We start from the raw sequence: 72,089 nt of genomic DNA, 5'->3' as shown, positions 1-72,089 counted from the left end.
GAACTTGTATCCCCTTCAAGGCATTCAATCCTTCCCCCAACTCTTCCATTAAGAGTCTCCGAGCTCCATTCAATGTTTGTGTCTCTGCATCTGTGTGAGTCAGGTGCTGGGTGATGCCTGTCAAGGACAGCCATGGTAGGAGGGCTCTTGTCTGCGAGTATAACAGGGTATCATTAATAGAGTTAGGGTTTTGTCATGGAATTGATCTCAAGTTGGTCCAGTTATTGGTTGGCTATTCCCTCAGTCTCTGCTCCATCCCCCATCCCTGCATTTCTTATAGATGGGGTGAATTCCGGGTCAAAAGTTTTGTGGGTGGGTTGGGGTCCCCTGGGGCTCCTTCCTGGCTACAGGAGATAGTATCTTCAAGTTCTACACCCTCACTGCTGTGAGTCTCAGCCAAACTCACCCCCATTGATTCTTGGGCGCCTCCCCTATCTCAGGTCTCTGGCATGTCCTCAAGATGCCCGCTCCTCCCCTCACTTACCAGAGGAAGCTTTCCACTCATTCCCATGGCCATTTCTTCTGACTCTCTGCACACCTGATCCTGACCTCCCTCCCCACTCCTCCCCCCACCCAGCTCCCTCCCTCCATCTGCTTCCTATGATTATTTTATTCCCTCTTCCAAGTGCGATTCAAGCCTTCTCAAGTATGTTTTGCTTCTTGTTTAACTTCTTTGGGTCTTCCGAGTGTAGCATGGGTATTTCCGTATTTTAGGGTTAATATCAACGTATCAGTGACCACATACCATGCACGTCCTTTTGGATGATATTCTCAAGTTCTATTCATTTGCCTGCAAAATTCATGATGCCTTTGTTTTTAATAGCTGAATAGTATTCCATAGCATAGGTGTGCATTTTTGTTATCCGTTCTTCAGTTGAGGGACATCTAGGTTGTTTTCCGTTTCTGGCTATTGAAATAAAGTTGCTATGAAAATAGTTGAGCCCCTGTGGTACAGCGGGGCATCTTTTGTGTATATGCCCAGGAGTGGTATGTTGCAGTAAATATTAAAAAATGGGTTACCTTTTATCCTGTGTTAGCTCCAGCACTGTTGGGCCACACACACTGCAGGGTATCTTTATCTCAGCAGCTCCATGCTGCCCCAAGTACTCTCAGACCCAGGCAGTCTGCAAGCCGTTCCAACATGGCACCTTGCCTTGCCACACTGGTCCCTAGAGTTAGTTCCAGCACCAGAGGGCTATATGGAACTAAACATAATTTATCTCATAATTTATATCTCTCCCAGCAGCTCTCTGCTAATGGTGAACTCTCTGGTTCCAGCTACCTGGTAAAATCAGGACTCAATAACTGTAATTTATCAATCAAATTTATATGTTAAATTCTCAATCCACAATACATCCACACAATAAACTCACAACCAATTGATAAAGATATAAACTGCCCACATAGATAAGATAAATTGACCTGTAGAAATCCATCCCTTAAGAACGTCATAATGTATCCATCCCAGTCATAACGACCTGTATCTATGTAAAGATGCATGGCGAGGATCATTTATGTCTGCCTGCATGTTGTCTCTTCCTCCTTTCTGCTTCTTCCTCTCCTTCTAAAACCTCTGTTCCCACTTCCCTTCCTTCTTATCCAATGACAGGCTTTATTTTATCTTCTGTCTGCCTTCAACTGTGTACACATTAACCTACAGAGGTATAAATGGGTCTTTGGGTAGAACTGTTCTCATTTTTTTGTGAAACTGCTAGGTTGATGTCCAAAGTAGTTGTACAAATTTCACCTCCAACAGCAATGGAGGGGTGCTCCCTTTGTTCAGCATCATTGCCAGCTTGTGCTGTCACCTGAGGTTTTGATTTTAGCCATTCTGATGGATGTAAGATGGGATCTCAGAGTCGTTTTGATTCGAATTTCCATCAGGACTAAGGACTCTGAACTTTTTTTAAGTGCTTCTTGGCCATTCAGATTTCTCTGTTGAGAATCCTCAGGTTAGCTCTGTACCCCATTTTTAATTGGGTTATTTGGGTTATTGGTGTCTAACTTCTTGAGTTCTTTATAAATTTTAGGTATTAGCCCTCTGTCAGAGGTTGGTGAAGATCCTTTCCCAATCTGTGGGCTGCCGATTTGTCCTATTGATAATGTCCTTTGCCTTAGAGCAGCTTTTCAGTTTCATGAGTTTCAGTCTCATTTATCAGTTGTTGATCTTAGAGCCTGAGCCATTGGTATTCTGTTCAGGAACTTGTCTCCTGTACCAATGAGTTCAAGGCTACTTCCCCACTTCCTGTTCTATTAGATTTAGTGTATCTGGTTTTACAGTGAGGTATTGGATCCACTTGGATTTTTATTCAAGGTGATAGATATGGAAAATCCATCAATGTAATCCACCATATAAACAAACTGAAAGAAAACCACATGATCATCACAATAGAAGCTGAAAAGCCTTTGACAAAATCCAATGCCCCTTCATGCTAAAAGTCTTAGAGAGATCAGGGATATAAGGTACATACCTAAACATAATAAAAGCAACATACAACCAATAGCCGACATCAAACTAAATGGAGAGAAACTTAAAGCAATTCCACTAGAATCAGGGAAAGACAAGGTTACCCACTCTCTTCCTATCTAGTCAATATAGTACTTGAAATGCTAGCAAGAGCAATAAGACAACTAAAGGAGATGAAGGGGACACACATTGGAAATGAAGAAGTCAAGGTATCAATCACTATTTGTGGATTATGTTAGTATACTTAAGTGACCCCAAAAATTATACCAGAGAATTCCTACAGCTGATAAACACCTTCAGCAAAGTGACTAGATATACAATCAACTCAAAAAACAAAACAAAACAAACAAACAAAAAACCAAAACTGTCAGTAGCCCTCCTTAAACAAATGATAAATGGGCTGAGAAAGAAATTAGGGAAACAACACCCTTTAGAATAGCCACAAATAATATAAAATATCTTGGTGTAACTCTAACCAAGCAAATGAAAGACCCATATGACAAGAACTTCAAGTCACTGAAGAAGATAGCTGAAGAAGTTGAAGAAGTATCTGAAGATGGAAAGATCTCCCATGTTCATGGATTAACCTAGTGAAAATGGCCATCTTACCAAAAGCAATTTACAGATTCAATGAAATTCCCATCAAAATTCCAACACGATTCTTTATAGACCTTGAAAGAGCAATTCAACTTCATATGGAAAAACAAACAATCATCAAACAAAAACCAGGATAGTTAAAACAATACTGAACAATAAAAGAGCTTCTGGGGAATCACAATCCTTGACCCCATGCTGTACTGAAGAGCAGTAGTAATAAATACTGAATGCTATCAACAGGCAGGTTGATCTATGGAATTGAATCAAAGACCCTGAAATAAACCCACACACCTCTTGCCACTTGACTTTTGACAAAGAAGCCAAAACCATGCAATGGGAAAAAGAAAGCATCATTAACAAATGGTGCTGGTCTAACTGGATGTCTGCATGTAGAAGAATGCAAATAGATCCATATCTATCACTGTGTTGCAGGATATTTGATTACCCTGTGATTATTTGTGTTATATACTAGAAAAATCTGTTTTGGTTGTGGTATGGATCAGCCTTAACACACACCTTTAGTCCAAGAGCTCTCTGCTTGAATATTGTAAACAGGATTAAAGTAAGTCAACCATAGGTCAAGAGGCAAAGCAAGGAACCAGTTGACAGGAAGTGGACATAGGATTACTAGGAAAAAAAACAGAGAGAATAAGAAAGACTCAGGAGGAAGGATAGAGAGATACACAGGAAGTAGAATAGAAGAACATTCCATTTGAAGGTTCTAGAAGGTATGAGAGAGGGGCTTTTCTTCTGGGACATTGGCTCAAGAGGAAGGTCAGCTGGGTGCTTTCTTGGCTTCTCTGACTAGCAAGCTTTCATCCCAGTACCTGGCTCCTGAGTCTTCATTGGTAAAATTGAACGATTAAGATGTTGATTAAACAAACAAACAAAAAACCCTTGCCTGGCTAAATAGTGCCTAATTACTTGAAAGATAAACTCTGAAGTCCAAGTACTCATTCTATAAAATGTGCTAAGTACCTATTTCATACACTTGTTTGCAGGTGATTCCCAGAAAATCCAAGGGAATTCAAGTAGTTATTACTTCTAATTCTAATAGTAATTGGGATTATTAAACTGAAAAACTGTTAGTAAACATATGACCAACATCAATTGGAAACCCATGAGAAAGAATGTCATGTTTCACAGGAATATCAAAATAAGACGCAAAACTATGCAGGACAGCACTGAAATTGTCTGATGAACAATGAGGTCAAGGTAGAGACACATATGGCAATCTTATATTAATTCATCTCACATAAGCTATAGGTTTCTAATTATAAATTCTTTATTACAATCATAAAAAAGTCAGGTGTGGTGGCACACACTTATAATCCCAGAATTCAGGATGTTGAGGCAAGAGGATTGTAAATTTTTAGCCAGTTTTATCTACAAAGTGAGACTCTGTCCCCAAGCAAGTTAAATAGTCACAACAGAAAACCCAAGATGTCTTATACGTCTTGCATGCAGAAGAGGAAAATACCTCAAAGTAGCCAAATAAAGAAAGATGGAGAGGGAAAAAATGATTTGGCATATAAAATGGCTAATGTTACAAGTCATTCATTTACAAAATTCCTTTAATCGCATTTTCATTTATTTTGCATGTGTGCCCACGGGTGCTACAGCACATGTGAGGAGGTCAGAGGACAACTTGCAGGAATCAGTTCTCTTCTTCCAACACATGGATCTCAAGGGTCAAACTCAGGTCACCAGACTTGGTGTGCCACCTCTTGCACTCTACAAGCCACCCTTAATGAATGATGATAAATCACCACATGTCAAAACCAATAGGACAGAGCCAAAGGAGCATTTAGAGGAACATGTTTAGTGGTCAGGGCAAGGTCCAACTCGTTCAGAAGAGAAGTTTGAGGCTAGCTGAGGTCAGTGCCCAAGGTTTGAGGAAAGAGCAAGAGTGAAGAGGGGATGCTGTTGCAGTTTCTCCAGAAGATCCAGCTGAGGAACCTCACGAAAGTGGACACACTGAGCAACACACTTCCAACAGAGTGGAAAAGTCTTGCACTGGAAGGACATGCCATTTAGGACTAGAATATTTAGTGAGAGCAATGCTTGGCTTCAACATTCAAAGGGAGGGGCAATGAGGCTGAGAGCTTGAAGTGGAAGCCAGTGACCATTTAGTACTCCAACCAGTACACAGGCTAAAGAATACTAGTAATTCTCCACTCTGCAAGCAGTCCAGAGTCTATGTTTGTCACATGGTTTTGTGCCTGCTGTGAGGACTCGATTCTCAGAAAAACAAGCAAACCAACACACCTCCCCTCCAAGCCACTCCCATCCCTCCCCTTCCTCTCGCTTTCTCCTGCCACTTCCTTCTCCCCAATTCCATGAAAACTCTTACTGTTCACCAACAGAACCCCTGGTCGTACAAGCTAACACAACAGCCATTCTACAGCACACAGGAGTCATTGGCTTTCAAGTTTTGTTATTTCAGAAAGACATTTTTATATCCTTTATAAATTGCCTAATCTGTAGAGTTCAGTTACAGCGACAGAAAATGAATCAGGAAACTCACCTTTAACACAGGAAACTAGAACGACAACAAACCAATTCCCCCCAAAAGTTAAAAGTCTATATAGATAATGAAAATTAAATTCTGTTAATAAGCAAAGAATTAATTAAACTTGGTTAAAGATAAACTTAATTTGAGTTTAATAAAACTGTGGCAGGTCGTGCTTCCTCTGCTGAATCAGGAAACTGAATTACGAAGCTTCTGGAAAGATTTATATTCTAGAGGCTATTAAGAACTTTCTTGGTTCGTGAAAGGAGGTCAAAATATCAGCAAAAGCAAGTGATTCCAACTTTCCTGGATGACTTTGAGGAGTTCAAGGTCCCAGTGGAGGAAGTCACCACAGAATGGTAGAAACAGGATACATTGGACATGGGTTGGGGGCTAAGATTAGAGGTGGAGCTTTGCAGCCATGGTGTGGTTCAATCAACAGAGCCTAGTATAAACAAAGCTGGGCATGTTGGGCCACACTTCTAATCCAGCTCTGGAGTTAAAAGCAGTTGGCTCTTGCATTGACTGTTTTTTTAAGTTAATTTTTTTGCACAATAAATTTTGATCATGTTTTCCCCTCCCCCAACTTGATCCTCCCCCACCTTCCATACCCACCCAAATTCATGTTCTTTTCTCAACCTCCTGAAAACAAACATTTTAAAATACAAAAAGAAAAAAAAAGGAAAGTCTAAAACAAATAAGAAAAAAGAGAAAATCCAAAATGAAACAAAACTTGCACAAAAACACCTCAACATGATGTAACTTCTGCCTGGCATTGGAGATTTTACCTGGTGGCATAAAATATTCTGTTGGGGTATTTTCCCCCACTATATGATATTACTTGAATTCATTTCACATATGCATATATTTTAGGAAGTTCTATAGTAGTAAGTTCCTATATAGCTTTTCAAAAGGTTTTAGTGTTAGTTGTCCTTATCCCCTCCCATATCCATATCCCATATCCCCTCCTTTATCCTTCTCTCCAATCCTCCACCCTATTTAATCCTCCTAGTCTCAGATCCCCTTTGTTGCTCTGTAGTATTAAATTCTATTTCTCCTTTGGGAGAGCCTCTCCCACCCTCCTGGTTCCTTACTAGGTACCTAACCTCTGTGGCTATGTGGATTGTATGCTGGCTACTTTTTTATGACCACGTGACACTAGCTAAGTCGTCAGAGAGGAGGGGACTTCAACTGAAAAATTGCTTCTATAAGATCAGTCTGTAGGCAAACATGTAGAGCATTTTCTTAATCAGTGATTGATGAAGGAAGACCCAGCCCGTCATGAGTGGTGCCATCCCTGTGCAGGCGGTCTTGGGTGTTATAAGAAAGCAAGCTGAGCAAGCTGTGAAGAACAAGTCACTAAGAAGCACTCGTCCATGGCCTCTGCATCCGCTCCTCGTCCATGGCCTCTGCATCCGCTCCTGCTTCCAAGTTCCATCAATGTTCGAATTCCTGTCCTGACTTCCTTCGATAATGGACTGTGATGTGGAAGTGTAGAAGGAAAAAGAAGAGGGAAAGGAGGAAAAAGAAGAGGGAAAGGAGGAAAAAGAGGAGGAGGAGGAGGAAGAGGAGTAGGAGGAGGAGGAGGAGGAAGAAGAGGAGGAGGAAGAGGAGGAGGAGGAGGAAAAGGAGGAAGAGGAGGAGGAAAGTCCTGTTTGCCCCAAGTTACTTTTTGATTGTGGTGTTTTATCACAGCAGTAGGAACCCTAACTAAAATAGATCTGGAGGTCACCATCATCCATGGCTACATAGCAAGTTTGAGGTTAACCCCCTAAAGATGTGACTGAATTGCTGAAATCACAAGATGAAACTGATGGTTAAGAAATTGCTTCTTACAGATGAACAAAGAATCTGGGAACAGATGACAACAGAAAAATCAGAATGAGGCAGACTTAATTGATAAGGCATCAAGCTTTGAGAGGATAGGCTCTGATTTTTAAAGCCTACAGTAGATAAAATGTTATCAAATAGTATCAGATGTTATAGACAAATGTCTCCTGAAAGAAAGAGTAAATTAATATGACAAGTCTCACTCATGCTTTACTTTAAGAAATTGCCACAGCTAGCTTAGACGGCAGAGACAGGCAGAATTTTGTGAGTTAGAGACCACCCTGGTTTACATACTAGGTTCCACAACAGCCAAAGCTACATAGTAAGATCCTATATCAAAAAGAAAATAATAACAGTAATAACAGCAATAATAATTGTAGGCTTATTATTTTTCAAAACCTACTTTAATAAGGGTTCTTAAATGCTTCAACCTCCCTTATAGCCCACTGACCAAAGGTGTGGGAGGAAGATGGCTGATAAGGGGGCATGGACCTGTTTAGAAGTAGTTCCTTGGGGGTGATTCCAATCTTTGTTGTCTACAGTTCAGTCTACTAGAAAAACACCAAACACAAATCAGCAGTAATGGCTCAATCTAGAAGATTGTCTGTTCTCAGCAAAACATCCTCCCACAGGTCTGCTTCTGCAAAACAACCTGTTATGAGACAGCTTCCAGAAAAACATCACATGACACAATTGAGTCTCCAATTAAACCAGAAATTCCCACTTTGAATAATAATAATAATAATAATAATAATAATAATAAATTGCCACAGCTCTCCTAACCTTCATTAGTCTTCATCCTGATCAGTCAGTACTCATCAACATTGAGGCAAAGCCAGCCACCAGCATTAAAATTGACTTGCTTAAGATTCAGGTAATATCATTTTTAGTAAAAAAATATTTTAAAATCAAGTCTATGTACCTTTTCAGGCATAATACTATTGCATAATTAATAACTACAGTCTAAGCACAATTATATATATATATGTATATGGAATTTTACAAAATGTATAATCTATTGTGACTTTTTAGCTTCATTCTGCCAGTCTATAACCAACCCTACAATGTCTGAACAGTATGTTCTGTTAAAAGGAAAGAAAGAAAGAAAGGAACAAAGGAAGAAAGAAAGAAAGGCATGTCAATACAGAAATGACTCCTCCATGGAAACAAGCATTGAATGGAAGCAATCATGATCAAGTGTGATCTGAGAATGTCCTGGAATATCTATGTATTTTTGGTGTGTGTGTGTGTGTGTGTGTGTGTGTGTGTGTGTGTGTGTAATAACATGGAGACAAGAGGTTGATATTAAGTATCTTTCTCAGTTGCTCTCTACCTGGCATTTTGAGATAAGATCCCTCAGTGAATCTAGAATTCACAGATTCAACTAAGGTGGTTGACTAGAATGCCCCAGAGATGAACTTATCTGTGCCCCTCCAGCTCTGGGATTACAGATGTACACCACTGTGCTGGGCTCTTACATGAGTAATAGGGGTCCAAACTCGACTACTCATACTTGCATGGCAAATACTTTATTAAATAAACCATCTCTTCATCCACTGGAATATCTATCTGTATCATTAACATATTAAAATAAACACCATTTATAAACAAAAAAGGCAAGGTGTCATGAATACTTAACACACAGTATTTACTCATTAATAAAGAACAGAATCCTGTCATTGAGACAATGTGGAGAGAATTGGAGGTCATCGTGTTAAGTAAAATGAGCTAGGCACAGAAAGACAGGCACTGTGAGACCTCATTCACACATGGAATCTAAGAAGTTAAATTCACAGGAATTAAGACTTTAATGGTGGTTACCAGCACTGGGCATAAAGGACTTGAGGGGTGGGGGTAGGGAAAGGCTGATTAATTAATAAAATTGTAGTCAGCAGGAAGCAAGTAGTTCTGGTAGCTGTGTGCAGGGGGCTCTCTACAGATGACAGTAGTCAGTAGAGCTGCACCACTGTCGAAAGAATTCTGAAAATCACTCTGAAGAAATGATACATGTTTGAGGAGACAGCCGAGTTTAACTTGATATAAACATTATACAAAGTATACATATATCAAAGGGATATGTTCCCTAATTAGCATGTATAATGTTTATGGATTTTACAAATCAGCTAGAAATTAACTCATACATAAGATCAATATTCTTCAAACAAAATAATGTTGGGTTCTAGATGGATGCCACTGCACCACGAAGGCTCTTACCTAGAACCAATTCTTTGTTAAACGGTGACATTAGCAAGCATCCCAAGCAGTGATGACAGCTTTCCTTCTTGATTTAACCAGATATGGTGACAAGCTAGTTAGAATAAAGTGACTTTATCCTTTGTGATTTAGCTTTGTTTAAGGAGTAATTTGGTCCGCCTTTAAAGCATCTCAGGTATGATTAGTGGGTGAGCTCACTTCCTGCTTCAGAGAAATTGAAACACTGTGGAGAGTGCATGGGGCACGTCAAAGTAGACTCTGGATTCCATGAGCTGCTGAGGGTACTGGGGGACCTCTTAGAACAGTTTTGGGTTAAGCACTGCGTTGGGGATTGGTAACAGAGGTAATTTTGGGTCAGAAGACATGAAAGTTAACAGTGGGTCTGTGGGACAGAAGTAGAGTAGCTGGCTGTCTTAACCAGGGCTCATAAAGACTATTTATATCTTCCTTTTACCAAGACACTCTATTGGCAACCTCTGCCCCTTGTTGTTTGTGACTTTGGCTTTGTCATCTATGGCTTTAATTGGTGCATGGTCCTGGCATAGAAGGCATTTGGCCAGCTAAATTCTCATGCAGTTTGTTCCAAAACGTAATGAGTTTTGGCTTTGGGGATTACTTGACTCCAATAATTTCCTTGGCTGAAACAACTGGTTGGGTCTTCACAGAAACTCCCAAACTACGGTGAGTCAGATGTCATGATTTTTGCCAGGTCCAACATAGGCCAATATTTAGTTACAAGATAACGGAATCGATTCACTTAAAGAGGGAACCAGAGTGACTTTACAGCTATTGCATTTAAGTGTCACAGATGCAACCCAGCATCGTTGACCACAAACATGACATAACGTTCTGTAGTAGATGCATACCTCTCAGAATGATGCACCGTGTAAAACCTTGTTGATAATTTATGTCACTTTAGGAAAACACTGGGCTAGAGAGATGAGGCAGACCTATTTTTATTTAAGTGGGGAGACTCAGAGCCATAGGTTTTCTTGGTGTCCTGATAGTGGTTCGCAAGCTTTTACTCACACTACCGATGGCCTATGTCATTTTCTCTCACGTTTTCTTCAGCTGGAAAGATTAATAAAGTAGCAAAGGGTCACTCTGGCTATGTCCTCATATAGATTGTCCTTTGTTTCTTTGTGGAAATGCAAGGTCTCCCTCAAACCAACCTGGACATCCTCTTCCTGACTCTTGAGCCCTGCTCGTCCCCTTCTATAGAGATGCTGAAGTGATCTTAGCTTCCCCATAAGCAGCCATGAGCAGGCAGAAACATATCAGAGGCCAAGTAGAGGAGAGTAGGCTATGGAGAACTTGCTGTGCTTTGTAATCTCAACATCATCTCAACATTGGTGAGGACCTGTTGCGGTAAAAAAGAAAAAGCACTGAGACTGAGTCCCACGTGTACCCGGGAGATTGCTTTCTTTCTAGTTCCCACTCTGGAGGGCCATAGGAACTAGTGCTAATTTATCTCAGCATCTCCACACTGCCCCCATGGTACTTTCTAACCCTGGCAGTCTGTGAGCTGTTCCAGCATGGCACCTTGCCACACTGCTTTGCTTTTACTCACAGTTCCCTTGGTGGGTTGTTACCAGGCCAAGCATACACATCCCCGTTCTGTAGCAGGCTCAGTGTATCCGGCCACCTCATCCCCTCTTGAACTCAATTAAGTCGCCACATGAAAGAACACACCACATAATAACCTCCGATCCAATTGATAAGAGATAATTTGCCCAAAGCCAATAGCACAAAGTCCTATACGCACCCTTAGAAATATTCATTACAACCTGTACCTATGCGCAGAGAAGAATCTTAACATAGCCACCATGTTCTCCCAGCTCCTCTTCTCCTGCTTCTCCCTCACCTTCTAAAACTTCTGTTCCCTTCCTTCTCCCAATCACAGGCCTCGTTTTATCTTGTCTGCCTTCACTTGCATAATGACATCAACTTACAAGGACCCAAGGCTTGGATTCTCTGGTGATAAAGGCTGCAATTAACACCACATTAGCCACAGCTTTCAGCCCTCAAGGGTCTCTGCTGGCTTCCATGCCAAGCACTGGGCAGGTTCTAAAGAGCAGGCTATTGTTTCTCTTCACACAAGCATTCATGCCTCAACTCTTCCACACTGACCCACAGTCACCCTGACAGTCCTTTCTTAAATAATATTTGTTTTTCTTTCTCCTGAACATGAGAGCTTACCAAGGAGTTCATGATGTGAACTCAACCTTGCTTGTCTAGCTCAAACATAGCTTTCCAAAAAAAAAGTATAAATCTCAGGTGGGCTGGGGCAATTCTTGAATCATTGTCCAGCTATGGTTAGGCAGGGATTTTGTTGAGTCCTCAGAACTAACTGGATTGACTCGTGTAGCCCAGGTGGGCCTAGACTCAGTACGAAGTCAGTGATGACTTTGAACTTCTGATCTTCCAGCCTCCTTCCGGAGTGCTGGGTTACAGGAGTGCTTTATGTCAGTGCTGGGGCTAGAACTCAGGGCCTTGGGCATCCTAGACAAATACTCTAGTAACTAAGCTACATCCTTGCTTCCAGCTCATAGGATGTGGTGAGGACCACATATGGAGTGGGCATGAAGTCATTGCAAGCCCAATGGGTTGTAGCAATCAGGCCTAATGCTTGCTAGGAATCTGCAAATCCTCCCTAAGACACCAAATCATTTCCCTAGTGAAAATATTCTGAAAATTGGTTGAATTCCCCTAACTCCCCAGACCTCCAAGTGCCAGCAAATGATTGTATATAGGTGATGGATAAAGAAATGTTTATGCAAATTGAATCCTGATTAGCTACCAAAAAAAGTGGTCTGTTTTGAATGTGTTCATTTTTATTTGAGGGCTTTGTTTGCACATTAGCTGCACACAATGTGATTTACATCATTGGCCTCACCCTGCCTTATTTGCTTTAATGTAATTGTCTGTTCAGATCCACTGATGGTGAAAATTGCATTTGTCCTTATCAACGAAGATTCTAAAAATGAGAGGTTCAAAGGAGGCAAAAGCTTTAAATGCAGGAAAAGTGTGTTTATTATCTTTTTAGGTCCTTTGAAATAGTCTTATCCCCTAGAATAGGATAATCTCTTTGCAGAACATCAAAATGAATGGCTCACTGTGACCCCCCAATCAGGGAAGTTGCTAAAAAAGAAAAAGAGAAAAAAAACAGCAAAAGAAAAAAAGTGGATTGACTCAGAAAATCTCTGTCAGTTTCAGTTTTAGCTAACGGTGTTCTTGGATAACCTTGGAAGATTTGGGGATTTTCCGAGAAATCAACACTGTGCTTTGGCTTGAATAAAAATGGACCTGGAACTCTTCCACTGCCAGAATGCTGATGGCAAGAAACACCTCTTGGTTGAAGGATAGATAGTATACAGGACCGCATGTGGGACGCACAGGAAGACAGACAACAGATTTGGAGATAAGAAAGGAAGTTGTCCCAATGTGGAAAGAACTTGCCCAACTAAAGCTCAACGTTGAAAATCCATGTTTGTAAGGCTCTTGGGTTTATTTTCTATGTAGGACAAAGTTTCAGCCACGTGTTCTCTTCCAACAGATTCGACATAGGTTCATGTATAGTTTTGGACTGTCAGGTAAGTGTAGCTTTGGCTGTATATATAATTGTTGGGGTACAGTGTGGGAAGATGTGTCTCTGTATTTTCAATTGTTAATTCTGTACTGGCAGAGAGCTAAATGCTGGCAGGATCTTGGTATGTTATTTCTATGATCACCCTTCTCATAGTTTGTAAATACTTGTTCTTCCTTACCTGCCCAAGGCAGCCTAATATTGTATCTGACTGACTCTAATAAAGATCTGATGGCCAATAGCTGGGCAGGACGCAAAGAGTGGATCTACGAGCAGAGAGGGGGCACTTTGGGAGAAGAATTGAGAGGCTGGAGTTCAGCCAGTGGACACAGAGGTGGATGGATGGACCAGAGCAGGCCAGAGAGCTACAGCTGGCCATATGGAGGGACGTAATGCCAGGATTAGTCTGCATAGAGTAGTCAGGAGACTGCTCAGCTAAGGCCTAAGCTTTAAAACATTAATAAGCCTCTGTGTTATTATTTGTATCACTGGCAGGTCAAAGATAGTTCTACTATTTATAGTCAAAACAGCTTGACATCCATATTAGCTTTGTAACAAACATCATGGTGCAGGTCCACTTAATCTGTCTGGACAGTGTCTCGTCAAGTCCCCAGAGGTTCTTTGAAGCAGGGTCTGTTGAAATTATCTCTAGAAACATGAATCAGATGACTAATGACTAAGATCTTAATACCACCAACCAACCCACCATCCAATGGACAAACCAAACATCCAATGGACCAACCCACTCTCCAACAGACAACTTCCAAAATCACCCATGCAAGTAGTTTACAGGCTGACTTGACTCCCAGAATAATCGAAAGGCACTTGTCATAATATGCAGGTCCTCTGGTTTCACTTTAAAAAGTCAGAATAACTTAAGGGAAAGAGAAAGAGGGCTGGGGGTGCAGCTCAGATGCTAGGATGCTTGCCTAGTACACATGGAGCTCTGGTTTGGCTCACCAGCAATATAAAAATTGGGCACGATGACGCATACCTGCAATCCTAGCCTTTGGGAGGTAGAATTAGGAAGATTATAAGTCCAAGATCATCTTTGGATATTTAATGAGGTTGAAGCTAGCCTGCAGTACACTGGACCTTGGCATAAAGCAAATATAAAATACAAAAGACTGAAAGTAAACAACAGAAATCCCAGACATCTAGAGAGAAAGTCGAATAGAAAACATAATAGTAGTTTTGGGAAAGTAGGATGGTGGAGGAAGGAAGTAGGATGGTGGAGGGAGGGCAGATCTAAGCCAGGCATGGCAGTCATGCAGGCCTGTGATCCAGAGTGCTTAGGAGGCTAAGGTAAGAGGACCAGGACAGAGTTGACTACACTGCAGCTTCCAGGCATGCAAAGTCGGGTCTGAGCTATATAAGACTGTATGGAAATACCAGTGACTCATTAACATACACAATTAATATGCCAATAATAAAAATAAAAGTATTTAGAAATATTACTTGAGGAAAGTGCTTGTCCTGCGTCTTTACCCATGCCCCACAGATCCAAAGGTACTCGTGGGAACTTACTGAACGAACTAACAATTCATGGGAAAGTTATCTGTGATTCATTGTGGAGCGGACTTTAGGCTAAGCCTCAGAATCCCCTCTGTTTCCTTTCTTCAGTTGGACAATTCCTAACAAGTCATTTTCTTTCTTAGGACTTTGGTTTACACAAAAGAAGTGAAAAATGGCTAAAATGACCCTTTCTTGACATCACAACTTTGGTTAGCATGAATATACAATGGGTGTATCTTTCATTTTGTGTATATGGGTGTTTTGCCTGCATGTATGTCTGTACAACTTGCTTGCCTGGTGCCTGATGAGGCCAGAAGAAGGCATAGTATCCCCTAGAACAGTTGTATGTCGTGCCAGGAATCGAACCTGGATCCTCTGGAATAGCAGTCAATGCTCGTAACCACAGAACTATCTCCCTAGTCTGGGTGCATCTTTCCAAGACCCATCTAAACATAGGGCTGCAGGCTGTGATTTAGATAGCCCAATACTAAGACAAAACACCTTGCTTTTTTGCGAAACAGTGCATCTTTGTAGTTGGGAGTCTATTTTGGTCTAGCTTCTGAGAAAGCACTCCCTTGCCCAGGTTTAACTTTCCGGTTAAAAGTGCATCTGGAAGGCACAGTAGTTTCTTCTCACTTGACAAGGAGGTGGACCAGGCCAGTGAGAACCCATGGCCTAGCTTGATGGCTGCCTCAATTTTCCCATTCATTCTATAGCCATGGATTCATCTGATCTTGACACAGATCAGTAAAGGTGGGCAGGTTGGGGACACTGCAGCTACTTCTGGTTTCCAACTTGGATGTTGGTGTCCTTGAATGGAGTGTAAGTAGCACATAAGGAAGCCTGCCAGTCTTGTTAAGCCCCATCAGCTAACACTGTGCCTGGCATACAGCAGGCGCCAGTAATTATTCATTGAGTGAATAAATAAATGTATGAGTCTGGTCCTCATTGCCTGACCATTCTCTGGAAGTTAAAAGTGGAGAATTACTTTCACAGCCAAAGTCATTTTTAGAACTCATGTGACTCCATTAACTCCATCTTTTTAGGATGCATTGATAGGTCTTGAGAATGGGATTTTCTACTGTGAGAGAGCTTTTAGAGAAATATCAACTAACAATTGCCGTCTATCTGAGAGAAATTTCCATCTCTGATTGGCAGGTGAAAAGAGGAGAAATTCTTGTCTCCAGAAGCCGAAGACATGAGTTCACTCCTACACTCCTTTCTGTGGAGAGGTAGCAGGTCACAAAATCATTGTTTCTGTTGGCAGAAAAAAATGGTCAGAACTTATGTCAAAAGCTAGCATGGTACCATCAGCAAACTCCTTCATTTGAATTATGTCTTTCAGCAAAACCATGCTGGGGGATGGTTTTGGACACTGTGTATTCAGATCCTGAATTTGATACCCAGAATCTGAGTGTGATCCAGAGGATGGTATGATCAACCATATCCAGTCTCTATGTAAAAATTGTTTTCCATCACTCCTGATTGAATAAAAATGAGCTGATCAGCCAATAGCCGGGCAAAAGAGAATGAGGTGGGACTTCCAATCCAAGTCAGGGGGTCCCAGTAGAAAGCAGGGAAAGATGGACCATGGGGGAGGAAGTTGTAGACAGACCTTGAGGAGTTACCATGAGCAAGCCACCAAGGGAGTTTCCACAGGCCACATGGATCAGAGTGAGCCAGGCTGAGACTCGGACTGAGGGTAAAGGACCACATGGCTGGGAAACAGGCAGCCTCAGAGAGTTAGAAAAGCTCAGAGCCTGCCCAGCTTGGGCTTACTGCTTGTTAGTAAACTTAATAGGGTTTTTGTGTAAATTATTTGGGAACAGATAAGGCTCTCATCCTTAAACTACTGCCTACAGGGCCAATTTCGAGGTATATTTTATAACCTCCCTCTTTCAGAAAGTATGTTTTTCATGAGATGTGATGAATAATTTGGGAGGTGACAGAAGAGGTAAAAAATAACTTAAAGGAAGGAACAAGTGTGTAGGAGGGGCGAGGCATGTATGCAATCACAGTCCTCAGAAGGCAGAGGTGGGCAGGTGGATGGTCTCATCTGAACCACAGAGTAAGACCCTGTCACAAAGAACAATAAACAAATAAGTGAGTTAACTCAAATAAATGAAAAAGAGACAAATGAAAGTATAGTTCTGCTGTAGCAGAAAATAAAAACTGAAACAGGTATGCAGGCTTTGTAGTTTTTCATTTTTCAGTTGGTTACCATGATGGTTAGTTTTAATTGCCAACATGATCTAGAATCACCTGAGAAGAGAGCTGCAATAAGAGATCATCTATATTGCCCTTAGTGGCATTGTCTTAATTAAATAATTGATGTAGGAAGACTTAGCCCACTGTGAGCGGCATCATTCCCTATGCTGGAGTCCTGAATGGCATAAATATGGAGAAATAGAGTGAGCCCAAGCAAGCAAGTAGTGTGTATTTCTCTCTGTTCTTGATTGAATTTGATGTGACTAACTGATGTTCCTACCTTGACTTCCCAACAGTGATCAGTGGCAATCTGGAAGCATAAGCTGAAATAAAACCGTCTCCCCAAAGTAGCTTTTTGTCGGTATATTTTATTGTAGCAAAGGAAATGACACTAGGACAGTAATGACATATTTGAAAATCTAAAGTTCAGTAAAACTTGATATTTAGTTCTGCTTAAGCACTGGGACTGTTTCCTTACATGGCCAATAGCTGACTGGAGACCAACAGATGTTGCAGTTTCTTATTCTCAGAAAACATTTCCTGTATCTTTAACGTACACATGCACGCACACATGCACGCACGCCATGCACACTCTAGGATATACCTCCGGGCATATCCAGCCCCTAAGCATCCCAGCTGTAGGACTTCAGCCTGCAATCACCCGGGTCTTTTCCTATGAGGCTGCCTGGGAATTCTCAGCTTCCTCACTGGATAGGTAAGAGATTCAGGGAGGTGCCCATGGAACCAGCCCCCACACATACCCCAAAGGGAAGGATAGGATCTGTGGACAAATATCAACCATAATACAGTCCAAGTAGAGTTCAGAAAGTCCTCAACAGCGCCAAACCCCATGTCCTAGTCAGTGTTCTATTACTATGAGGAGACGATACACCACTGCAACTCTTATAAAGAAGAGCGTTTAGTTGGGGCTGGTTTACAGTTCTTGAGGTTTAGTCTCTTTTCACAGTGGCAGGAACCATGACATGTCAAAAAGTATGGTGCTAGAGAACTAGCTCAGAGTTCTCTATCTCGATCTGCAGGCAAAAGGGAGAGAGTGCCTCTAGGTCTGGATTAGGCCCTTGGAAACTTAAAGCCCACCCCCAGTGGCATATTTTTCTCCAACAAGGTGTCTCCCAATCCTTTCAGATAATGCCTCCTGGTGACCAAGCATAAGTGTTTATGAGGGCCATTCTTACTCAAATCACCACACCCCAGTTGCCCAGAGTAACAACCAATCCATAAGTTCTCTTTGGACTAGGACCCTTCCCTTCCCCTTTACTTTTCTGGTACCATCTTCCAAATATATAATCTGCAGTCAAAGCATTGTCACATGGGGCTGGTAGGATGTACAGTTGGTAAATAGCCCTGTGCGTAGAGATGAGGACCTAAGTTCAGACATCCAGCACTCATGTAAAAAAGCCATGTACAGCAGTGGGCATCTGTAATCCTAGCACAAGGGGAGCAGAGACAGGCAGATCCTTGGAGCTTACAGCCAATCAATCCAGTCAGTTAATGTGTGTTGTTTGAGTGAGTGTCTCAAAGGGGAAACTGTATAGTGAAAAAGGGGGAGAGCAGATGTTAACCCCTGACCTTCACATGTACACACACACACACACACACACACACACACACACACACACACACTTGCATGCCATTGTTTCAGGATTTGCTTCCAGAGAAGTCATAAGACAATTCCTTTAATTATATCCTAAGAGGAGAATAAAAATAGCCTTATAGCTGACTTGACTTGCTTGACATTTCCTAGTCCTGTGTCAGGAAACAAACCACTGTCCTCAGTGAACCAGAGGCCCCAGACACCCCTGAGAGGAGTGTGGCTGGCCATTCTTTTCCTGTAGGTGGTGTGTTCTCATTCCTAGTATCCCTAGATTATCACCTCCAGATGGTGTGTCTAGACCATTCGCCAGTCTCCTGTGTCTCAGTGGGGACTGTGATGAAGGAAGTTGTGTCATGTGTAAGTGACACCTTCGGGGATGAGTCTATCCTTTCTCCCAGCATCCCTCTTCCATGGCCTCCGCCCCCCATCTTTGACATGGGGTTTTGTTGTGTACACCAGGCTGGCCCCAAACTCACGGTGAAGTCCAAGCTGGTCTTGAAATTTGGTCTTCCTGCCTCTGCCTCCCATGTGCTGGAGTTATAGCCCTAAAATTTTCTCTTTTTGTCAAAGGGCCTATCACTCTTTCTGAAGGATCATTTCTTACCTGGCCTCATCCTGAGGAGCCTCAGGAATGGGATTCAAGCTCTACTTCCTGTTGCTAACACTGCCCATAATGCCCTTGTTCTATGGCTGTGGGATAGGTAGCCACTTGGGGTGTGGAAAGTGTGACATGTTTCAAAATTCAGGAACATGTCTTACCAGCTGAGGTGGGGTAAGCGCTAGTCACTTTTCAACATTCACAATTCTTTCCTCATGGTTTTGTCGTGGAAACGTAGTAGAATAGTCAGAAGGTCTAATAACTCTGGGCTCACTGAGAGTGTTCAGTGAATAGTAATTACTAATATTTAAATTATTAAGATTCTAGTTGACTGAGGAAAGGTGACAGGAACGTTTATATAAATCTGATGACTTTGGACCCCCATAGCTGTGTGTCTGAGCTCAGTGGCCTTCTGCCAGATCCCCCACTCATTCTCCAACTGCTTGGCACACCACCTTCGGCTGCAGCATCAGGATGGAAAAGGTCATCTCTTTTATCAAGGACATCTTGGCCAGGGGTATGACCACCTCCCAGATGGCCCTGGCCTAGGTCCAATGAAACAGGTGGCTTCTGCAGGTACAGCCTGGCAGAACACAGATCACACACAGACAGTAAAAAGGCATGGGGGGCCCCACTATCTACTTGCAAGGAACATCATGGGCTGTCCTTCTGGAGTGGCATCTAGTCAGTGATATGCCTGACTTCTTCCCCAAACCCTTAGTCAGTTTCAGATCAGCCTGGGATGCACAGTTAAGCCCTGTCTCAAAAAGCCAACAGAAGGAAGATGAGGAGGGAGGCCAATGGGAGAAAGAGCAGGCTCATCCCAGGGTAAGTGCAAGCAGATGTTCCTTCCTAAAGCTCTGAGGGCATTCTGACTATGCCTGGGCCTCTCCGGGGGGACAGCGGGGTCACCTCTGTTTGTGTAGTCCACCTGCTGTACCTGCCAACCCTTGCTTAAGCAGTGAGTTGAGGGAATTCAGCTTGAGCACAGGTTCAGAGGCCTGGGAGGCTGAATCAAGATCTCTGTATGGGGCATTGCCACCTACTGGAGGCTTAATTGGTATGCTAGACCCAGCCAAAGCCCTGATTCCTAACTTCTGCACAGCATGACTGCAGATCCCCGTGTGAGCGGCTGAAATCAAGTATATCCCAGTATGGATTATTGAAAGAAGACTTGTGAAGATGACAGACAGTGCTTGTCAAGAGTGTATGGCCTGTTGTCCCCAAAGGCTTGGAAGAGCCTTGTGCTAGTCTTGTGCGTTGAACTGAAGAAAGAGAGTGAATCTGTTTCCTGCCTAGACAGTGGAACCCAGAGAATTGTGTAGGATTTATAACTTCTTCCTGACAACTGGCCTTCTAGGATTCAGTCATTCTTGTTCTGTCCAGATGGAGCTGGGGAAGGCTCCTGAAAAGGGTCTCATATCAATCAGGTTTGATGATGGGCACCCCAATTCCATGTGTTGACTGGGGTTAAAGATAAGGCCCTGTCATTCCAAAGGTGAGGCAGTTGCACTATCCACTGTGAGGATTCAATATATGTTTAAACATTTATGTCTCTCATTTGTCTGTAAGCATCAATTCCTCTATCATGCAAATACTCTGTGTTCCATGTTTATTATGCTGATGCAAAACAATAAAGTAGGACAGTGCTAATGTGGAAGGAAGCAGGATCAGGACAGAGGGAAGCAGGATCAGGACAGGTGGAAGCAGGATCAGGACAGAGGGAAGCAGGATCAGGACAGAGGGAAGCAGGATCAGGACAGAGGGAAGCAGCACCATGAGAGAGGGAAGCAGGATCAGGACAGAAGGAAGCAGGATCAGGACAGAGGGAAGCACGACCAGGACAGAGGGAAGCACGATCAGGTCAGAGGGAAGCAGCACCATGAGAGAGGGAAGCAGGATCAGGACAGAAGGAAGCAGGATCAGGACAGAGGGAAGCACGACCAGGACAGAGGGAAGCACGATCAGGTCAGAGGGAAGCAGCACCATGAGAGAGGGAAGCAGGATCAGGACAATGGGAAGTAGCATCAGGACAGTGGGAAGCAGCATCAGGACTTGGGAAGCAGGATCAGGACAGAGGGAAGCAGGATCAGGACAGGTGGAAGCAGGATCAGGACAGAGGGAAGCAGGATCAGGACAGAGGGAAGCAGGATCAGGACAGAGGGAAGCACGATCAGGACAGAGGGAAGCAGGATCAGGACAGAGGGAAGCAGCACCATGAGAGAGGGAAGCAGGATCAGGACAGTGGGAAGCGGCATCAGGACAGAGGGAAGCAGGATCAGGACAGAGGGAAGCAGGAATAGGACAGAGGGAAGCATGCTTCTCTGGGGGGAGGACTAACTCCCTTTGACCCTGCCTCCGTATCCGCATTGTGAGTATATATAAGCATGTGTACAATTCACAACCCAGTGAGCATGCTTTCTGAAGCATAGCTAAGTGCTCTCCGCCAGGAAGTTATGCACGGCCAACCAGGAACTGAGGCATCAAACAATACTTAATTTCATTTCTCTCTAAATATTATTGAATTCCATTCTCAGCAACTCTTCTTTCTGACGCACTCCTTTTGAGGCAGTTCAAGTGGAAAAAAGCGCTTAGCTGCAAGTGTAAAACCCTCACTCGACAACAGTAAAGCCCGTAGTTTAATGCAAAGGCCTAGGCGAGCTTTGTTTTTCACGTACATTATTTAGCACAATCATTATCTTCTATGTTTGTTCTCTCTCTCTCTCTTTCTCTCTCTCTCTCTCTCTCTCTCTCTCTCTCTCTCTCTCATCTTGTTTTAGAGACTCTTTCTACCAGCCTCCTCAGGAAATGTTTTAGCTCTGTAGAGCATTCGTGGTTTGTTTGTTTGTTTGTTACTCATTTCATAATTATTAGCTATAAAAAAATCCCCTTGGGCAAGGGGTTCCACCTTTATTGGTTCCTTCAATGAGCAATTTTCTGTAAATGTTACATAAACGTATTCAGGGAGAAGTGATGCTCTTGTCTCTGAATTCTTGGTAGCCTGCCTTGACGACACCCCATGATGCATCCCGCACCAAACTGATACAGATTCCAGCCATCTGAACACACCTCCCTTGTTCCAACTTCCTTCCTTTCTTTTTTCCTTAGTGGGATTTTCTACATGACCTTGGAGCCAGACTCTGACACGTAGTATCTATCTGACCTGGAATAAGATACTTATCTCTGGCTTATTTTCTGTCTATAAACTAAAACTAAGAATAGGACCTGCCTCATAAGGCTGTGGTAAAGTCCAAATGAGCAAACACAAGAGATACCAAGAGATACCATGAGAGTCCTGACTGAGTACCAAGCACTCCGTGTGTCAGCTTCTCCTCTTCATCTTTCCTGAAGTAAAGTGGTTTCACCATATGCTTCCAAGGGATGACCTAAAACCAGCCTCTTTGTATGCAGTGCTTCTAAAGAGGGTGCTCGCTCATGGAAAGTGCAGTCTGGTACCTACATCATGCCGAGGAAGCAGCCTACCAGTTATGTTACAGAGAAGATGCAGCCCAGTGCTTACATCCTGGAGAAGGTGTAGCCCCGTGTCATAGTGGTGGGAGAGTTGGCAGAGCGGATGAACACGGTAGGGAATGATCATGCTGAATGTTTTACTAGATCCCTTGCTTTCAATTTGGATCTTTAAGGAGGTTTAAAGACACAAAGAAAAGCAACAACAAAACAACACGTTCATTCCTTTATACTTTAATATATATTGGTTGTCGTCTCAGCATTGGAGAGAAAGAACAGGGCAAAAGAGAGCAAAGTTGTCCATGACAAAAGTGATGTTAAAATGGCTAGAGTGACCTAGGATAGCTCTCCATTGGGGTGATAACAGGTAGATGTCTGATGGATGTTAGGCCACAAGCAAAGACACCAAGGCACCTGCTTGAGATAGCAACATTCTTTTCTTTTTACCACTGTTTCCTCAGTGTTTTCTCCAGCCTTGGGACAGATATCCACAAAGGCTGGTTAGTCTTTTTGTCAACTTGACACAAACTAGAATCACCTGGGAAGAGGAAATCTCAACTGAGAAAATGTTTCCTTCAAATGAACCTGTAAGTCTGTGGGAACATTTTTGATAACAATGGATGTTAACAATTGATTAACAATTGATGGTCTGGGAAGGCCCATTCCATTGTGGATGGTGCCACCCAGGCAAGTGGGCCTGGGTTATATAAGAAAGCAGGCGTGAGGAGCTAGCCAGTAAGCCACACTTCTCCACAGTTTCTGCTCAAGTTTCTGCCCCCAGGTTCCTGCCTTAATGTCCCTTCCTGATAGATTGTAAACTGTGAGATAAATACTTTTTCCCCCAAGTTGATTTTAGTCTTGGTGTTTATCACAACAACAGAAAACAAACTAAGACACTCCTAAATTTTCCCATGTGACCTATTGCTTAAGAGAGTCACCTATGGGAACAGCTACACTTCTCATTGATCTTCTTTCTAGTTTAGAACTTCTGCTCTGTGTGTGTGTGTGTGTGTGTGTGTGTGTGTGTGTGTGTATTTTAAAGGTAACTATCAAACCTTATAAACTTCCAATACAGCAGCCGTCTAATTAAATTACCACATGCTGCTGTTTGCAAGGCTAAAGTCTAGGGAGAGCTTTGTTATTATTCTCCTGGAGAATAATTTGTGGGCAAATATTATTAGGTTTGATTTTTTTTTCTAAAATGTTAGAGGTGAAGCTATTTAGATCAGAGCAGAGATCGCTCCATTTCCCCTTTGGTCCTTTCCATTTCAAATGAAACTTCATGCTAGGAATGTAGAAAAACTGGCTTGTCTTCATGACTGCCAAAGCAGGAGTTCCATGCTGTCACTGAGTTGCCATTCCATGCCATGCCTGCTGCCAGAGCTCTTTAGGCAGGGGAAACCCGGTCCAACACAATCCACAGGAAGCTGTAGTTGAACATCATTATATGGTACAAACCCAAGGACAGCCCAGGGTCGTGACTCAGGGAAAATCTCTTTCATTTTAGCAGCTTACTCATTCTAGGTCGCGTATGTAACAGGCACTAGTGTAACTGCAATGGGAAAAGCTACTGGTATCATTCCTTAAATGATGTGCTCTGAGCTGGATATGGTGGTGTATAATCCCTGTACTCAGAAGGCAGCGACAGACACGTCTCTGTGATCCATGAGTTAGAGGCCAGCCTGGCCTAAAGAGCATTTTCCAGGACAGGGCTGTTAGACAGCAAAACTCCTCTCAACAAAAAGGAGGGGGGTGGTTCTGACTTTAGTATGTTCACCCTGATCCTCCATCAGTCTATCTAGCACCCACCCTAACTCTTCAGCAACATTTGTGTCTCCATCCTTTACCGTCCAACCACCCAGCTACCACAGCTTTGCTTCTCTAAGTATGTGTGTCTCACTACATTGTCCAGGATATATATATATATATATATATATATATATATATATATATATATATATATATTAAACTCCAGGACTCAAATAATCCTCCTGTCTCAGCCTTCAGAGTAGCTGAAACTGTAGGCATGTGCCACTGTGCCTGGCAAAGTCTACAGGTTCAACATGCATTTATTTCACAGGCAACTGCTATGATTTAGATGCATCGTAAATCAAAGACCCGTGGGTTGGAAGCTTAATCACTAGCCTGTGGCACTACTGGGAAGTAATGGGATGTTCCAGAAGCAGGGCCTAGCGGAAGGGCTGTAGATCGTTGGAGCATACACCTTCGAAGAGGACACTGAGATCCCGGAAAGTCAGTCAGTCCCACCCTGGCCTCTCTCCCTCCATTTCCTTTTCCAATGGCTATGAGGTGAGCAACTTCTTTTCCTGTGCCCTCCCTTACCAGGTCACCTCAGACCCCAAAGTGATGAGACCAAGCAACCATGGAGCTTGGAAATCATAAGCCTGAATAAACCTTTCTTCTTGATTATCTCGTGTGTTCTGCTCACTGACATATCAATATTAACATGCCAAAGTGGCAAGAGGCTATCAACCAAACAAGCAGGGTTGCCATAGTTGGCTGGCTTGACATTCGCTATCTACCACACCCAGATGCCTCTTGTGCTCAGAAGGCAGAGGAGTCATCAAAGCAACTCCTGGGCGGCAGACATCATGCAGCAATTGGATGGAGAATGAAATCTCCATCTACCTTCTAATGTTTAGCAGTCAATGTGTATCTATAAGCCACTTAATTTGCCTTAACCAGTTACGTTTTAACAGCAGTTTATGCAAATAAATTGTTATATTATAAGAATACAAATGCACAGCTCATAACTGTTCTGTTATCGTTAGTCACAAACAAGAGAACATGACACAAAGTAGGTATTTTGTCTCTCGGAAACAAAAAGAGCTTTGAAAGAACAAAAGATTACACATCAGTTCTTCGGGGAGGAAAATGCCTGCCAAACGGAGGGTACAGAATGGAAGACAAGGCCAGCCAGTCTCACTCCACAGCCCTGCTCACACAATGAAACCACGCATTTGTTATTTGGAAAGAGAATCCTATTTGCATGTTTACTTGAGAGGAAAAGAAGCCGTAGCTGATACATGAGAACACAAGCCAGAAAGAAAACAAAAGCAGGTCTCGTATTATTCCTTGGATCTGATTATTAGTTATAATAATGCTGGAGGGGAAGGCTCAGAGGTAGTTTGTTGCACTGTTGTTCTTCCTTTAAGAATTGAAAAGCTGTTACAATGTAACTGTGCCCATATACACACATGCCATTGTGCATATGTGGAGGCCAAAGGACAACTCTTGGGAGCTGGATCTTGCCTTTACTTTATTGAGGCAGGATTTCTCTTGTCCTTGCTAGTCTGTATACCCCAGGCTAGTTAGTCTGAGAGCTTCCCCACGGTTTGCCTGTCTCCACGTCCATCTCACCACAGAAGTGTTGGAATTGCAATTGTGAGCCAGTGCATTCGCAAGCTTGTGTGTGCATGTGTGTGCCTGTGTGTGTGTGTGTGTGTGTGTGTGTGTGTGCCTGTGTGTGTGTATGTGTGTGTGTTTACACGTATGTGCAGGTACCCTGGAGGCTGGAAAAGAGCATCAAATCGCCAGAAATATAGGTGATTGTGAACCTTTTTTATAAGTTCTAGGAATCAAACTCAGGCTATCAGTCTTGAATAGAAAATGGTTTTACCTGTTGGCCATTTTGTGAGCCTCCCGCTTTAAAATTAGTTTTTCCAGTGCTTTGAACTCAGGCCTCACACCCATGTGAGGCAAGTGCTCTACCACTGGGTCACAGTACAGACTCACACAGTCATTCTAAGAGGTGGGACAAAATGGCTATTCCAAGCTGGAAGAACGCAAAAGAAGTCAAAATAAGTTCAGAGGGGAAAGGTAAGCGCTTAATTGTCACTCTGTGACTCAAACACTTCGAAATGAATCCATTGCTAAAGTCTCTTTTTCTGAAGGGGTTGTAGAAAACCAGGGAATTAATTGTTCTTTCCTATGTGGTCATTTGCTCTTTTGGCTGAATATGGTTGTGTTTAGAGAAGACCTGAACTCTCACATCCTAGCAAGAGGCCTGAAGCCACCAAAAGTGGCTGATGAGAATGAATGGAGCCATGGTGTCTGTCCTCTCCCTAGGGCTGGAGCTTCTTAAGTAAAGTTAGTTATTCCTTGTTCCGGGGGGAACACCATCTTGTTCCTCTTAAGACTCCCTCTCTCAGCAGAGCAGGAGAGCTACAAAACAGGCGAGTCAAGCAACAATGGCTCTGAGACAGAGACTAAGTCCTGGTTCTGCTGTGAGACCTTGGCTAAGACAGTTAACTTCTCTGTGTCACAGTTTCTTCGTCTATACCTAAGGCGGATAATATTCATTCGTCCTTCAGAAGGCTCCTTGAGCATCATCTGAATCTACCAGTTCACAAAACAAGCAAAACAAAGCACCGACTCCCAGTGTAGTCCCAAGCCTGGAATCAATGCCCGACCAGGGCTAACAGTTGTTACTCTTGGCAGCAGCCTGCCTTCCTGCACAGCTTCTCCTAGGAGACAGATTTTTAAAATCATTTTTTTAATTCTCTATTAATTTTCAGAGCCAGCATTATTCATGTTTTCTTATTCGGGTCCCAAATATTGGCTTTCCTTTTCACATTCTTTTCTCAGCCACTGTTTGAGAGCGAGCCGGTTTCCTTTATAGTCTACTGTGATCTTGTTCATCAGTGTCTTCCCAACAAGCAAGCTCATTTCTCATGTAAGACAAGGTCTCACTATGCAGATTAACCAGCATTGAACTTCCCACTCCTTCTGCCTTAGCCTCCCAGGCCTGGGCCACGTACACAACTCCATTTTCTTTTCCCTCAGCAGACCTCCATGTCTCTCAGCTTTCCCTGTCAGTTTGTATTTCGGAGTGTCTTCTAGCTCGGCGCCTGCCGCCTTCTGCCGAACTATTATTCATCCAAGGAGACCGACATCTTTGCATCCGTCTATGGATGTGTGATTCTTGCTCTGCACAGGGTTGCCCACCCCTGAACCAGCACTAAGGTATTGATTTTTTTTCTCCTCGTCATTTAACATTCTCACAGACGCCCTGAAAGAGCAATTTACAAATGATTGTGAAAGTGCTTTGGAGAATCTGAGAATGTGTTTGACTGACAATTCCACACCTTCCACCAGGGCTCCAGTCACACGCACATTCTCTCCTGAGGAGGTTTTGAATTCCCACTGAAAATCCTGTTTGCCAGGCAGCCACAGCGCTGCCTGTGTCTGTGTCGCTGCCTTGTTCCTTTTTTGATCTCTCTCAGTGGGTGGCTGGAAATGGTTTTTGCCAAAGCCTTGCTCCAGGCTAGCCCTGCTCCTGGAGAAGAGACTAAGACACCATCCTGAAGCCAACACCGGGCGTTTCTTTGTAGGTCATCAACACAGTGGGTAGACTCGGTTCTCCTGACTCCACCTGACAGGCCCAGCAATTCATGAGCCTTCTAGGGCAGAAGCCAGGAGGCTCAGAGCAAAGCTGCCGTCAGACTGTGTATTTCAAGGTTATTTATTAGTTCTTTGCTTGCAAACCCAGCCAGCTCTCCAACAGGCAATTTGCCTTATGCAGCCTGCCACTGAGGTGCAATTTGGAGACGCAGAGACGTCTGAGTGATTTTCCATTCTCTGGTGACAGTGTTATCATGGAGAAGAGAGAGGAGGGCAGCTCACTGTGTTAATGACTGTTTCCCATTTTCAGAGGTTCTGGGGGAGCCCCAGCGTGCACAGCACAGACTGTTGCCAGATTCTAGGGAACTTGCCTAGGGTCCTCCTTTAGAGAAAGCAACTCTAATGGTTTTCTTTGCAAATTCTTCTTCCCACCCCTCACCTGTCAGTGTTGCAGAGTAATGCTCAGCCCTGATACTCTATGCACTGGACACTGCCTAGTGTAAGATCTCCCTAGTCAACACCACACAGTGAAGGGGTGAGAACGGCATCCGTTCAGATCATCCCCCCAAGTCTCTGGCTACCACCCTGATCCCTATTTCTTGTCTCATCCAAGTCTCCTGAACTCTTCATTCTATCCTTTTTGGGGCCCTAAGGAACTTCCTAGCCCAGGATACCCCTCCTTTGCTCTTTGCTGTGGAAGTGGTGCTGAGACTCAAACCTAACTCCCTGCCCATTTTAGGAAATGTTTGAGCCCAGAGCCACACCCATAGCCCTTGGAAATTGTTTGTTTTGTTTATTTGTTTTAAAGACAGAGCTCTTGGATCCCAGGAGGGCTGTGTAGCCAATGCATTCAAATTCCTGGTCCTACTCTCTCTACCTCTCAAGTACTAAGACAGAAGACATACATCATCATGCCCAGACAGCCCTTGATTTTATGAAGCAGGGCCTCTTGCTTCATACTCAGTATTCTCTGGTCTTCACCTCAAACGTTCTGAGAGATTCCAGGTGCATGCTATTCACCATGCCTGTCTCCTCTTCCTCTTTATGCTGTGTCCTCAGAGGAACTGGCTTCTAACCCAGACTAGAAGCCCTCAGAATACCCATTTGCTTCCTTCATAGCTTTCTCATGCTCTGGGTTTGTGACAGAGCTTAGTCCCTTGTTCCCCTCAGTGACCTCACGAGCCTGTGAGGCAGGTAGGGTTACCTCTGACAGAAAGAGTTTGCAAGGGCCGTTCTTTGTTCATTCTGACTATAAGTGACTGCCCTAAGGGCTGAGGAGGAGGCACACACATGCGCTTGCTCGCTTGAAGATGATCTTTCTTTTTCCAGGTCACCTCAGAAAGCATGCGGAAGGGAGCTACTCCCTGTGGGTCTGAAGACTTGGGAAGGAGAAACAACACAATCCCTTCCTAGTTTTAGTTTTGCTTCTTGGCATGGTGTGTGTGTGTGTGTGTGTGTGTGTGTGTGAGAGAGAGAGAGAGAGAGAGAGAGAGAGAGAGAGAGAGAGAGAGAGAGAGGGAGAGAGAGAGAGAGAGAGACTTTTAGTGCTCGCCATTTCCATAGGTCCTCAGACTGAAGAGCAAGTTGATTGTTTCAGAGATGAAGTGTGTAAACTGAAGAAAATTTGAAATAGCAAATGGGGTAAAATCTAAAAGTCTGAAAAGCAGTCACCCTCCACCCCTGAGGAGGATGTTACTAAAAACACAGACCTAAACATTTTAATTTTTTTTTTAATTTGCCTTTTGATTGAAAGAATCCCTTGACTCTCAATATCTTCTCCTCTCTGATCCAAACACCAGGCATCTGGAGCCTGGAAGGGTTTGAGCTGATTCTAACGCATTCCTTTAGAAGTCAGTCAGGCACAGGGCAGCAGCCACAAGCTCAAGGGCATGAGTCACATAAGAGCCAGACTGCGTCCTCAGAGCATGGAATTGTGTGAAAGGTTGCATTTGGAATCCTGTCCAAGTTGGAATCTGTTTATGGTGATTGCTCCATGAATACGGACAAGAAGTTTAATGTCTCCAAGCCCTGGTTCCTATATGAGCAGCTGAGGGGAATGCTGCTCATCTCTTAAGGTTCTTTTGAGGGTGAAATAGAATGCAGCTGTCCACTGAGTGGATTAGATCATTGCAGGCCTTCATTCAAAACAGTACGAAAGGCTGCTAGGAGTCTTAGTTGTTTTCTATTGCTGTGCTAAAACATCATGACCAAAACAACTCATTTTTTTAAAGGATTTATTTGGAGCTTATTAATTCAGAGCGATAGAGTCCAAGACAATTACCATGGGGAAATAGCAGCAGTCTGAGTCTGGCCGATGTGGCTCACATCTTGATCCATATCATGAGGCAGAAAAAGAGGGACAGATTGGGAAAGGCCAGAGTATTTTGAAACCTCAAAGCCTGGCCTTCTCCAACAGGCTGTACCTCTTAATTCTTCCCAAACAGTTCTATAAACCGGGGACCAAGCATTTAGTTGATGAGCCTTTGGCGGGAGTAGGGGATGGGATAGGGGTGAGTAGACTCATTCAAGCCACTAGGAAATTTGGAAGAGGTTAAAGTCTTCAGTAGAGACATGGGGCCTGGCCTCTGTCTACCTCTCTGCCCACCCCTGTGTTCCACACAACTGCTGTGTCCCTGTTCTCCCAGCCCTTGTCCTCACGTCTTGCCACCAAAGGCCTATCCACTCCGATTGAAACACTTCCTCCAATCTGTCTTTAGCCTTAAGGCCACATCCTTCTGTTTCAGGTTCACTTCCCCAGGAACCTTTTGTCCCAAGCCTGAACTGTCTCCCTCGTTCTGATTTTTGTAACCAATATGGTTTCTCTTTCTGACCTTAATTGCCACCCTGAGTTCTGTGACATGTTTGCTTGCTTCCAGTGTGTCTTCATTTGAAGTGGGAAATCCATGATGGCCAATATGTTTTCTTCACTGCTGTCTTCTCGACTGGCCCTCAAACAATTGCTGAGTAAGTTACCAGAGTTTTCCTACCCAGTGCTTGGCACACAGTATGGTCTCAATAAATAGCACTTCTTCCTCCAACCTTCTTGGCAAGGAGACTGAAGTATAGAGCTGAAGATAAGACAGTCTGAGGGTGGTGGCTGCTGTTATGGAAGCTGCTTCCTCTTCCCTCCCTCCCTCCTTCTCTTCCCTCCTCCTCCCTCTCTCTCCCCTTCCTCCTCCTCCTTCCTCCCCTTCTTTTAGCTCCTTGAATCTTTATACACCCCAATAACTATATTCCACAGAGCCTAACAAAGTAAATCCTCATTTTATATTTTAATCAATTTGTTCCACATAAAGTATATCCAGGGCGATAAGAGCAAGTGTTAGGAAAAAATAAAACACTAGACAATTCACAGAATTTGCCCACTAGTCCTTGTCTTCTAGCACTGTTTGACTTGAGAAAAGGAGCCAGGGAAAGAGAAAAGGCCACACTGTCTCTGCAGGGGTGAGCATCAGGATTAATTAGAGAAGCTTCCCATAATGAACCTTGCTATTGAAAAATGCATGAATGGAAGCCATTTCTGCCCTCCGCTTTGTGAATGAAGCAAATAGAGGAGTTCGGGGGAGTGAAATCATCCCCCACGGTGCAATGCTCCATCCACCCTTCCTGGGTGACTCATGTGCTTGTGGAGCTCGTGGAGCCCAGACTGTGTGGCCTGTGCAGTGGGAGGAGGAGAAGGCAGTGGGAAAGACACATTGGCAGGTTCTCTGCAAGTGTGTTAGCAGCTCTGATCCACTGGGAACCAGGTGGCTCAGGGAGGCTATGAGGGAGGGGGATGCTTGAGCCTCACTAGAGCTAAGCTGACTAGATTAACTAGAGGCGTGGGCATGTGGAGAGGACGGTGCAGAAGAAGTTCCTAGGTAGAGGGCTGGGCATTTTGCAAAGCTGAATCTCAGGTTTGTGATCTATTTCTACCTCTTCTGTGCCTCAGTTTCTCCAAATGTAATGAACTCGGATTAAATGCTTGTTCCAAAACTCCATCAGGATAAGAATTTGTTTGGCTCATGTGAAGTCATCTTTGTCTCTCACCCCTCCTAGGTCCATCTGGCCCCTAAGTTCACTCATGTTTACTATTTCCTTTCTTCCTCGACACCCTCCCCCAACACACACCCTCCCCACATCGCCAAGGCTAACAACTGGAAGCTTATTTAGTGCCTCCGGGAATATCTGTTGGGGCAGAAGAAATGACAAGTTGCTATATTGGCATTTGCTCCTCACTTTAAGAACAATAAGAAGGTTAGAGATGGACTAATGCAGACACTAAATACCAAGATTGCCCAAGAAATATTGAATCCTATAGAGGCAACATTTTGGTAAAGAGAATTTGTTTCTAACCAACTGGATAGTCACTTTGATTAATCACCATGACTGTGCAATCAATAGCAGGCACAGAAAATCAGGATGCCCAAACCATGCCACTTTGGTGTAAGTTGGCTTTGAGCTGAAGACAATTGCAAAGAATAAATGGAAGACGGGTCCCTGCGTCCTCCTTTCTGCTCCTAATCTGGGTATGAATTTCCCTTGGTAAAGATACCCATGCTGCCTCAGCCCACAGCCTGAAGGGAGATAACTTTGTCACTGGTGAGTCTCCATAGATAACCCTTACTACTGAGATAACCCTTATCTTTCATTAGTTTCCTATGTAGACTCATCTCACTACAATTTGCCAAACCTTAAATCTCAAACACCATTCTTTCGTCTTGTTATTTCTACACAAACTGTTGCTGGTTCATAGCTCTCAGGCTTAACTCTCTTTGGGGGTCTACCTCCTTTTCTGGGGAACTCTTAGGTGTACACAGACATTGAAATACTACATTTTGTGTGTCCCTTTCCATTATCAATCTGTCTTTCGTCAGTTTATTGCCTGGCCTGTTGCTGGCCCTACATGATGGACAGAAAGGCCTTTGACTCACAGCACATGTTAATAACATCAACCCTTTGTATGACAAGAGGGTGGCTCTGAGGCTCCAAGGAGACACAGAGACAGAACCTTACTTGGGTCCCTGGTAGCTCCAGAGTTTGTGCACAGCCCCCCCACCACCACAAGTGTGCATGCACACAGACACAGAAACACACACAGACAGACAGACAGACAGACAGACACACACACACACACACACACACACACACACACACACACACACAAAACGGTTGCCCTCAGGGTTGCTACACTGTCACTCTGTGTCCTTGGTCCAGTAGCTTTTCCTCTGGGCTTTGATTTCTTCTACTTATCTCTCCATTCCCTTCACCAGCTCTTTTCTGATGTGGCCACCAGCTTCAGTTCTTCCCCTGTAGCTGACGTCATCACTAGACAAGGGAAGAGAGCATAGAATAGTTGGCTTTGTTGGAGATACTCTGAATTATTTCAGTGACTAAAACATCTTCAAATCAAGGCAGAAGAAAGGACAGTTGAGTGTCAGCACCTAGGATACTTAGACAAGAGAGTCAATTTGGAGTGTTTGACAACAGGACTGCAAGAGAATACAATAAAATTCAGAGTTACAGAGGAAGAAAAAAATCTACTTTCACCTGGGCCACATTTATATGCCTGAGGAATTTTGACATGGAGAACATTGGTTTGTTAAATATTAACCCAAACCAACTGACAAGCAAAATGTCACATTCATTCTCCAAGTCTGTCTTTGGTGATACAAAATTCACACACACACACACACACACACACACACACACACACACACACACACACACACACACGATTCTCTGAGTAATGCTGACATTTGGTTCTAGGAGAATTTATTTTATAGGCAAGGCTAAGCCTCCAAAAGATTTAGAGAAAGTAGGCTGGTAAGCACTGTGTGTGTGTGGGGGCGGGTGGCAACAAGGAATGCCTGAGTGTTTTGTTTTCTTAGAGAACAGAATCAGAAGTCCTTCTCTCCCCACGACCTTGACCCTTAGAAGAAGTGAGCTATGCCTCAAGAATGTGGTTGTTGCTTTGAGGTTTCAGGGCAGGGCTCTCCTTAAGAAGGAAACATGGGCCGTGCTACCCTAAAGTCCTGTGTGACAAAGGGGCATAGTAGGACCAGTGGGAAGGACACTTGCTCAAGGCAGTGAAATCTGGTTGAACTGTGGCATGAGGGTAGCTGGATGTTTCTCCAGCTGTGAGGCTGGAGCACTGTGAAGAGATTGGAGAGCTTTGGGAGCCTTTCCTGGTCCCCAGTGCAAACACACCAATAACCTCCACCACATTCACAGCAGCACACCTCGTGTTACTCAGTGTCCCCTCAAGACGAGACTTAACTGTAACCCGATCATTGTCTGTTCTCCATGTCTTACAAGAATGCTTAAAAATATCCCCAAACAAAGATCTCTTGCTGACACTTTAAAAGACATAGCAAATAAAGTGGCGGGGCACCAAGAGCACTCCAAACAATGCCTGCACTTCAAGAGCCCCAGTGTACGCACTCATTTCAAGTACATTCGAGAAAATAATTTACTCCCAGTCTGTTTTGAATAATCGTACAAAAATGGTTCATAAGCATAATAAATCTTTAGCAAGACCTGTTCTTGCATAACACTCACGAAAGCCTCAATCTGAAGATTACACTTAATAGAATTGCCTGTCAATCCCCATCATAATCGATGGGGGCAGATGGCTCTTTGTGCTTTTTATATTCAGAGGAACTACATACCTCTCTCGCTTTCAAGTCAGCCTCCTGGCAGCTCACATTATGATCAGGGGCTTTCTTTATGGAGAACTGTTTTCTTTAAATACCAGACTTTTTGTATCATTATAAATAGATGTGTTCGGAGAGCAGTTTTTCATCTATAATTTGCTCATCTGCCATGTTCGCATCTGAAATGAAGCTCATTGGGAGCTTGTGGTACAGATGCTAACAGAGAAGAACATGGACATAGGCTAGAGGAAGCTAGAACCACCAAGAACTCATAGGGACAAGAGTTTACCATGGCCCTGGCCTTTCTCTTGAGATGTAGGGTAGAGTCCTGGCATATACCTCTTCCTAGTTGGGGTCGGGGCTTCCCCCAGTGATTGGCTACCCCTTTACTTCATCTGAATCCATCATGTGTCATGTAAGTGGTGTACAAGAAGAGCTCAGTTACAATCCTCATTCGTGAAGGGCACTGGGCCAAGAGAGGCCTTCATTAAGAAGGAGTAGAGATCTGGTTATGTCCTGAGCATGCCGCCAGCTCTAACTCCTTGCATAGGCAGATCCAGTACACGCTACCTGTGCCTCTTGGGTAACACTGCGGCAAAACCAGATTTTGGAACCAAAGGTTTGAGTTCTACTCCTCGTTTCTGTGCTGTGTGACTTAATCTGTAAACTTGACCTCTCCACGTTTCTGCCTCTTCATCTATAAAGTAGACAGAATAAGGTTATTATAAGGCTCCTCTGACATAAGGTGGTTAACACAAAGAGATGTCCAAAGAATACCAAGAAAACTAATGCATACAACATATAAAATAAATATCACACACTCTTCTCCTTCAGATGAGGAGTAGTCTGCATCACGTGCGTGCCCTTCCTGGTACTCACTTTTACATTCTGCAACCATTCCTCACAGACAACTAAGGGAGTGAAGACTTATTCACAGAGACTGCCTAAGGGAGGAGAAGTTTCAGAGATCTCAGTCCACCATGGGGGGAAAGGCATGGTAGGGCTCAGACCATGATGGTAAGAGTGTAGGGCAGAGGTCATTCATATCACGGCCAACCAGAAGCAAGGAGAGTGTCAAGAGCTACAGGCAGATATAACCTTCAAAGGCCCACCCCTGATGGCCCACTTCTGACAGTTAGGCTCCACAGACTCCCAAAATAGAACAATTGCCTGGGGCACAGCCATTCCAAGTATGAGCCCAAGGGGCACATTTTGGTTTCAAGCTGTAATGCAGTTCCTATGATAAATTCAGGTGGCCTGGATGCATGACCCTCACAATTTACTTTTTCTCTCAGCCTAGACTTCACAGTTAGAAAAAATGACAATCATGGTATGGCTTACTTTGACTGGCTATTAATGCTGGCGCAGCACATATAATACTTCCGAGGATTGCTAAACTGAGCAATTGACTAGATACTACTAAAAAAAAGTCTTGCTTGCCCAAAACTCCGTGTATATGGCTCACTCACAAAATAATTCTCTCTTGTGGGTATTTACCTGTGGACATCAACCATCTGTCAGTGAGGGAAGGTAGCCACGAGAGAAACCCACAAAGGGTTTTCCAAATGAAGCTGTTATTTTTAGACATCGAGTGAATCCAGAAGAGAGTACTGTTTGATTCACAAAACTTTCGTTTGCACACACTGTTTTCTTACCGCATGGAGCCATCCATAAAGTGTTAAGCAGTGGTGCCCGTGTAAACCACACACTGGGCTGTAGAGGTATCTTCATTAGGGACCAGCATGGTACTAGAAATGGGTAAATTGGATCACTTAATATCATTGCTCTTACCTCCAGAACAAAATAAATTGAAGCATTTTCCCCATTAGAGTTAATAAGACTTGAAAGGCTAAATTTTCATTAGAAGGCAGAAGTCTTTTTAAAAATCTCGTCTCTGAGGAAAGCAGAGGTTGGAGAGGTGGGAAGCCATTGCCACCATCTTCAGGGGTAAGTGCTCATTCACATAACGTAGTAGTGATCTTTGGGGGTTGAGACATCATATCCCAGAAGGGCTGCCTTTGAGCTTAGAATCCATACTCCTTTCTTCTGAAAATAAAAACAAACAAAACCAATCCTTGCACCTCCCCTAACACTGTGTGTTCATTCCCTCAGGAGGTCTGGCTTATCTGCCACAGCCTGGTCCTGCTTAGATACAGCTGCTCAATATTTCCTCAAAGGCAGAGGCTGGGCCAGGGACTTGAAACATGACTGTACTGGAGAGGATCCCAGGAAGCAGGCCATGATACTGGGAAGATGGGAGCAGTGAGGAGGAAACGTCTCCTCAGGGATGTGCTACTGGGGTCAGTATCCTGTGACCTGAAGGCCTGGAGTCTGCAGCCTACAGAACTAGCTGTCTGTCTGGGACAGATGGAGCAATGGCAGCTCCTACCCGCACAAGTTGTAGGATCCCCTAGTGACCTGAACAGCACACGGAAAGACAACAGTTTGGTTTAGATCTAGTGGAATTCTAGGACATCAGGGAAAATCCTGGGGAGGAAGCAAATCTTCTTGAGATGAGAGCCAGCCAAACAGTAAGGGATTACAGCTGTTCTGGGCCATGACACTCCCTCCAGCGTCTCTGAAATCAGAAGCAAGCTGGGTAAGAAGGAAACCTGTAATCATGAAGGCAACGATCATTTGTTGAGTACTTGTCTGTTATTCATTCACTAATAAATATTTGCTAAGAGTCCATCATTGGTCAGCTGTTTTCCTAAGCTCTGGAAACATCACGGCATAATATCATTTAAGGTGGGGGTATTCTGTGAAAAAGGTAAAGCAAGACTGGGGAAGACCAAGAATGATACAAACTAGTCCAGATACAGTTGTGAGAAGATGACCTGTGTCAGGTGAGTGAAGGCACTGCTGGAGGAACATTGTGAGGGCAGTGGAGCAGTGTGGATGGGAGAGTAGCATGAGTCCTAGGGTGAGAGAAATGTCTCCACATCTGAGCAAAGAGGTGCGTGTGGCTGGAGCTGAGCAATGGAGGGGGTGGGTGGTGGAAGAGAGACTTCGAGATAGGCAAGGGTGTCTGTAGGGGAGGGTGGATCTTACCCTTTCTGGGCTAGAGCTACTGAGGACAGCCAAATGGTTTCCTTTTCCCCCTTTCATGTATTATTGTACATTATTGTTGTTATTATGGTCTGAGCCTTATGTGTTCAAGGCTGGTCTCAAACTTGCTTTGTAACCAAGGATGATGTTGAGCTTCTGGCCTTCCTGCTTTCCTCTCCCAGGGGCAGAGATCACAAACAAGAACTACCACGCCAGTTTATGCAGTGCTGGGAATGGGAGTCAGGGTTTTGTGCATGTTAGCCAATCATCCTACCAATCAAATTACATTTTCAGTCTTGGAATGGATTCTAGAAGAATACTAACGTCGAGGGACCAGGAACATGGCTCAGTTGGTAAAGGTACTTGGTGTCCAGGCAATCCCATGACCCTACCTGGTGGAAGGAGAGAACTGACTCTTACAAGTTGTCCTGACTGCCACACATGAGCTATGGCATGTGTGTACAACAGATTGCAAGTGCCGTGTACACAGACGAACAAATAAATAAGTGTAACAATAACTTTAAAATCCATGAGCTTGTGAAATAAAATATTTTCATTGGGTGGCGGTGGTGCATGCCTTTAATCCCAGTGCTTGCAGAAGCAAGCAGATCTCTAAATTGGAGGCTAGCCTGATCTACATAATGAGTTCTAGGACATCCAGCACAATACAAAAAAAAAAAAAAAAAAAAAACTCTGTTGCGGGAGGAGGGCTATGAGAAAGTCTCTCATTTTACACAGCCATCACTGAAGGCCTTGGGCCTGCTAAGCTACTGCTGAATTACATACAGTACCAGCCATCATTAGCAGAGAGGTGGTGTCATACACCTCTAATCCCAGCACCTCCGAGGCACAGGCAGGTTTGGGGTCAGCCTGGTCTACAGAGTGAGTTCCAGGACAGCCAGGGCTATACAGAAACCCTGTCTTAAAACAAAAAGAAAGGAAGGAAGGAAGGAAGGAAGGAAGGAAGGAAGGAAGGGAGGGAGGGAGGAAGGAAGGAAGAAAGGAAGGAAGGAAGGAAAGAAGGAGGATAAAGACTGAAACAAAGGGGGCTGAGGATTTAGCTCAGTGGTAGAGCGCTTACCTAGGAAGCACAAGGCCCTGGGTTCGGTCCCCAGCTCCGAAAAAAAGAACCAAAAAAAAAAAAAAAAAAAAAAAAAGACTGAAACAAAGAAAGAAAAAGAAAAATTAAAATTTTGTTTACATGTTGTGGGTTTCACATGAGGAAGGTAGGCATCCCCCTGGTCTCACCATCATCATACAGAGTCAGGATTGAAACTCAGGAACTTGGGCTCCAAGGCTCTAAATGTCAAGTTAATTTTGCCTTTATTATCTGCAGTTATTCATCCAGAACCTTTTCCTGCAGTCCCCAGCCCCAGTCACAGCCGAAGCCCAGCCCCTATGGCACTGTCCTAGGTCAGCAGCATCTACAGCAGCCAGGATGCTCTCCTCTGCTGCGGCTGAGCATTGGCTGACCTGAGACTACACAGCCTGGGGTCAGAGAGGCTCAGGTGCTGATGAAGACAAAGGGCTACTCACCCCCCTGCCTTCATAATGCCTCCTTGACTTCTCTGGATGAAAATGGTTTTGCTATGTCAGTAGGGCCCAGCCCTGTCTGCTGGGGTGCACAAACAGGTTCATGACAGAAAACACTGAAGCTCCAAGGACGTGCCCTTGGTAGAGGGAGAGATGTGGCCGAGGGAGGAAGTAGAAAGGATTGGCATCGTCCAGTCTTCCCATCTATAAAAATAAACTTGAAAGACTCCAGCAATTTGATTTGAGCCAATCTTCTGACCCATCGGTGGCCTCTTCCATCCAGTGTCTGAAAGCGAAGTGTTAATTTTTCTACTGCATTTAGAAGCTTCTCTGACCACAAGGACATCGGGTCAGCTTACCCTTTAAAGGTGGCAATTCCAATTTAGAAGATTTAAGTCTGAGAAAATGTGCTCTCTCCTTAGAGCCCGGGAGCACAGTCATTAAACCTTGCTCACTGGTTCTGCAGGCAATGGTTTGTGTGAGTTAATTCTAAAGGTTTCAAAAGAGATAACCAAGGGGGTAGCCATTCTACTACCCACTGGCGGTGTGGCACCTCCTGCTGGCCATGGAGGTAAGTGTGTACTTTCCCTGAGCTGTTTTGGTTTGGAAATCAGTAGCTGGGAGAACAAAAGGACAGAGGCTGGGATGGCTCCCCATAATCCAGGGTTCAGGAATGTAAAGGGAAGACTCTGAGTCCTACTTGGTAAATTAAAATCCACAGTAGCAATCAATAGTAGCCTTCCCTGGCCCACACTTAGAACCAACATAGCTTCACCCAGTGCTTTCACTCAAAAGGACACAGTGCCCCAAGACAGAAGTTCTGACTAAAGCAAATACCACACAGGAGTGTTAAAATGAGGAGATGGGAAGCATCCTCCTCCCTGGCCTTAGACTTCCAGGCAGAACAGCATGACCCAAATTCTCCTTAGTTACCCCATCAGGACCAGCTTAAGAGAGAGGGGGGGGTCTCTAATATTTGCTGTGGATTTAGATTGCTTTTTCTAGCTCTTTGCAGCAGACTGTGGCAATCTGACAGGATTCCTAACAGGGGGGCGACCCAGAGAACAATGGTAGCAATGGTCAGTGTGTTTTAAGCATTCCAGATAAGGCCTGAATGAGCCTGTCTGCTGTCTCCCACGTAGACTCCTCGAAGTATCTCTTGGAAGCGGGTTTGACTCCCAAGCCTTTTGACAGCTGCAGGTATAAATACGTGGGCAATGAAGTTTGCCCTAGATGGAGCTAGGATTTGATAGCAGGAGTCTGATATCATAGTATGTCTCCATAGCCTAAGGGAATGTCAGCCAAGATCAGATCAGTGTCACAGGGAGCAAAGGCAACAACCACACTAGACAGACAGAGCCGGTAGTAGCCATATCACCCTGGCCAGCTGCTCTGTCTGCCAGCCTGGGAAGGGCAATGTTGGGATTAGCATCAGACTGAACATGAACACGAGGAGGGTCAGGATCTTCTCTGAGTTACAACATTCTTCTAGGCACAGCTTTGACTCTTTCCTGTCTACGAGGATTAGGTTGTTCTGGAAACTCGAGTTTATTCCATCCAGAAACAAGAAGGGGGAGGGTAGAATGAGCAGGTGGCTCTGTGGACTGCTCTTGCCAAGGATGGGGTTTAGCTCCCAGGGTGGCTCAACTGTCTGTGACTCCAGGCCCATTGGAACCAATGCCTCTGGTCTATACAGGACCTGCACTCGTACACACACACCCCTTCCCCCGCACACCACATGTCTAAAAACAAAGTCTTTTTATTTCCTAAGGAAAAGAAACCAACTCTGGTGGGTATAGGGCGGGCAGTGCAAAAGGAAAGCCAGGAAATAAAAGGGGAGAAGAAAACTAATGACCTGGTCAATAGCCAGCTGCCTAGGGTCTAGATATTAGCAGTCAGACAGGCACAAATCCTTCTGTACTTCTTCAAAATTCCAAGTCAAGAGTGAGTTCCAGTCTTTTGTAGAATCTGCCCTTCAGGTTAGAGCTGTCTGGGGAACAGAAGGGTCTAGATAATTTCTTCACATTTGAGAAAAATGATAATTTGATTAAGACATTTCATATGTCTGGAAGCAGCAGTTCATCTGTGTAAATGATTTGAGGTCTGAAGAAAATTGCTGCATCAAAAAGAGAGACTCTGCGCTGTTGAAAAGGACAACGCATGCAAAACTTAATTAGGAGTACAGGCTAATGGAACTGAGAGGGAGGGAAGATGAATTCATTATATTAATAATAATAAAAAAAACAAAACCCTGAGCTTAGGCAAGGGAAAGCAGATGGAAAGAAAACACATAACGCGATGTTTCATTTCTTCTCGATAAAGTGAAGCGAGCAGAAATGTAACGAGATTACCCACCCTCTCCATCTGCCTTTGTCTAAATAAATTCAAAGTTTGCAAAATGTAATGAATTTTCAGCTTGTAATTTGCTGTCTTTAGTGTGTGCGGCAGTCAGAAGACCAAAGACACCCCCTTTAAAGTTCATCTGTACCAGCCCCAGGCCCGGGACCGCCATTAAACACCGGGGGGTTGCAGAGATCAGTGTGAGGGTTCCAAGTCATGCCCCTGTCGGCGTGCGTGGGAAGCCCTTCCAACAGCCTGCCTGGAGCTGGCATGGCCCAGGGTGGTAGACAGGCACAACGGTCTGGATTTGGGAGTCAGTGCGCAAGAGGAAGACGAATCCCTGGAATCCTCCTGTCTCACTCACCCTCCACTTACCTCTGTCTTCATTTCTTCCCTGTCACCAGGTCTCTCTCCCACTTCTCCAAATGCTGCTGCTTGATAGAACGCACTTATTTCTCAATGCTTGCTTTGGGTTTTAGAAGACATGGGGACCTCCCTCCTCCTGTTGTCCCGCGTTTGGTGAGTTCACCCCGCAGTAGTGACAGGACTGCAGCATGAGATCTTCTGGGTTTGCCCAACAGGCACTGTCCCTCCACAGTTACTGTCAGTTCCTCTTTCCTTCCCGTAACCGCTGTAGACCAGGGTCCTGTAGACAGGCACTGAGGACTCAATGGTAAGGAAGTACATTCAGTCCTCCGTGAACCAGGAATACATGTTGAATAGAAGTCACCAAATAAATGATTGTTTCTATTTTAATGATCATTTGTGTGGTGAGTGTGTATATGTAAAACATGTGTGCATGTAACACATGTGTAACTATATGTTCATCTGGTTCTTGCCTTCTGTTTTATTTGAGGCAGGGTGTAGCTGGGCTTTGGTACTTTGTGGGTTCTTTTTCCTATCCTGTATGCCCCTATCAACAGATGATACACACACACACACACACACACACACACACACACACACACACACACACACACCAGATGAGGGGAGAGGGCAGAGGGGAGAGGGCAGAGGGGAGAGGGCAGAGGGGAGAGGGGAGAGGGGAGAGGGGAGAGGGGAGAGGGGAGAGGGGAGAGGGGAGAGGGGAGAGGGGAGAGGGATCTGGCTCAGGTGAAAGAAACTGATTTAGGAAGGGAAGGCAGAAGAGAAAGCCTTCTAGAGAGATGAAAGGTTCTGTGTCTACACAGGACAGTGGCCACACAGGAGCTGAAGTTTGTCAAGTCATTGATCTGTACACTGACAACATTCTTTCTTGAGTATGTCATTTTGTGTGCATGTATGTATGTGCAGTGTGTGCATGCAGTGAATTAAACGGATGGCTGTGGAGTTACCATGGAGATACTGGGAATTGAACTTGGGTCCTCTTAACACACTGAGCCATCTTTCACCCCTCTCTGTGTCTGTGTGTCTGTGTCTGTGTGTCTGTGTGTCTGTGTCCATGTGTGTCTCTGTCTCTGTCTCTGTCTCTCTGTCTCTCTGTCTCTCTGTCTCTCTCTCTCTCTCTCTCTCTCTCTCTCTCTCTCTCTCTCTCTCTCTTCACCTAGTCAGTAAAATGTCAGGTTCTGTGATGCTTTGGTATAGAACTCTTTCCTCCACCCCCCCACCCGCCTTCCTGTCTACCTCCCTTTCTCCTTCCTTCTTTCCCGGTGCTGAAGAGAACTGAGAGTCTCCAATATTTGGTGTGCATTTTTGTTTCCATCCATAAATCTCTGCTCACACTTGCCAAGACGATGGAATTTCAGGCCAGCCCTCAGGTGTGCTTTTGTCTTACCGAGCACATACAAGGTTATACCACAATTTGTTATCAGTTTGCTGGTTAACGGGCAGCAGGTTGTTTACAGCTGTTGGCTGTTGTGAGTGAATGTTGTGCTGGTTAGTTTTTTATCATCCTGATACAGAGTAGAGTCATTGGGGAACTGCCTCTATCAGACTGACGTATGAGGCATGGATTGATGTGGGAAGGTTTGATCCCTCATGGCTGCCACCACAGAGCAGATGGCCTTGGGTTGTGTTAAAAAGGAATAAAGGTAGATGAGCAAGCCAGGGGCTGTGGGGGCAAACCAGTAATCAGCACTATCCCCTGGCCTCGGCTTCAGTTCCTGCCTCCAGTTTCCTGCCTAGAGTTCCTGCCCTGGCTTCCCTTAGTAACGGAGTGTGATTGGGATGTTACTGTTGGTCATGGTGTTTTCCACAGCAATAGAAAGAAAGCAACTGGAATAAAGACGTTAGGTAAATTTGTGTTCATGCGTTTCACTAACATATTGCTTTATTTTTTATAAATATCTCCGAATGGAATGCCCAGCTCATGTAGAAAGTGTGTGTCTAACTCTGTAAGGTAAAAGTGTCTAGCACACTTTTACCACCAGCATCAGGGAGGAGGTCCAGTTCTTCATGTCTTCAGTGGTGCTTTCTAGATTTATTGCCTTTACAATTATCATTCAAAAGGCTGTGAAGTAATAGCTCTATACAGTCCCTTTGTTTGTAGGTGAGATATTGTCTTTCTATATCACTCAGATTGGTCTCAAACTCTCCATCCCCCTGCTTCAGCCTCCTTGTTCAGGGACACAGATGCACAACATGTCTGGCCTTCATTGCCGTTTTGGTTTGTTCTCACCAAGGACTCATGGTGCTGAGTACTTTTTCCACACAGTTATTGACTCTTTTCTATCATCCTTTACAAAGTGTCCATTTGATCCCTTAATGATTTTGAAAGATAATTCATCAAGATCAGCTGAGCTTTATCCCAGGAGTGCAAAAACAGATTTACACTTCTCAATCAATTCCACAATCAATCTGCAATTCTCTGTGCCACCAAAATGAAGAGGGGAAATGACTGGATTATTTCAATAAATGAAATAAAAGTATTTGATAAAATTCAACATTCACTATGTGTGCGTGTGTTTTTAAAAACCCTATTAGACTCAGATAGAAATTTATGTCTCATGAATATTGCACACCTTTCCAACATCGCTTTTCAATTTCCTTGGAAATGTATTTTTTTTTATTTTTATTTTTTTTTATTAACTTGAGTATTTCTTATATACATTTCGAGTGTTATTCCCTTTCCCGGTTTCCGGGCAAACATCCCCCTCCCCCCTCCCCTTCCTTATGGGTGTTCCCCTCCCAACCCTCCCACCATTGCCGCCCTCCCCCCATAGACTAGTTCACTGGGGGTTCAGTCTTAGCAGGACCCAGGGCTTCCCCTTCCACTGGTGCTCTTACTAGGATATTCATTGCTACCTATGGGGTCAGAGTCCAGGGTCAGTCCATGTATAGTCTTTAGGTAGTGGCTTATTCCCTGGAAGCTCTGGTTGCTTGGCATTGTTGTACTTTTGGGGTCTTGAGCCCCTTCAAGCTCTTCCAGTTCTTTCTCTGATTCCTTCAATAGGGGACCTATTCTCAGTTCAGTGGTTTGCTGCTGGCATTCGCCTCTGTATTTGCTGTATTCTGGCTGTGTCTCTCAGGAGCGATCTACATCCGGCTCCTGTCGGTCTGCACTTCTTTGCTTCATCCATCTAGTCCAATTGGGTGGCTGTATATGTATGGGCCAAATGTGGGGCAGGCTCTGAATGGGTGTTCCTTCAGTCTCTGTTTTAATCTTTGCCTCTCCCTTCCCTGCCAAGGGTATTCTTTTTCCTCATTTAAAGAAGGAGTGAAGCATTCACATTTTGATCATCCGTCTTGAGTTTCGTTTGTTCTAGGGATCTAGGGTAATTCAAGCATTTGGGCTAATAGCCACTTATCAATGAGTGCATACCATGTATGTCTTTCTGTGATTGGGTTAGTTCACTCAGGATGATATTTTCCAGTTCCAACCATTTGCCTACGAATTTCATAAACTCGTTGTTTTTGATAGCTGAGTAGTATTCCATTGTGTAGATGTACCACATTTTCTGTATCCATTCCTCTGTTGAAGGGCATCTGGGTTCTTTCCATTTTCTGGCTATTATAAATAAGGCTGCGATGAACATAGTGGAGCACGTGTCTCTTTTATATGTTGAGGCATCTTTTGGGTATATGCCCAAGAGAGGTATAGCTGGATCCTCAGGCAGTTCAATGTCCAATTTTCTGAGGAACCTCCAGACTGATTTCCAGAATGGTTTTACCAGTCTGCAATCCCACCAACAATGGAGGAGTGTTCCTCTTTCTCCACAACCTCGCCAGCATCTGCTGTCACCTGAGTTTTTGATCTTAGCCAATCGCACTGGTGTGAGGTGAAATCTCAGGGTTGTTTTGATTTGCATTTCCCTTATGACTAAAGATGTTGAACATTTCTTTAGGTGTTTCTCAGCCATTCGGTATTCCTCAGCTGTGAATTCTTTGTTTAGCTCTGAACCCCATTTTTTAATAGGGTTATTTGTTTCCCTGCGATCTAACTTCTTGAGTTCTTTGTATATTTTGGATATAAGGCCTCTATCTGTTGTAGGGTTGGTAAAGATCTTTTCCCAATCTGTTGGTTGCCGTTTTGTCCTAACCACAGTGTCCTTTGCCTTACAGAAGCTTTGCAGTTTTATGAGATCCCATTTGTCAATTCTTGATCTTAGAGCATAAGCCATTGGTGTTTTGTTCAGGAAATTTTTTCCAGTGCCCATGTGTTCCAGATGCTTCCCTAGTTTTTCTTCTATTAGTTTGAGTGTGTCTGGTTTGATGTGGAGGTCCTTGATCCACTTCGACTTAAGCTTTGTACAGGGTGATAAGCATGGATCGATCTGCATTCTTCTACATGTTGCCCTCCAGTTGAACCAGCACCATTTGCTGAAAATGCTATCTTTTTTCCATTGGATGGTTTTGGCTCCTTTGTCAAAAATCAAGTGACCATAGGTGTGTGGGTTCATTTCTGGGTCTTCAATTCTATTCCATTGGTCTATCTGTCTGTCTCTGTACCAATACCATGCAGTTTTTATCACTATTGCTCTGTAATACTGCTTGAGTTCAGGGATAGTGATTCCCCCTGAAGTCCTTTTATTGTTGAGGATAGCTTTAGCTATCCTGGGTTTTTTGTTATTCCAGATGAATTTGCAAATTGTTCTGTCTAACTCTTTGAAGAATTGGATTGGTATTTTGATGGGGATTGCATTGAATCTGTAGATCGCTTTTGGTAAAATGGCCATTTTTACTATATTAATCCTGCCAATCCATGAGCATGGGAGATCTTTCCATCTTCTGAGGTCTTCTTCAATTTCTTTCTTCAGTGTCTTGAAGTTCTTATTGTACAGATCTTTTACTTGCTTGGTTAAAGTCACACCGAGGTACTTTATATTATTTGGGTCTATTATGAAGGGTGTCGTTTCCCTAATTTCTTTCTCGGCTTGTTTCTCTTTTGTATAGAGGAAGGCAACTGATTTATTTGAGTTAATTTTATACCCAGCCACTTTCCTGAAGTTGTTTATCAGCTTTAGTAGTTCTCTGGTGGAACTTTTGGGATCACTTAAATATACTATCATATCATCTGCAAATAGTGATATTTTGACCTCTTCTTTTCCGATCTGTATCCCTTTGATCTCCTTTTGTTGTCTGATTGCTCTGGCTAGAACTTCAAGAACTATATTGAATAAGTAGGGAGAGAGTGGGCAGCCTTGTCTAGTCCCTGATTTTAGTGGGATTGCTTCAAGTTTCTCTCCATTTAGTTTAATGTTAGCAACTGGTTTGCTGTATATGGCTTTTACTATGTTTAGGTATGGGCCTTGAATTCCTATTCTTTCCAGGACTTTTATCATGAAGGGGTGTTGAATTTTGTCAAATGCTTTCTCAGCATCTAATGAAATGATCATGTGGTTCTGTTCTTTCAGTTTGTTTATATAATGGATCACGTTGATGGTTTTCCGTATATTAAACCATCCCTGCATGCCTGGGATGAAGCCTACTTGATCATGGTGGATGATTGTTTTGATGTGCTCTTGAATTCGGTTTGCCAGAATTTTATTGAGTATTTTTGCGTCGATATTCAGAAGGGAAATTGGTCTGAAGTTCTCTTTCTTTGTTGTGTCTTTGTGTGGTTTAGGTATAAGAGTAATTGTAGATTCGTAGAAGGAATTCGGTAGGGCTCCATCTGTTTCAATTTTGTGGAATAGTTTGGATAATATTGGTATGAGGTCTTCTATGAAGGTTTGATAGAATTCTGCACTAAACCCATCTGGACCTGGGCTCTTTTTGGTTGGGAGACCTTTAATGACTGCTTCTATTTCCTTAGGAGTTATGGGGTTGTTTAACTGGTTTATCTGTTCCTGATTTAACTTTGATACCTGGTATCTGTCTAGGAAATTGTCCATTTCCTGAAGATTTTCAAATTTTGTTGAATATAGGTTTTTATAGTAAGATCTGATGATTTTTTGAATTTCCTCTGAATCTGTAGTTATGTCTCCCTTTTCATTTCTGATTTTGTTAATTTGGACGCACTCTCTGTGTCCTCTCGTTAGTCTGGCTAAGGGTTTATCTATCTTGTTGATTTTCTCAAAGAACCAACTTTTGGTCCTGTTGATTCTTTCTATGGTCCTTTTTGTTTCTACTTGGTTGATTTCAGCTCTGAGTTTGATTATTTCCTGCCTTCTACTCCTCCTGGGTGTATTTGCTTCTTTTTGTTCTAGAGCTTTTAGGTGTGCTGTCAAGCTGCTGACATATGCTCTTTCCTGTTTCTTTCTGCAGGCACTCAGCGCTATGAGTTTTCCTCTTAGCACAGCTTTCATTGTGTCCCATAAGTTTGAGTATGTTGTATCTTCATTTTCATTAAATTCTAAAAAGTTTTTAATTTCTTTCTTTATTTCTTCCTTGACCAGGTTATCATTGAGTAGAGCATTGTTCAATTTCCACGTATATGTGGGCATTCTTCCCTTATTGTTATTGAAGACCAGTTTTAGGCCGTGGTGGTCCGATAGCACGCATGGGATTATTTCTATCTTTCTGTACCTGTTGAGGCCCGTTTTTTGACCGATTATATGGTCAATTTTGGAGAAAGTACCATGAGGAGCTGAGAAGAAGGTATATCCTTTTGCTTTAGGATAGAATGTTCTATAAATATCCGTTAAGTCCATTTGGCTCATGACTTCTCTTAGTCTGTCGACATCACTGTTTAATTTCTGTTTCCATGATCTGTCCATTGATGAGAGTGGGGTGTTGAAATCTCCCACTATTATTGTGTGAGGTGCAATGTGTGTTTTGAGCTTTAGTAAGGTTTCTTTTACGTATGTAGGTGCCCTTGTATTTGGGGCATAGATATTTAGGATTGAGAGTTCACCTTGGTGGATTTTTCCTTTGATGAATATGAAGTGTCCTTCCTTATCTTTTTTGATGACTTTTAGTTGGAAATTGATTTTATTTGATATTAGAATGGCTACTCCAGCTTGCTTCTTCTGACCATTTGCTTGGAAAGTTGTTTTCCAGCCTTTCACTCTGAGGTAGTGTCTGTCTTTGTCTCTGAGGTGTGTTTCCTGTAGGCAGCAGAATGCAGGGTCCTCGTTGCGTATCCAGTTTGTTAATCTATGTCTTTTTATTGGGGAGTTGAGGCCATTGATATTGAGAGATATTAAGGAATAGTGATTATTGTTTCCCTTTATATTCATATTTGGATGTGAGGTTATGTTTGTGTGCTTTCATTCTCTTTGTTTTGTTGCCAAGACGATTAGTTTCTTGCTTCTTCTAGGGTATAGCTTGCCTCCTTATGTTGGGCTTTACCATTTATTATCCTTTGTAGTGCTGGATTTGTAGAAAGATATTGTGTAAATTTGGTTTTGTCATGGAATATCTTGGTTTCTCCATCAATGTTAATTGAGAGTTTTGCTGGATACAGTAACCTGGGCTGGCATTTGTGTTCTCTTAGGGTCTGTATGACATCAGTCCAGGATCTTCTGGCCTTCATAGTTTCTGGCGAGAAGTCTGGTGTGATTCTGATAGGTCTGCCTTTATATGTTACTTGACCTTTTTCCCTTACTGCTTTTAATATTCTTTCTTTATTTTGTGCGTTTGGTGTTTTGACAATTATGTGACGGGAGGTGTTTCTTTTCTGGTCCAATCTATTTGGAGTTCTGTAGGCTTCTTGTATGCCTATGGGTATCTCTTTTTTTAGGTTAGGGAAGTTTTCTTCTATGATTTTGTTGAAGATATTTACTGGTCCTTTGACCTGGGAGTCTTCACTCTCTTCTATACCTATTATCCTTAGGTTTGATCTTCTCATTGAGTCCTGGATTTCCTGTATGTTTTGGACCAGTAGCTTTTTCCGCTTTACATTATCTTTGACAGTTGAGTCAATGATTTCTATGGAATCTTCTGCTCCTGAGATTCTCTCTTCCATCTCTTGTATTCTGTTGGTGAAGCTTGTATCTACAGCTCCTTGTCTCTTCTTTTGGTTTTCTATATCCAGGGTTGTTTCCATGTGTTCTTTCTTGATTGCTTCTATTTCCATTTTTAATTCCTTCATCTGTTTGATTGTGTTTTCCTGGAATTCTTTCAGGGATTTTTGCCATTCCTCTCTGTAGGCTTCTACTTGTTTATTAATGATTTCCTGTGTTTCCCTAAGTGTGTTCATGTCTTTCTTGAAGTCCTCCAGCATCATGATCAAATATGATTTTGAAACTAGATCTTGCTTTTCTGGTGTGTTTGGATATTCCATGTTTGTTTTGGTGGGAGAATTGGGCTCCGAGGATGGCATGCAGTCTTGGTTTCTGTTGCTTGGGTTCCTGCGCTTGCCTCTCGCCATCAGATTATCTCTAGTGTTACTTTGTTCTGCTATTTCTGACAGTGGCTAGACTGACCTATAAGCCTGTGTGTCAGGAGTGCTGTAGACCTGTTTTCCTCTCTTTCAGTCAGTTATGGGGACAGTGTGTTCTGCTTTCGGGCGTGTAGTTTTTCCTCTCTACAGGTCTTCAGCTGTTCCTGTGGGCCTGTGTCTTGAGTTCACCAGGCAGCTTTCTTGCAGCAGAAAATTTGGTCTTACCTGTGGTCCCGAGGCTCAGGTTCGCTCGTGGGGTGCTGCCCAGTGGCTCTCTGCAGCGGCAGCAACCAGGAAGACCTGTGCCGCCCCTTCCGGGAGCTTCAGTGCACCAGGGTTCCAGATGGTCTTTGGCTTTTTCCTCTGGCGTCCGAGATGTGTGTGCAGGGAGCAGTCTCTTCTGGTTTCCCAGGCTTGTCTGCCTCTCTGAAGGTTTAGCTCTCCCTCCCACGGGATTTGGGTGCAGAGAACTGTTTATCCGGTCTGTTTCCTTCAGGTTCCGGCGGTGTCTCAGGCACAGGGATCCTGCCGCTCCTGGGCCCTCCCCCACGGGAGCCCAGAGGCCTTATACAGTTTCCTCTTGGGCCAGGGATGTGGGCAGGGGTGAGCAGTGTTGGTGGTCTCTTCCGCTCTGCAGCCTCAGGAGTGCCCACCTGACCAGGCGGTTGGGTCTCTCTCTCACCGGGTCTGGGAGCAGAGAGCTGCTGCGGGCCGGGATCCGCGGGTGTGGGGGAAATGTATTTTTATTATACAGGCCTTGTGCATATTTTGTCAAACTCATTCCTAAGTTTTTCATATTTTGATGCTACTATAAATTGCTTTATCAATTTCGCTTTTCAGTTCTGTTCTTTAAGTGAACACAGTTGGAAGATGCAGGCTTGTGACTTGAGGACTTTACTGTTAAGTTGGAGAAGACAGTGTGCTACTGGTCTGAGACACGTGTCAATGAGACAAAATAGACCATAGGAGAGGCTATATGCATGCTCCATTGGTTTTAGACAAAGATGCCAAGGAAATTCAAAGAAAAGAAAACTTGTGCTGAAAATCCTGGGGAAATAGCTCATTATCCTCATTTTACCTCATAACTCTAAGGTAATTCTAGTGAATTATGAACTTAGACTTAAGACTAGAACTATGAAATCTCTACACAAAAATAGAAAAAGGCTTTCGGAACAGAAAGACCTGTTTTTCCATGGGTTTGCTTTTACAAGAAAGAATTATGTAAAAATTTTAAGAACTGGATTCTATCACAATTTGGCAGGCCTGTCCTTCAAAAAAAGCTAAAAACATCATAAATATTTTGAGAAAAATGGATCTATACTATTAAAAAAAACAGGTGGAAGCTGGGTTTGGTGGCCCAGCTCTACCACCAACCAACAACCTGCAACATATTTAGCAAAGGAGTTTTATCTAAATATAAGATTTTACCCACACACATATACACACTCACACATACACACACTCACACATATTCACTCACGCATGCACTAACACACACACACACACACACACACACACGAACTCAATAAGAAAGAAACATAGTAAAAAGTGTAAAAGCGGTCAAACTTTGAACAAACTCTTTGGGAAATGCACTTCCCTTTACTTGGCTGTTCTAGTACTGACAGTCATGGAACCGCAGGATTGAAGATTTGGAATGTGGTCTGACCATGTTGGGAAACAGTCCATTCCTTGTAAAAACCTGAACACTTACAATATGGCCCTGGAAGCTACTCTCAAATAAGCATCCGTGCAAGCCAAATACACATTGCCCTTCAAAGCATCAGCTGTAAATATTTGGAACAGCTCACCTTACTGTATGCTCCAAGGGGACCCTGTCTGCACTCAGGGGGTTAACAAAGAAATCACAGGGCGCTGGGATGTATTTAGCAACAAAGGGAGAGACCATTAACAATCTTAAGGGAATGTCACAGCTCCTATGACAAATGAGAAAAGACACACAACATTGTTCAGTTCATTGCCTTAAATCAGGGGCACCAGGGTACCAGGAATTGCAGAGCATCTAAATTGCAAAGATGTTTCTACTCCACAAAACATCCTTTCAGATGAAGCCGAAGAAAGGGGGAAGGTTGTCTAGAGCTGTGGGTAGGAAGAGGTTAGTTGTAGAAAGGGACAAGGAAATTGCAGTCCCCGTGTTTTCTATTTTGATGGCTCTGGTTGTGTGGCAGGTAATGGTATCTTTTCTGAAGTTATGGGGCATGAACATTTAATAGATGTGTGCTCTGGCTTTTGAAACAGGGTCTTTTAGAGCCCAGATGGGCACCGAACTTGAGATCCTGACACCGCAGTCTCTCGAGCGCTGTGAGCCACCATGCCCAGTGCTGTAATGAATCTATAGAGGATATTACACTGACGACAACTGAAGAAGGTGTAGTCAAGATAACTGTTTATGAGTAACTTGTCTCTTTCTGGTATGAAAATGAGCTCAACATGGGTATTTGCCCTCTGGGGAGTCTTTCTCTCCCTTGAGAGCATGTTAGAAGCTGCTGGGCTGCTGTGATCCAGTTCTGCATTGTGCTGCAGAAAATTAAACAGGGTGCAGATTCTACACAATATTTGCGTTTATTAGGAGAGAAAGAATGGATCTGCTAAGAGTAGTGGCACCCCATTGTGCGGATGTCACTTCTCATTGTCAACTTGCAGAAAACATTCAGCTAAGTCCTCGGCTTGTTAAACCGGAAAGGCTGTTTATGAGTTTTGTGTTTTCCTCCTGTGAACTATTAAGCATTCTGTTTAATTTGCAATGGCAGAGCAGGTTTTCTCGATGGCTTGGCTCCATCGGGATGATTGCTGAGAGCCGTGCTCAATATTAGAACCCATGGATCTGAGCCTCTCTATTAAGACGATTGGAGTCTCAAATTGGGATACTCAAGAGAACCAGGAATTGCAGAACATCTGAGTTACAGTGATGTTTCTAACTCACAGAAATGTCCACTCATATCTCTTCTAAGAGAGGTCAGAAGACAGCTCACACGCCTTCTTCTGAGAGATACTTCACTGAGAGTAGAATGGTTTCCATGACCACAGACATTCCTTTGTCCGGGTAGCACAGCTGAACCCACAGAAGGGCAAAGAGAAGCTTCCTAAAGGGTTGCGCTCACCATCAGTGACTGAGTATTGTAAAGGTTTTGCTTTGGTTTGGTTTTTTGGTTTCTTTACATAGAGAAATGAACAGCACAGTACTCTACTGAATATCCTAGTTTCTTGTAGGGCAGAAAGCTCTACCTCATAGCTAATTTTCATGATCAGAGCACAGAAGGGTTTACCCTTAGCTTTCTGCATAACTCTGATCAAAATATCAGACATAGACAATTTAGAAGACAGAACTTATTTTGATGCACAGTTACGGAGATGTCACTTTATTATAGACGAGAAGAGAAGGTACTGCAGGACACTGCAGCTCACGACCTGGTAGGCTGGAAACACAAAAAGGGACAGGAATAGAGTCAGAGACAAGACCATTTCAAGGACCCTGGTGACCTACCTCCTCCCCTTCAGTTCCCAAACACTCTGGCACCTTTCAAACCAGTGCGGCAGCTAAGCTTTAACCACGAGTGTGTTGGGGGTCATTTCATGTTCAATCATAACAGAGTCTAAGACCAAGAACAATGGGACTCCGTGTGTTGTACATTGTAGCTGAGATTAAGGGAGGATGCTTAGCCCCGCTATCACCTGTTTCCTTCCTGGTTCCTGCCACTTTCCCATCCTTCGGTTCAGCAGCGAGAGGAGAGACAAAGAATCCTATCACATAAAGAAACAGTGAGACCTTTTTTTAAGCCAAGAACCTGATATGAAGGAGGAAGGAAGCGTCGTTGGACATCCTGCTTCTAAGGAATATCCCATAGGGGCTGTGTCTGAGTAACTAGACCATTGTGTGTCTGCATGTGTGTGTGTGTGCATGAGCGTGTATGTGTGTATAGAAGTGTGAGCACCTGTGCATACAGAAGTATCTGAGTTCCTGTGTGTATGTGTGCATGCTTATGTGTGTGAGTATATTCGTGTGTGGGGGAGTGTTTAAAGGTTCTGGTTCTTCCTTTGTGTAAAACCTAGAATTTACACTTCTATTCCTCCTCAGGGTATCCCTCTCAGAATTTCTACACATCTCTATTGTCCACTAATAATAAACAGTGGTTCTGCCTTCTCCTCCACCCCTCAGCTTGTACAATGATGCTCAACTAGGTGTTGAGCCAACCAAATGGCATCTGGCAATAAGACTTGTCCTTTAGACAATGGCTTGTGATCATCCTTTGTAGTCAAACCTGATTCAGTACCCCTCCCTTGCATGTAAAACTTCTCTCAGACACACTTCAGTGTTAGATAAACCCTAAGAGCTTCTTGGGTCCCAACATCTCTGAAATTAGCATGTGACTTATAAAAGAAGGTATTTTACAATTATAAGTTTTGATTAAATATGACACTTCTAGTTGAATACAAGGCTGAAGAAGTTATTACTGGTACAACCTTCTCTGTTTCACGACAAAAAGCACGTCAAAGTCTGTGACACTCTAACAAATAATTAAGAAGCTATGGATATAAATATATCCCTTTTGATGCATTGTAATTTCATGTTAGAGACCCAGGCAGCTAGGACTAAGAAGCTGTCTCCTTGTCTATGGTACAAAGGGTTTGCCAGGTTAGAGACAGTTGTCAGTGGAATTAAGACTGGTCTAGTGAAGAGATGATTCTTAAGAGTTTGATCCAGAGACCACATTAGCCTCTCCCCAGGGCCTGACTTTAGATCCTGAATTGCAATCTTTATCTGTTCTGATAGTGTCCACATCTTTTTACTTCCTATGGAAATATAAACAAGTCGGGGTCTCCAAGGCAAAACTTTCACTGGCTTCTATTCTAATGTTAATACATCCTTATAGTTTACAGGCTGGCTTAATTCCACGGTTCTGTTTTGTTTTGTTTTGTTTGTCTTGTATAAACAAGTGTCTCTCACTTCCTATTGTTCCTTCCTCATTAACACTCAGAAAATTTAAAGTTTAGCAGAGTGTCATTGATTCTATCTCTGGGGTTTTCGTTTGTTTGTCTTGTTTATTCCTCTTTGCTTTATAAACATTTTCTTCAAGGTGCGATTAGATCTTTCTGTAGCTACTTGTCGTGTGTTTGAACAATTGGTACAACCTGAGGTTATTTTTATGACATATATCAATACCTTCCCCAGGAGTATCTACCACTTCATCCCTTATTTTAGGGACTGTCTCTGGTATTGAAGGGATATTAATCTGAGTTCCCCACTGTTGTAAAAAAAAAAACAAAATCCCTTCCCTATAGATTAATGGGAATGTCAGCCACATAAGGCTTTAACTTTCCTATTACATCTTCTAGTCCCACACATTTTTACCTATCATACACTTTGCTTTATCTGAGATATTTTCCAATTCCTAGAAACCGGGTATAAACTTTTTTAAGTGACCATTCTGAATTCTAAGAATTTTTGTGAAATAATAGTTACATCAGCTCCTGTGTGTACCAAATCTTCTATTTCAATACCGTTTACTTGCAATTTTAATTTTGGCCTCTAATCATTAACAACTGTTTGCCCAAATACACATTTTCCTGTATTTCCAACCCCTCCCGTCCTCTCTACTGGAGCAGCTTTGCCTTTGATGTAGGGAAACAGCAACAGCTGAGCAATCCTGTCACCTGTGTTAAATTGCTTCTCTCTTTCTACAGAAGTCATTTTAATTTATCCTTTGAAATATCCATCTATAATTCCTGGATACACAATGAAAGTCAATCCTCTTCTTCCCAAGACCATCCCTGCTGTCCCTGAGGGCAGAGCACCATAACCTCCAGTAGTTATTGGATTTGGGGGCACAGAGTAAGATGTTTATCTGTGGCAAATCAAGAACTACCTGCAGCAGTAAGTGGAGGTTTTCCAATCTGCATGTTAATCCTTGTAATTATGGCTTGTAATATTTGCTGCAGGGCTCTGAGCCAGTCCCTGCCCCCCTCCGACCTCCCCCCACCCCAACCAAGGCTGTTTTCCCAATGGTAAGAAATAATCTTGAATATCTCTTTGATCTGCACTCCTGAACCCAACGGTGGCCTCTGGCATTCTGTTTGTGTGAGAGTTAGTAAAAACCATTGATTCTAGAAAAGGCCTATTCATTTTTCCAGCACTAAGTACTATTTTTCTTGCAGTTAACACATTGGGCATTTTGAGATCTGAGGCTTTTGGTTTGGTCACAGTCTCTTTGCAAATGACTGTTTCCTGAAATTGAAGCACTTTGATATTGGAGACCTCCAGCTATAGCTTGACCTATTATAGCATGATAAGCATTAGAACCAATACTGGTCATATCCCTCATCTACTCCTACTTTTAATGTTCTAATAACATTTTTACACTCAGCATTTTCAAACACCAGGGTATCTATCAACACCTACTTCATGTCGGGGTCTGATACAGCTTTGTTCACAGCTGAGACTAATCTTCGATTTATTAAAAAAAATGATGACAGCTTCTCCAGAGCCTTATATAATCTTGGTAGATGAGGTGGACTTTTTCTTCAACTTTGTCCCAAGCTCTTAAAGCCACTAAATGACACTGTTCTATAATAACATCACCATGTTGAATCTTTTCTTGTATATCAGAGTGCCAGCCTTCACCCAGCAATTCATCTTTTAATTCATTCATTCCCTTGATCTATTTTGTGCTTCAATATTCACAGCTTCTTCCCTCCACCATGTTAACCCTGGCAACTGCAGACCAATTCCTTCTAGTCTTGGGAAATAATGCTATTTTGAGTAGCCAAATTATTTAGAATTTGTTTCACATAAGGCAAGTGCATCTCATATGAAATCACAGACTCTTTAAAAGGCCTTAGAGCTATCATTTCTATAGGACACCATCTTATCTCCCCATAACTTTGTTCCACCCTGTTAGCAAGCATAGGCTGTACCACTACTGGGAAAGCTGACAGTGATCTCATAACCCTGGGCCAGCTTTCCTCTGACCGGACTGCCCTCTCTGGCAGAATGTCTTTCTCTTTCTTCCTATAGGAAACTCATTCTCACTATGACTGAGCATTTTTGCTCTTTTTCCCGGTGTTCCTTGCCTCCCAAGCACTTCCACCTCTACCTACAAATCTTTCAACTTCTTTTAAAAATAAAATTTATGAAAACAAAACAAAACAGAAAATCCCTTTTGGGAGCAAAGCAGGAAACATCCTAACAGTAGCAGCCATAATAAATTCTTGCTGTTGTCATGAAAAAAAATCCACTTCTTCATCCCTTTATGCCATTTGAAATAAAATTTCCCATTCTGCTTTGCCCCACATTGGGCACCGCCTATAATTGGTCTTTGCTACTTTGTAGGTTCTCCTTTTTCCTACCCTTTATCCCCTCAGATTCACTCCCGAACACTAGATAGGAGAGAAGGAAGGATGGAGGAGAAAAAGGGAGAACTCCCTGAATCTAATCTCATTTTCTTTGTTTCTTCATTGCCTGACTCTTTGCTAACAAACTGCAAATACCACCACCAAACAACAACAACAACAACAACAACAACAACAACAACAACAAAAACCCACTTATCAGGGTCCAAGCATTTATATAACCCCTGAAAGGTTCCCAGAATTCCAAACATCACACAGTTGCTGAAACTATTGGCAGCTGGCAAAACCACATCTCTACTAGAGCACTGGGCAAATCATACTCAGCTACTGAGAACAGTCTAAAGCAGCCCCACACCCCCACATATAGAGTTAAAGTGAAAGTATATTCTTACATTTCTGTGTTTTTTAAAGAAACCAAAATTCCAAAATTGTCACTACATAGATACATGTGTGCACACAGGCATATACACATATGCACTTATATGCACAGACACATATCATAAACATTCACAGACAAAAATACATACACATTCATACAAACTCTGCCATAATATTTTTTTTATTTTATTAAAATACTGAGTTTATTTCACATCTATATTTGTCTCCCTACCATTTCCACATCTGACCACCACTACTATGTCCTATTATAGCATTCCATACATACTTAAAACCAAGTAAAGGGTGGAGTTCCATCCTTGAAAACTAAACAGGCATTTTAGACAACACATTCTTGGCAATTGAACCTGGACAACATTTATCAAACACAGTAGGGAAAGTTCTCACTTTGCATTATAAAAAGGACAGCCAGATAGCAACTATTATAGAAGTGAAATAAGACAGAATTATTTCAAACTGTTTAAACCATTTTCTTAAAGAGACTTCCTCCACTGCCAGAGATCTTGAATAGCCTCCTGGTCAGTCATCCAGAAACAATTCTTCACATAATTAATGAACTTGGCTTCCACTTTGGGAAGAGAACCACCTTTTTCTATACTTGCTTGCATTTTTGCCTTATTGTCTTCTACAGAACCAGGTCCTTTGGGTGTTTTGGGAGTTTTTTCCTGTTTTTTGAAGGACTCTTGATCCTTTGACCTTGGTGTTGATGGTTTTAAATCTTTCCCATTTTGGTTTGATTTTTGTGCATTTTTGGCTGGGGTATCTCATACAGATTTCTTCACTGGAACCTTTTCTTCAGTTTCCTCTTCATCAAAATCATCATCATCTTCTTCTTCATCATCCTCATCATCCTCATCCTCATCTTCATCAAGTTTTACTTTTTTCTGTGGGACTTTGTTACCACCTCCGGGAGCAGATCTCTTTCCAGACATGCCTAACAGTTTTACATCTTCCTCATCTTCATCTTCTGACTCTGCATCTTCCTCTACAGCTACTAGGTGCTGTCCACTTATGTGCACAAGCCCAGAACCACACTTCAACCTCAAGACCACAGGTGGTGTAATTTCGAAGCCCCCAAGGGAAACTGTGGTTGTACAGACATTTTCACAGTAGCCAGTGTTACTTTAATTGGGCTGCCTTCATAGTTCATTGCTTCTGCCTCTACGATGTGTAACTCATCTTTTGCCCCTGCTCCTAAACTGACCGTTCTTAATGATAACTCATTAAGAGTGCTCATTTTCATCATTATCCACTTTAAAGTGATAGTCTTTGTCAGCCTTTAGTTCACAACCAAAAAGGTAGTTCTGAGGCCTAAGAGGGCCCATGTCCATGTCCATCCAGTCTTCCATGAGGTGGAGGCGCGCACTTCAGTGTGAGAGAAGCCGGACAAAAAACAATTGCCTACTGTTCCGCAGAACAGACACGCAGGATGGAATCACGGCTGTGCCATAACATTTAAAAGTGAAAAATAACCAAAAATAATTGGTATAACTATTAACAAGGGAGGCCAAGATATTGTGTTTCCATTCTGGAAAATACTGCATAGCACTGAAATACATGTGAGTTCAATTGCATATATGTGACCACATGGAAAAATTACTAAGATACATAACTGAATGTAAAAACTAAACATAGATACAAAAACAAAGAGAAGATGCCATTTTTGTACAATAAAAAACTTTGTATTTCTGACTATACGTGCAAAAAAGCAGTGAGTTTGGTATGCAGTAAACTTCAGAGATCAATTCTTGGGAGTCAAACAGCTCTAAAGAATAGAGGTAGAAATGTATGGGTAAATATTACATAATAGCTATGGTTATTTCTTTATACTATTACATTTTAGCCATGAGAATGCAGATGCAAATTACCTTTTATGGTTTGTTTGTTTGTTTGTTTTGTCTTTTTAAAGACAAACTCTGGGTCATAATTTGCTTACACACCTTTTAAACCCTGAGCTTAGATGCCAACAGCAGCTGTGGACTGCAGGCTCTAGCACAAAGATTTCTTGTCTCTTGTTAGAAATTCTGTACTCTGCCTAAAGGGTAGCTTGTGCCCCGCCCCCAGTCAGAACTGTGAAGAATAAAAGCCTAAGTTAGCAAAGCCCACAAGTACCACCAGAGGGGGGTGTGTGTGATGGCAGAGGTGATATCATGGTTCTTGTGGCAGTGCTGGGATTGGAAACCCAAGACTCTAATTCATGCTTAGTTGCTCCCACGATTTAATAAATACCACATGTTGTCTTCTTTTCACCAAGTGGCTTAGAGTAAACTCATCAATACATAAACAGAGGAACAGTTCAGAGTTGCATGTGATGAATGACCACATTCTTCTCAGTACATTAACTGAAAAATTCTCTCTAGTGTCCTTTTTCTGGTTAAAAAAAATTGTCTCATAGCAGTGTTTCAATACCTGTACCATTTGTCTTAAAGTTATCTTTAAAGGATGCGATAATGACAGCTTTGCACCGTGAGCCATTAGGTTCTTCATAAAGGATGGATTCACCGAGAGAATATTGCATATCATCACTTTCAGTGTAGGATGGGCAGCTCCTCATGGGTCACCCTGGACAGTAGATGACAGACATATTCATTATTCCCTGCACCAATGACTCAGAGTGAGCTCCTTGAGGAAAAGTATCACTGGTTTTGATTCCTTTGCTATGTCGACTGGTTGAATAAGCCAATCTCGAGGAACAAAGCACACTGTCACAAGCCATGTGTGCTTGGATGAGTTACTCACCCATTCTGAACTTCATTACAATATTTAAAATTATACAAGATAATCGTGTCTGAATACGAAAATTAAGAGTTTGTATACGATGGGGAGATGGCTTTTCAGTAATATGTTTGCTCTGCAAAACATGAGTACCTGAGTTTAATAACCAGAACCCACATGAAAAGCCCAGATTTGGCCGTGTGTTTATAGTTCCAGAGCTAGGGAGGCATCCAGACTAGGTAAGATAGGTAGCAATGGGTCCCAAAGAAAGACTCCATCTCAAACAGACAAAATAAAACAAAACAAAACAAAACAACAACAACAACAAAAACCCAAATCCAAACAAAGTAGATGGCTCCTAAAGAATGACCCTTAAGGCTGACCTCTGGCCTCCTATGTACTAGCACACACAACACACACAGACACACACAGACGCACACAGACACACACACACACACACACACACACACACACACACACACACACTGACATGCATGCTATGTGGAGCTCAAGTGAGTCAACCGAATATAATCTGCACAAGTGACTTCACCCAAACAGAAGAGCCACTTGGCAGAGCCCCTCCTGAAAGGTTGCCCTGCAGAACTGCAAGCTTAATAAATGGTGGTTGTTTCCAGTCATTGGGATAAGAGATGCCTAGATACCAGGTGAGATGTTTCTCTGTCTGTGAAGGTACTTCTGAGAGAGGCCTGCCTTCACTGGGCACATAAATATTACTTGATCTGTTAATGAAATTGAGACGCTCCAATCTTACCCAACCCTATTGTAGTGACTTGAATGTGCTTGGCTCAGGGACTGGCAGTATTAGGAGGTGTGGCCTTGTTGGAATAGGCATGTCACTGTGGGTGTGGGCTTTAAGACCCTTGTCCTAGCTGCCTAGAAGCCAGTCTTCTCCTGTTTGCCTTCAGAAAAAGATGTAGAACTCTCAGCTCCTCCAGCACCATGTCTGCCTGCCTGGATGCTGCTATCCTTCTCACCATGACGACAATAGACTAAACCTCAGAACCTGTAAGCCAACCCCAATTAAATGTCCTTTATAGGAGTAGCCTTGGTTATGGCATCTCTACACAAAATGGAAACCCTAAGACACCTATGTTTGGGGAAGGGAAAAGGAAGTGCAATCAAGTTAACTGCTCATATCCATGTGACCAACCCCCAATAAAAATCCCAGTACTTGCAGTTTTGACAGATACAGCTTGCTCTAAGTGTCCCTTCCCCTGGTTGTTCAACTGTTCTTTGCACTACCCCTTACAATACACAGGTAAAGGGTTTGTCCTACTTCGATGAGTCATGCCAGCAAATGACCACTGGCCACATACAGGAGTCACCAGAACCTCTAACTGCAAGGCTTGTGACTGGCTTCTGAGGTAGGCTTGATTTGTGATGTCGTGGTACCTGGCTCTATCTCCAGGTAGAAAATGTCAGAATTGAGTTGATTTTAGGATACCCAGCAGATGCTGAAAAATTGATGTGTGGCCACGGGTCTGTTCTGCGTTGAGCATAAAGGAAAAAATATTTGCTTTTCTTGTTACACAGGGTTTTTTTTCCCTTCATGTGGGTTTTCAGAGGGGACTCCATCTTTGAAGGCTGACCGAATTCTCACAGATCAGCTTGCTTTGAAGTGAAACACCATGTGTGGTGCTATCTAGACAGATAGAACTACAGTAGAACTTACACGTGGGCTATGTGGAAATGATTTGGAGGTACAAACTTTATGACAATGACCTGCCCAATCCCAGTCTGTTCTCTTTGCACTCTGTTATGTCATTTTGGAGGACTGGTCATCATCAGCGTGAGATTATCAGGGATTTCTAAGATTCTATCTTATGGCCCATTTTTAAAGATCCTTTGCTTATCAGCAGATAAGAAGCCTTGGGTGAAACAACTTGTCACTTTCTCCTAAGCTGGGAATTACTAACTTTTAAGATATGACTCTGGAGGAAATTATAGATTTAAGGATTGCGTGTGTATATACATACATATTAACTACAGGAGGCTAATGCCAGTCTTCCAGTCCCTCAGACTGTCCAGTGAGACTGAACCCAGTTGACCGTAGCAATAATTAGTCCAATGGCATGGCGTGTCTTCCTTCCTTTCATGTTCTCACTCTTGTTTATGGTATCAGTTCAAATCAACTACCCATTCCTAAGCCTTTGTCTCAAAACACACAAATACCCAAAGTTTGGAGCTTTGATTTTTCTTCTCATTTGTCTTGGTCAGGGATCCCTAGAGGAACGGAAGCAATAAAATGGCTGCATGTCTAAAAAGGGATTTATTAGATTGGCTTACACTGGGCTGTGTCATCCAACAATATATCAACATGACATAGTTGCTCAATCCATGTGGCCTCAGGAGTCCCAGTCTGATGATAAAAGTCAGAAGGAGTCCTGGAGAATTTTGGGTCTTTGGCCTGTGTTGAAAGGTCAAAGAAGCTGGGTTCCAATATCAGTGAAGGATGGACGGACGCAGAGACATCAACAGAGTAGATGCACCCATCAGAAGGAGGCAAAGGTGAGGAGGCAAAGTAACATTTTTTCTTCCAGATCTCTTTGTATCCAGAAATATCCCCATGGACCTGACCAAAGGCATGTTTCTGTGTTGATCTCAGACCCAAGCAAGTTGACATCCAAGATTAAGCAATGCTTCGATGAGGGGCGACACATGTGAGCGCATAATCTTTACAGGCATGACTTAATTTACTTTCCTGTTGCTGTGATAAAGTGTTCTGACAAAATAAATTTAAGGGAGAGGGTGTTTGTTTTGTTTGTTTGGATTATAGTTGAAGCTACAGTCCATAGTGGTGAAGGAAATCAAGGTGAAGGGTTTGAAGTGGCTGCTCACATCGACTTCACAGTTAAGAAGCAGAGAAGAGTGGGTGCTTGGGATTCACTGTCCTTTCTGTTTAATACAGTTCAGTAGTCCCTTGTACAGAGAATGGCTCCACCCACAAGTAGTATGGGTCTTCCCACATAGTATAACACTCTCATGACAATCCCCAACAGGTATGACCAGAGGCCCAAGCTCCCAAGTGTGTTTCTAGATTCTGTCCAATTAACAATATTGATCATCACAATAAATACAGACACAAATGCATGTATAAAGCATATACTACTCTGTGAAACTAGATTATGTGTGTGTACCTATGTATGCATGTATGTTCTATCTATAATCCATCTTATCTATGTCTATCTACCTATCTACCTATCTATCTACCTATCTACCTATCTACCTATCTACCTATCTACCTATCTACTTATCTACCTATCTACCTATCTACTTATCTACCTATCTACCTACCTACCTATCTACCTATCTATCTATCTATCTATCTATCTATCTATCTATCTATCTATCTATCTATCTATCTATCCATCCATCCATCCATCCATCCATCCATCCATCCATCCATCTATCTATCTATCTATCTATCTATCTATCTATCTATCTATCTATCTATCTATCCATCCATCCTGGCACTTTGTAGATGTTTAAGAAATAGTGATTTGTTCCCAGGCAAAGAATATTTTTCCTTTCAATCCTGACTTTCCAGATTTTCCAGCTCTTCTGAGACTGTGTTTCTCTGCTCTTTGCCCCTGGAGCTGTGTTATGTAAGCAGGGGCACAGAGGTACAGAGAAGCTTTACTTAACAAAGCATGCCTTAGCACTTAGAATTCATCATTTGACCTTCAGCCTTCTGTCTGCTGCACCTTGCAACTTTGGATTGTGTGAAGAAGAGTAAGCTTTCCAGGAGGAGCAGAGGCAACATGCCCAGTCTCCCCATGTCAGCCTGACTTTTAGGGAAACACCTGTTCAGATCTTCAATTAGCAGCCCTGCTTGGGGGATCAGACACTGGTTTTCAGAAGCCAGTAGCAGGAATTCTGATGAGAAACACTGCTGTGTGTCAGCATGAGGGATTGTGGTTGCGTGCCTGGAGTCACCTTGGCAAATAAAACTAAGGTCATGCATGGTGACCACATTGTAGCTAGTCTAATTTCTCTTCCTTCTGAATGACTCACGCATCTCCGGGTGTTTGTTTGACAAAAAATGTTTAGATGTTGTTTTAGTTTGGGTTTTATTGCTTTGAAGAGACACCATGACCAAGATAACTCTTATAAAGGACAACATTAAAGTGGGACCGGCTTACAGTTTCAGAGATTCAGTCCATTATTATCATGGCAGAAAGCATGGCCACATTCAGGCAGGCAAACATGGTGCTGGAGAAGGAGCTGAGAGTTCTATATCTTGTTCTCCTGGTTATGAGAAGACTGTCTCTTCCATACTGGGTACAGTCTGAGTATAGGAGGGGACCTCCAAAGTCTACCCCACAGTGACAGACCTCCTCCAACAAAACCACACATCCTAACAGTGCCACTCCCCATGGGTCAAGTATATTCAAACCACCACAGAATCTTCAATAGAACAACTTACTCCTAGGATTTCAGTGCAAACATAATGGAGCATGAAGAATAGAAAAGAGACACAGAGACAGAGAGACAGAATGAGAGAAAGGGAAAGAGGTGGTCACTTCCATTTGTGTTGAGAACACTAATCTCAGTCTTTAGTGACAATGTTAACTATAGATATTTCTCATTTTCTTCCTATTAAATAGAAGAGGGCTTTTTGGTTGGTTGGTTGGTTGTGTTGTTCTGATTGTTTGCTTGTCTGTTTTGGCTTTCAGTTTCAGAGTGTTAGCGTCCAGAATGGTAGTGTGTTGGGACATGGTAGCCAGTGTTTACCGAGCTGACCATGTCTTTCACTCACTGGAAACACAGCAGGCATTAGCTTTTTTGTTTGGCTGGCTCCCTTTCTTTCCCAATGCTTTTAGGACACTTTAAAGTTAAGCTTTAATGGAGCCTAATGCCAGAAACACGAGGGGAAAAGTTGATGGCCCGAGAATTACATTTTCTGTTCAATTAACCTCTGTGGTAGACAACTCAGTCCCAAATTTGCCAGTGGGAAGAAGCAGAAGATGACACCAATAAAGACTAGGGCAGGAACATGGCTCCCAAAAGATCCCCTGGTGTGGTCCTAGACATCAGGCAGAGAAGACTTGTTTCCATTTCACAGATGAGAAATTGAATTATGAAATCAAGTAAAGCAGGAAATGTCACTTAATTGGATTGCCTCAACAGAAAACATTGTCTGGAAGACAAGGACCTGTGGCTGAGAAATGGTCTAGTAGAAGGTGGGGGCAGATGTGCTTTTCCTGATTGCTGGTTCCCCACCGCATCCAACCAACTCCTAGAGACATCTGCAGATCACCATGCTGCGCTACTGTAAAACCACAGCAAATAAACTTTGAATGAATTTTATGTGTAAGAAACTGTTACATGATAGAGATACATATGTAAGAAAAAAAATAGGGTCTCCTTGCAGTTAATGAGATAGATACTGAGCAAACACATAAACGTATCACAGTTGTGATGAGTGAATGGCACGAAAGAAGAAAATGGCGCCCAAAGAGTGTCATGTACCATGTGGTAGTTCAGGCAGGTGTCTCTGAGGGCTGTCCTCAGATATTTATGATGAAATCTGCAGGATGAAAGGACTCAGGGGTCTAGAGGTTAGAGGACATGCCCCATACAAATAGAATGGCATAATTGACACCTTGAGATAAGCAAGGTTTCTATCTGTTCAGGAGAAATTGAGGTTGGTGTGATGTGGCGATAACAAGGGGAGACTGGAAGGGTATTCAGATCCTTAGAGGCCCTACTGACCTTAACAGGAAGTCTAAACTTTCTCCATAGGCCATGTGCAGGCTTCGGAACAGTGTGATTTGACTGGAAGTGTCTGTGTCCTATAAGCAATGCTGTCCAATATGGTAGCCACTAGCTGCTTGACTAGGGAGCATTTGAACTGATCACTGCACTAGGCAGCAGAATTATGAAGGGTTTTATGGAAGAGCTACAAGAACATGCTTATCTTTTAAGAACCCACTATGGCTAAAGTCTGGAGACTTGCCAGGGCCAGTAACATATCCTGGGCAGCACTGGAGATGGTTCATATGAGAAATATGCCTTCTGGGGAGGAATTACAGGACATGGTTATAGAGAGGCTCTCTACAGGGCAAAATATGGGAGGTGATGGGGTTCAAGAACAGTGTCAAAATTCTGGCCTGAGAAAGTGGTGGAAGAGAGCGCCATTTACCACAGCAGGATGCAGTGGCAAGGGACAGCTCTGAGAGAAAAGGAATAGTTTGCTTTTGTGGTCTTGAGCCATATGTGTACAACTGGCAAGAGGAGGCTACTATTGGAATATCAGTCTCAAAATATGTTCCACGGACTCTGAGCCTCAAAGACTTACTGTCAAGTGGAGGCTACATCATTTTAGTCAAGATCAGATTTAAAGATAAGTTGGGCTTTCAATTAAACACATTCTCTGTACTGTATTCTTCTATTCAGAGCAAGTAGCAGGGTGGTACAGAGGCAGACAATCCTACACATCTTCCTAGGCATGCACATTTATTAGGTATGTGTGGAGATACTGTTTTCCAGAACTTTCCAAAGCATAGACCAGACTCTTCAAGTGATACAGGGGATGGTTTAGGGCAATACAAGCAGAGCATTATAGAATGTAAAAACTTATCACGGGAATGTCATTCCCTTTTGTAACTTCTCCTTCTCTCTGGTGGCAGAAGAAAGTTCCAGGTTGTGAACTGACTCTGAACACCAGCTACTGCTAATCTCCATTTCAAACACAGAATAGATCTTAATCTTCCAACCCTTGGCAGGCAACAGAATCGAACCAAATAATGTTATTTTGTGTTTCCTCCACAGTTACTCCCTCCTTTTAAGATAATTCAAACAGTTTTAAAACCACCTGAAGCTTGCACAGTTCAAGTTCACAGATCATTTTTTTTTCTTAACCAACGGAGAATACGTTTTGATAAGACCCATCCCCCTAGTTATTCAACAGTGTAATTCTTACCAGCGAGAACATCCTTTTCATTACCACCACATAACTATTAAAATGAGGAAATTTCCATTCAAGCCGCAGACACCCCTTGAGTTTAGCCAATGGCGCCACTTGCCCTTCAGACAGAATAAAAATGTATTCCTGTTCCTTTAGTCTGCTCTTGGGAGCAGCTTTTTAGATGTCCTTTGACTTTCCCAACTCTGACACTTTGAGTATCACGGACTAGTTATTTTGTAGAAAGCCCCTCACTTTGCATTTGCCTGGCACATCTTCCATGATTAAACTCATATTACAGGAGTGAGAGAGATGGCTCAGTGAATAAAAAAAAAGCACCTGTTGCTCTTGCAGAGGACCCAGATTCATTTCTGAGCATTCACATGGTGGCTCACAACCATCCATAACTCTAGTTTTGGGGGACCTGACCCTCTTTTGACTTCCACAAACACTAGGCACACACACTATGTAGAAATACAGGCAAAATACTCATACTATAAAAAAAAAAGAAGATTACACATCTTAGGCATAGTACCACAGAAAAAGTGCTGTGCCATTAGCATTGTCTCCTAGCAAAGGTCACGTGATGCTCCCCTGATGCTGCTACTGGGAATGCGTGTTGGAGGCAGCGTCTGCTGGAGTTCTCCATGATAGAGAAAGCTTCTCTGGAATTGTCTGTTATAGAAAGGAATCTTAACTCTATTCATTCTGTTCTCACAAGCTTAAGGGCTCATTTTAGCATCCATTTGTGTTTCTCAAATACATTGACTACTCCTTTAATGGTTGCCAAACAGTGAGGTTATGATTCCATCATTCCTTCTGCTGAGAGAAAAGGCTTGTCCTTTCCCCCATTTACTTGTTTTTACCTGAGTGGACTCATAAGTTACTGATATTTAATGGTTTCTAATCTTATTACTCTTACTAACCATTTTTGATATTCATGTTGCTCCAGATCTGACTAACAATAGCCTCTCTGGTCTCTCATCTTCAACCTGTCCCATCATTCTCCAAGGACTTTCTTGCTTTGGGGACAATTCTGCAGATCCTTTACTGTGAGCTCTGACAGTGGGATCTTGACAAATGAGGACTGGTACTGCTAGCTGGACAGACAGTGTTAGCAAGAGTACAAGGCTTTGGCTGTACCAAAACACTTGTCTGTTGCTCCTGCTGGAAGGACAAGGAGATTATTCTCCAATATTTACTGTGAGAACTTAACAGACACTTTGGAGGTAAAATTCACAAAAAATGTGGGGACCGCTATTCCTGGGTTCCCAGGAGTTTAATTCTCTGGCCCACACTGAGGCTGTCACGGTTACAATTCAGATTTTCCTATTCAAGTACGGAAGCCACAGAGGTTCAGCTCACAGGTTTCTGCAGGGGTGGATTTGAGTCTCTGTACTCACCTTGTTACATGGTCTTACTTGTAAATCTAAGGAGGGCCGTGATTTTTAGGTTTGTTCAGCCTCCCATTTCAACAAAGTCACAACTTTTAATCTCATATGTCAGACCGGTAACAGAAAGTATAAAATTCATTTTATAAACATGTCTGTTTGGATTAAAAACTGAGTCTGAAGGGCAATGTTATTGATACAATTAATATTCTAAGCTTAAGTTTAAGCGGCCCAAGGAGACTGGGGTAGAATCAGTGTCTGTTTTAACCACTTGCAAATGCATATGTAGGTCTTTAATCACACAGAGTCCAAATGTATAATTCAGGGGCCATCTGTCCCTGAAATAAAGGGTCTGTCCGGCACAGGGCTGTCAACAGTGATTTATGAGCTTCTCTGAGGACACAGCTGCTCGAGATTGTACTGGCTCAATTCCCGAGGGGAACTTGCTGGACACTTGCCTCTCCTGGGCAGTGTGTACCTGTGTAGCCATTCTCCAGACCTCAGGGATCCTGCTTCCTCTTCCACGCCCACTCTGCCTGCATATTCTCTCTCTCTCTCTCTCTCTCTCTCTCTCTCTCTCTCTCTCTCTCTCTCTCTCTCTCCCTCTCCTTTCTCCTGTGCAGCTTAGAAGGGGTTCTCTCTTCTTGTAGGCCAGCTCAACTTAAAGAGCTGTCTCTCAGCAGGGCTGGTTCATATCCCCTCAGAACAATTGTAAGACTTATCTGGGTACTTGCTCAATATCTACTCCCCTGTTGGTGCCTCTGTCCACCACATTTCCCCTCACTGTACAGATGTTTGTTGGTCTTGGGAGTGTGAGAGAAGAGAGATTGAACTTCATGCCATAATCTGTGCTACCAATGCGCATGAACGTGTGTACATGTGTGAGCGCTCGCATGCGTGTGCTTGCATGTGTAGAGAATGTTTCATGAACAAGAAGTAAGACATGAGTTTTCTTCTCACTGTCCTCTGGATGCATGAATCCATCACCGTCCTATCAGCATCCCATCTCTATTAGGGGTGTGCCACGCTGTTCAATTTGAAGACTTCCTATGGCCGTGTCTCACCTTGACTGGCCAGGGGTTAAATGCCTCCCTTTCAACTCCAGCTTAGTCAGGGTGCAGGAAGGAGATGTGAGTTCATTTGTTTCTCTTCTATGACCTTGACGGTGAGTAAAAACTGGAGGGGCCATCTGGAGTTGGGTCCTTGCCACTAGAGTAGGGAGTGAAGGCCAATCAGACATGTCCTGCTGAATACCCCGTGCTAAACATGCTCCTCTCATCTCCTAGTAGGTCTCTGAATCCCTGGTGCTCTCCTTCCACTGGCTTTTTCTGGGGGGACATGAACACGTGCCTATTTGTCCCCGATAAGGCACCAATAATAGAACAAGCCAAATGATTCAGAGTCCAGGGTGGTTGCAAATATGTGAGCTGGAGTTATTTATAGGAGCTTGGGGAACTTAGAGCTGGTTACACCATCAAAGAGGGCTCCCTCCCAGTAACCTGGAGACCTCTGTGTACTGCCTGATGGAATGAATGTGAGCCCAGATTGTGAAGGTAAGCTGTGGCTTCCCACAGCTGCTTCGATGTCAAGGCAGCGACAGCCTCACCACGCCGGGAGAACAGCGTACGCAGCAGCCCCTCATGACTTTTCTCTTTCTTGCTGAAGACAGCAATCTCTTCCCTTTTTTTTTTTTTTTTTTTTGAAACCAAGATGCTGACCGATACAGCCCTTACCTTTGAGGCAAGAAAAATAACCCATCCAGAACAGAGCTTATTGTGATTAGAAAGCACACCAGTGCTCCTAGCTCAGTGCCTGGATATAAAAATTAAATTTATAGAAAACTTCGAGTGTGCCAGTCCCTGGGATAAGCAGCTGTGACCCTTAGCTCATGAGTTCTCAGGGTGATTCTGGGAAGACGGGATAGCTGCATGCCATGGTGGGAGCTAGGACATGGGCAAGGCAGGAAACCCATCAAATCCACAGAACTAGGCTTTGCTTCTAGGTCAGGCTACTAAAGTCTTTATAAACTCCCTTCTCATCTGCCTCTTCCTATTCAGTTAAGCTTTGAAGGCTTAAGTGTGGGAGGCAGCCACGGGAACCATGATTGTGGGACACTGCCTTCAGGTAAGGTCCCACGAGCCCTGTCTCTGTAAACTCTGGTAGTAATCTGTTGGGGATGCCAAGCAGAACTGCAGCGGCCTCTTTCTCTCTCCCAGGAATGTGTCCACAACACCAGGCGAACTCAGTGGAGGAAGGCAAGTTGCTCACAGGCAAGAGGCTTCCTGAAGATATGACTCAGGCAAAAGAGCGAAGACCAAAATGGGAATACTGGATACAAACCAGCAAGAGTCCGGTCCCTGAAAGGATGCCCGAGAGGCCCCGGAGCAGTTCTGCAACATTCCGAGGTCTATAATGTCCCTCCCCATAGCAGCACCGGTGCTCTGACCTTCTGTGACATCTGCTTTGACAAGAGAATACCAACTTAGAACTAGGTTTCTAAAGGTGAATCATAAACCAGGAAAGGGGGCCAAAAAGGATTACATCGCTTTCTGAAACAGTTGGACCTGGATGCTCACAATGAGGCTTCCTGGGCTGGATCTGCAGGCTAATCATCATGGTGTGCGTCTATGCTACTGAAAAAAAGAAAGCCTGGCTTTTCCTTTCTGTGTTCTCTGTCACACCTTGCCCACACCATCTGGACCTGGGTGGAATCTGAAGAAAGGGAAAAGAAACTGTGCTCTAAGAACAGAAGCCCCACGTCGGATCTCTTCAGCGCCGCTCACTTTTGCTCCTAAGGTCTCCCTCGGAGCGTGAGTGCTGCCTTCTCTTCTCTTGTATCTGTTCCTCTCTCTCCTGGTAACTTGTTGGGTGGAGGTCCAGTTGGAGTCTTTCAATGTTAAGGTGGGATCCTGGAAGAAGAAATTGAAAGGAGTCTCTGTCAGTCAACCCCCAACTGCTTACAACCAAAGCAAGGCATACACTCCTCTTTCAGCCCAACAGCCTTGCATTTTGTCACTTGCATTGTGCCACTGTCACAGCCACCTTCATTCACTACCTGAT

The 72,089-nt window shown here is 43.2% G+C and overlaps 1 long non-coding RNA gene and 1 pseudogene across 2 annotated transcripts; one reads left to right on the top strand and one right to left on the bottom strand.

The window, feature by feature from the left end:
- The first annotated feature begins 19,873 nt into the window (after positions 1–19,873).
- LOC120098533 (uncharacterized) lies at positions 19,874–37,300 on the top strand. 2 transcript variants are annotated; one of them, XR_015644328.1, is made up of 4 exons: positions 19,874–19,970; positions 22,554–22,725; positions 30,851–30,938; positions 36,722–37,300. It is a non-coding gene; the product is annotated as an uncharacterized LOC120098533 (long non-coding RNA). The 2 variants fall into 2 exon arrangements; XR_015644329.1 differs by lacking the exon at positions 22,554–22,725.
- Positions 37,301–58,438: 21,138 nt separating this feature from the next.
- Npm1-ps18 (nucleophosmin 1, pseudogene 18) lies at positions 58,439–59,394 on the bottom strand (annotated as a pseudogene).
- Positions 59,395–72,089: the final 12,695 nt, after the last annotated feature.

The sequence above is a fragment of the Rattus norvegicus genome, chromosome 19 (genome assembly GCF_021556685.1).
Source record: "Rattus norvegicus strain SHRSP/BbbUtx chromosome 19, alternate assembly SHRSP_T2T, whole genome shotgun sequence".
Lineage (NCBI taxonomy): Eukaryota > Metazoa > Chordata > Mammalia > Rodentia > Muridae > Rattus > Rattus norvegicus.
Note: the sequence above shows the minus strand (reverse complement) of the source record. Positions and strands in the feature narration are given on the sequence as shown.